We start from the raw sequence: 71,802 nt of genomic DNA on the forward strand, positions 1-71,802 counted from the left end.
AGCACATCAGACCCTAACTGGCCAGTGAAATATTCCATATCATGGAAGGTCATGCTCACTATATAGAGGAGGGGTGGTTGGGAAGGAGCTCTCTCGCTTCCGGGATTGCGAATTGTGGGATCTTGGTATCTCGGGGTCGCTGGCCAGGAACGGGCTGGATATTGGTTGGCGGGTGGTGAGCAATTACGCTGTACATTGCCTGTTTATATATTTCTTTTTGTTTTCCCCCTATCATTGTCATTGTTCTCGTTTTATTGCTGTTATGAAACTGTTCTTATCTCAGCCTGCGAGTCTCCCTTCACCCCTCTAATCCCCTCCCCCATTCCCAGGTGGGGAGGGGGAAGGGAGGGTGACCAGCTGTGGGGGTTGGCTGCTGACCAGGCCCAAACCAAGACACTTGGATTTGTTAAACAGAGGAGGGCAAGACTGGGTTAACCTCTGTGCTCGCCACCAAGAAGACCTTTATCTCAGCTGTGGGCTGCAACCCCATAGGCATGAGAGGTGGGACTCTATGTTATACCGGACCTCTGCTAATCATCCTGATACGGTTCGCTCGAACAGCGGCAAATCCGTGCAACAAGTGTTTTATTGTTGTGTCCAACATCAGAGTGTGGAAAAAAGGTTGGATTTTTCTTCCTTTGTGCTATTGCAGGCTTGTGTTTTTACCATGTTTAATACCCTGTTTTATACGGCTAATATCTCACATCATTGAGGGGATGCAAATAGCAGTTATGCTGGTAAACCCTGAAATGGCTGCATCAGCTGGTGCCCACAAAGTAATGATATTAAGAATGAGACTAATTGTTAGTAAGCTCAAGCAAAATATGGTACTAAAAGAAAAGGGGTGGTTTGTGATAAATAACAGAAGAATTCTGCTTTTGCTAAAACTAATTAAACAATTAATTTTATTGAGTCAGGCTAAAGCTGTTATTAAAATTAGCGTTGCTAAAATTATAACAGTCAAGCAAGCCTTTTTTGGTCACAAGTTAGGCATGTGGTTGGGCATCGTGGGGAGTTGGGCAAGTGAGAGGATGGGGAGTGGTCTGTGGTTAGGTGTCATGTAAAGGGGAACTTGGGTGGGGGGGCTGGGGAGGAATGGAAGCCAGCAGAAAAGGGTTAAGCGAAGAACTCCTGATGGAGAGAGACCTGGACTTCGCCCCCCCCGCCCCCCCCCCCCCCCCCCCCCCCCCCCCCCCCCCCCCCCCCCCGAGAGGGCAGTGGAAAAGTACTGAGAGAGACAGCCTCGGAGAAACAAAGAAAAAGGAGCTCTGCAGGTGTGAAGAGGTGAAAACCTGCCATTTTCGCTCAACTAATGATATCTCCTGGTTGCTCTATGAAAATAATCCCCTGTTGGGGCAGGGGGTGCCCCATTGCCCCCAGCGCTGTGTTCTTTGCTCCGCTGACTCTGTCCCCAATAAAACATGTTTTTGCTAGACGTGAGCTTGTTTCTCACAGGTAAACGTAGCAGACCGGCAGGGAGGTGGAGGCTTCTCGGAAAAGCCGTGACTATTCCTGCCTTGCAGGCACCCAGAGCCCGGGCTTCTGTCCCGGGGCATGCCCGCGGGGCGCAGGGACCCCCCCCCCCGCGCTGGGGCACAGAGAATGCCTGCCTCTGGGGGCTCCCCTGGGCTCAGGGGGTTTATTCCCGATTTGGGGGACAGCGGGAGGAGCCCGGCCCGGCTGCGCCCGGCAGCCAGCGAGGGCGGGCGAAGGCAAACGGCCCCGGCCCGCTCTGGCCAGGCCCGGCCCGACCCAGCGCTCCCCTGGGGCCCACGGGGAGCGGCTGGGGAGGGCGGCCCCGCCCCCGCGCTGCTCCTCAGGCCCCGCCCCCGGCCGGCCGGGACTGCCGGGCCGCCTCCGGCCCCGCCCATTGGCTCAGCCGTGGCCAATGGCGTGGCTGTTGCCGGGCAGGGCAGCCCGGGCCCCTCCTCCCAGCGCCGCCCCGCGCCCCCTCCCCAGCGCGCGGGGCCTGAGCGGGCCGGGCTCGGGGCGGTTTGTCCGTCCCTCAGAAAGGGAGCGGGAACAAACCCCGCCGGCAGCCGCTTCCCCAGCGCCGCTGTGCCCGGGCTCAGCCGCGCTCCTCCCTGCCCGGCTCCTCGGCCGCCTCTCCCCCTCGAGCGAGCGCCGCAGCGGGACGGGGCACGGGGCTGCGGGCGCCTCGTCTCTGCCGCCCCTTCCTCCTCAGGCCGTTTCCCTGCTCCCGCCTGGGCCCCGCAGGCCCCAGCTGCGGCCAGAGAACCTGCTGCTGCCTGGGCTCCTCTCCAGGGGCCGCAGCTCCTGCCAGGGTCCCGCTCGGGCCTGGGCTCTCCGCGGGCTGCAGCTTCCTGCTGGCGCTGGCCGCCCGAGGGGGACGGCGTTGGTGGCTGCGTCCTCTTCTCGGCAGCCATTTCCCAGCAGCGCAGGCTCCGTGAGGCTGGCCGGGAGAGCCCCCGGGGGGGGCACTCACCCGGGCCGAGCCCTGCTCCAGCCCGCCACCCGGCCCATGAATTAAGGAAGGTGGCAAAGAGTCCTGGGCCCAGCCCTGACCGCTGGATGCCACCGCTGGTTCCTGGCCTCCAACTACGCCCGGTGCCACTGAGCAGCACCCTCGGCCCGGCCGTCCAGCCTGTTGCAGTCCCGCTCGGTGCTGGCTCATGCAGCCCATTGCCGTTCCAGTGACTAGAACTGGAACTTTAAGAGAATGCAAGGTGGGCACATGCAAGCCCACAGCTTTCAAAACCCCATACCAAAAACTTGTAGTACTGGCTATTTCCACCAACTGCCTCAAATCCTACAGAGAAGGAAGGAAACACCCCGTAAATTACACATGCAAGGGCAACAAGTGGTTTTAACTCTGGCTTTGGCTTTTCTGACTACTGGTTCCCAACGTGTGCTGGTTTTGCAAGGCGATCCCAAAAGCAGAACACGGGTTAAAACTCTTTCTCGAGGGACCTTTGGGCAGGGGGGCCAGCCAGCAGAGCTGCCCGAGTCTCTGGAAAGTCTCTCTGAGCTCCTCCTGGGCAGAGGCAGCACTGGGAGGAAGCCCCAGGAGCTGTGGGAGGGAACAGCCAAGGGCCTCCCAAAGGCTCTCCTGGAGGGCTGCAAAGGCAGAAGGGCCAAAGGTGGAGAAATGGGATGGATCTAGGTGGGGTGCTTGGAGAGGGAGCGGTGCTGCAACTGTGAAGAAAGCTGCAGCTTGTGGGAGGGAAAAGAGATCCCAGAAAGAAATCCACTGTTCATCTGGTGCCCTGGCCACCTCCCCGGAGTTGCCTTGGTCAGGCAAGGCAGACCCTGTGGTCCCACAGAGCCCACCTGCTCGCTGCCGGCCGCCCACTGACTGAGGAAGGAACGGGCGTAGGACAGTGCCGGTGGGGAATAAGCCCTTTCTCCAGGTTGCAAATCCGAGCACCTCCTCTGGGGTTCAGTCATTTTCTTGGAGCCGTTTCTACAACGGACAGAAGACATAACCAAGATGAGAATGGGAAACTTGACTGGTGTCAAAACAAGACCTTGTCTTTATGCCCCTGACAGCCTCCATTTCAGAGAAACATAGAATCATAAAATGGTTGGAAAGGAAATTAAAGACTGTCTAGTTCCAACCCCCTCCCATGGGCAGGGGCATCTTCCATCAGACCAGGTTGCTCAAGGCCCCGTCCAACCTGGCTTTGAACACTTCCAGGGAGGGGGCAGCCACAACTTCACTGGGCAACCTCTTCCAGTGAAGGGGTAAAGGGAGTCTCATAGGTTGAGATAAAAACAGTTTAGTAACTGTAATAAAATGAAACAACAATAGTAGAAAGTACAAATGGGCAATGCACAATGTGATTGCTCACCACCCACTGACTGCTACCCAGCCCATTCCTGGCCAGCAGTCCCAAAATCCCAAGATCCCCCAATGGCAATCCTGGAAGCGAGGGAGAGCCCCCCTCTTCCTGGCCGCCCCTCCTTTCTACACTGAGCATGACGTTACATCACAGGGAGTATTTAGTTGGCCACTTTGGATCCGGCGCTCTGGCCGTGCTCCCTCCCAGCTTCCTGTGCACCTGCGCACGGGCAGGACACTGGGCAGTTGGAGAGTCCTTGATGTCTCAGCAACAACTGAAAACATCAGTGTGTTACCAACATTTTTCTAATACCAAATCCCACACTGAATCCAAAGCACAGCGCTATTCTAACTACTAAGAAGAAACATTAACTCTATTCCAGCCAAACCCAGGACCTCGACATTGGACAGCTTCAGATAGCAGACAAGTAGCAGTTTACAGCAGGGCAGCAGCCTAAAGCCCGGCAAGGAAAGACAAGGACTGGCGTGGGTTAGGTCTGATTTTTCAGCACTGAAGGATGCAGGTAGTAATTGTCTCCTATGACAGAAAGAGAAACACAGAAAGAGAAACAGAAACATTTTGTGACTTGTTTTTACCTGGCATAAAACAGTAAGTAGGCTTGCTGCCTGAGAACTGTGTCGACTGTCGCAACAGTTCACAGATGTATCGTCCATCTTGTGTCACCCTCCATTGCTGGCCTGTGAAAAAAGGCATCGATACCTGGAGATGAACTGCGTGGTTTCTCCAGAAGAACACAGGCAGAAAACTACAGAACCAAGAGTACACACACCAAATCAAATCCACTCCAGCTCCTAAGGAGACCTTCTTCCCCAAAACCTTGGCTGCCAGTAACCTTGCCATGCAAATTTGTTTTCCCCAGCACACATTTTTCCCTTCTTTGGAAGGAAGTTGCTCTTAACCTTTGTGTAGCAGTAGTAGTGTCCTTCCTGACAACTGTCACCACTATGTACCAGGACAGCATATAAGGAGTACAGGAGCAGTTCCCCAGTTGTCTGCGACATGTACGGGTGGAGATCCAGATACTCGGGATACTCCGCGACCTACGGAGAGACCAAGAGGGCTCCGAAATGATCCTGAAACACTAAATGAAATAGTCCTCAAAGAGCAGGGCCCAGAGGTGTATAAAAACATCTCTGGGGCTCATGAACACTTGGTCTTTCCCTCAAGTGATGTCTTTGGGTGGCAGGAAAGTGTTGTCAGCCAAAGCATCTCTGTCGGAGCAGAGTACACGCTTGTCCTCCCACGGGAACTCTCCTCTCCCCAGAATGAAACATGAAAAATGCAACATGAGGGCACTGCTTTGGGAAATCTGCTTCAGGAAGAGAAACTTGCACTCCAGTTGCGTACGCACGTTGCCGATCTTCCCATTGGTGAAATCTTCAAACCTTTTCAGACACACCGTGAGAACCCTGGGTGCGCGATGGACGGTAAACCTCTTGGTGGCAGCAACCATCTTGTCACACCTTGAAGCCAAGCACAGAGCCCAGTGCTGAAATGCACCCTGCCTTGCCCCAGGTGGCCAGGCAAGCTCTCCTGTCTCACACAGCCTTACGCTATTTTACGGCTATTCAGTACCATAAGGCCATATGAAAAAGTGCTGTGTCTCATTATTGTGCATCAAACCTATGTGAAAAGGTGACTTATGATGGACAACATGCTGCACCCGCGCGCAGGATCTAGTACTAATATGTCGTTAGGAATCATCTTACTGGCTACATTTAAAGCTGTTTTCGCCATCCAGCTGCTTCGGTTTCACAAATTCCTCCAGAGCTGTGGTGACAGATGAGGCTGCCTGGAGGAGTGAGAAAGGAGAGCAGTGAGCTGTGGGAAATAGCCTCGCCCAAGCACTCACTAGGAGTTTACACAAAAACCCATCTAGATGACGCTGAGGAGAGCCACTGCGAACCCCCAGGCAGTGTCCAGGAGGAGGCAGAAAGAGGGTATTATGGTCGACATTTCCCTCATTTCCCCAGGATTTCTGGGGCTGTCAAGAGCTACGTGCCTGTGCCACCGCTCAGTTCAGCTCCCGATGGTGTGGAGGGTCATCGGTAATGAAAACAACACAACCCATCAGCCTAGGAGCCAGATGGGGGTTGAGGGAGGGCAAAAGAAAGAGGGATGAGAGTCTATCAAGGGTGCAGCGAGGATAATGGGTGCTTGTCCAGCTTAAAGCCAGCACCTACAGGGAGAGCAGTGCCATGGCCTGCCCAGGAGGACACCGTCCATTCCACACCCCACCCACCACCAAGCGCTCTTGTGTTCACAGTATGCATTTTTAAGTCAACCATATTCATTCTGGAAAGCTACAGGGGCCTTGGGACGTCTTGAAACACAGTTGCCAAACCTCTTACTTTTATATCCAGTGGAATATCCAGGAAGGCCTCGTAGGAATCGGAGACCGTGTTGCAGCTCAAGCACCTGACTGGAAGGCAAATCAAAATGGTCGGTGGTAGGGGAAGTCAGCGTAAGAACTCATGGGCATATTCCTGCATGCCAGGATCAGAATGTTCTCCTATTCCTCAGAAAGAAGAAGTTATTAGTTCTTCCTACAGGAATGGAGAAAATACTGTAAGAGCACCTGAAATGACTTACGTGTGAGAACACTGATGCAGCCCAAGGCTTGGCGGCACTGCCTGAGGAATACCTGACCTTGCTAATGTGTGCCTCCATTGTGCACATCATGCAGAAGCCTTGCTGGTGACCTGCAGAGGGAGGGAGGGAGGGAGGGAGGGAGGGAGGGAGGGAGGGAGGGAGGGAGGGAGGGAGGGAGGGAGGAGGGAAGGGAAGCTTCTCAAGTTAGCAAAATACCCATAGCCATGGGAAACCTGATGGGGATCTTGAAGTTAAAAGAACAGTCTCCACTCCTCTTCTCCCAAGGTGCCAGTGTCCCAACAAGGCCAGGACATTTTAGTGCATAGAAAACATTCTTCAGAGGGACACTAAACTGACATAAGTTTCTGTGCAATAAGCAAAGAGTTTGACTTGCAGGAATAGGGACCAAGACCGGGGCTAGGAAGAGGTGCCTTTCTGAAGATGAACACGCCTAGATAAGACAAGCGGCTTCTCGGCTTCAGTGTTCCAAGAACACCCACTATAGGATTGACAAAGAAGGGCTGCTTTTCTCCTAAATCAACTTCCAGATTCTGGGAAACCCTGGGAAGTGCCCAACCGATTTCCAAGGAGATATTTCATAAAAGCACTCACCCGACTGGCTGTGCTCCCAAGAGAGCAGGTAGCTGGCCAGAGGGGGTGTGTACGTCAGGCACTGCAGGACTGGAGTTGAGGAAGCACGTGTTCCCCAGGTTGTAGAGCCCTGCTCCACCTCTCTGTTGTTGCTGCCAGTCCATGTAACATGCTGGAAGTCCAGCAAACCCACACTCGGATTTCTGTGCGTCGGGCTACCTTCCTTTCCCTCTTGAGTCTTGAACTGGAATGGCATCTCAAGTTTTCTCTTTTGCTGATTGTAACTCGGTGAAAACAAGCAAGTATCCAGCCCAGAAGGTAACCCTACTGATGTCGGCTCTTTCTATGAGCAACGACAACTTTCAAAGTCTTGTGCTAGGGGCAGGGGAGTGATAAAATGTGTTTTCCTGTGTGTAACCAGAAACACTGGGGTAGGTCTGGCTGCTACCAGGGAAGGCCCCAGAATTCACTCTAGGCTGTCAGCACAGCAACACTCAGGGCTGGAGCACCGGCCACGTCCGTTGCCTTTGGGCATTCCCAAAATCCAAACGGGCTGGTGAGGCCATTACTCACAGGAACAGAGGGGAAAGCTTGGGATGACAAAGGCTTCTCTCCAGACAGAGAAGATCAGCGCCAGTCCCTGATTGCAAAAACATTATTGTAGCTCAACAAAATGAATTTAGAAAACCCCAAATGAAACCCACAGAACAGCATCCACCATCAAGAGCGTGTCAGTGGTACTTGCAGCTGCTGCAGAGCTGCAGGCTGCTGGCCCTACTGTCCCTGTCACAGGACTCCAACTGGCAGCAATTCCAAAGGCCGTTTGGATACTTTTATCCTGTATCTGCCTACTCTTATGATCTGTCCTGAAAGTTAAATCATAATTACCATGGAAAGAGGATGGAAGTTGAGGAGAAGTCCTGCGTCCTCTTCTCAGCAGCCATTTCCCAGCAGCGCAGGCTCCGTGAGGCTGGCCGGGAGAGCCGCCGGAGGGGGCACTCACCCGGGCTGAGCCCTGCTCGAGCAGGGCCACCTGCAGCTGGGTGTCCCTGGCCATGGGCAGAGAGGGCTGTGGCACATCTACCTGGCTGGAGCCTCCACAGGCGCCTCGGGCAGCCGGTGCTGGTGCTCGTCACCCGCACAGCACCCTTTGTGCTTTTCCTTGCTGAACTGCCAGCCCATCTCTCCAGCCTGCCCAGGCCCCTCGGGATGGCAGCACGGCCCCCTGGCCTCGGCACCACTCCTCCCAGTCTGGTGGCATCTGCCAAGTTGTGGAGGGTGCACTCTGCCCTGTCATCCAGACCATCAGTTGAGGAAGAGGGCACACAGGATCAGATCCAGTACTGAACCCTGAACGGCACTGCTAGTCACTGGCCTCTGACTACACTTGGTGCCACTGAGCAGCACCCTCGGCCCGGCCGTTCAGCCTGTTGCAGTCCCGCTCGGTGCTGGCTCATGTGGACCATTTCCCTTCGAGTGACTTGAACTGGAACTTAATGAGAGCGCAAGATGGGCACGTGCAAGCCCACAGCTTTCAAAATCCCATAACATAAACTTCTCAGACTGGATATTTCCACTGATTGACCCCAAACCTGCAGAGAATGAAACACCCCGTAAATTACACATGCAAGGCCAACACCTGTTTTTAATTCTGGCTTTGGCTTTTCTGACTGTTGTTTCCAGAGGAGTGCTGGTTTTGCAAGGTGATCCCAAAAGCTGAGCATGGGTTAAAGCTCTTCCTCAAGGGGCCTTTGGGCAGGGGGGCCAGCCAGCAGAGCTGCCCAGGTCTCTGGAAGGTCTCTCTGAGCTCCTCCTGGGCAGAGGCAGCACTGAGAGGAAGGACAAGGGGGGCTGCCGGTGGCCTTAGCGCAGCCTGGTCCCTGCTGGGCACAGTTTTGGTGTTTCCTGAATTAGTTTTCCTCCTCTCCAGCGTGGCAGAAGTCGGATGCTATGCTCCTCCCTCATCCAGGGTCACAATCTGCCACTGTCACCACTGCAGCGCTCTGAGTGTTTGTGCGATGTGCATTTCTGGGGCACTGAAACCCTTCTCCTCCTCCTCCTCCCTGCCGAAGGGTCATAGTCTGGTGTCCATGAACCAGCTGCGGCGATCACGGCCCCGCTGTGGGGATCTGCTCCGCGCTCTCTGCCTCCGTCGAGTTTTCTCCCAAGCAGCCCTGGGAGCCCACTTGGAGCTGCTGTTGGAGGGCCCTGGAGCTGCATTGTCCCTTGGGGCTCGGTCACAGCGTGGAGAACGTGTTGTCCTTTCTGAGCAGTGGTAATCCGTGATCTCCTTGAACTGGCTGAGGAGATCATCTCTGCGCTGCAGGGCTCTGCTCTGTTCGCTCTGCCTTGGCAGCGTTTTCTCCCGAGCAGCCCTGGCTGTGGGAGCCAACTGGGAGCTTCCATTAGGAGGCTCTGGAGCTGTGTCATCCCTGGAAGCGTGTTCACGACTTGGAGGACTAGTTCTCCTCCTCCTTCTCCCTGCTGAGTGCTCGTAGTCCGTGGTGTCCACGAGCCAGCTGCGATGATCTTTTCCCCACTGTGGGGACCTGCTCCGGGCCCTCTCCCTGGCGCTGTTTGTCTGGCAGCGGGAAGAAGTGCTGAATCCGTGCTCCCCTTTGTTGCTGTCTTCTCGCATGGCGTGCAGCACACTATCAGATAGTTGACGGGAGTCCAGGCACGCAGCTTTCCTTCTGGATACCAGCCTTACACAGCCACAGAAGAAGCGATGCAAGCAGGAGCCCACGTAGGAGGCCATGCGGAGCCTGCCTGGCCAGATACGGCACAGCCACCATGCAGATGCCTCCTGGGCACCTGCCGAGGTTACCTGGCTGGTGCTGGCTGGTGCAGAGGAGCCACTGTCCTCTAGAGAGCCCTCCATGCCCACCGCCACATCCTGCAAAGAGAACTGTGGTAAGGTCCTGCCCTTTCCTCCTGAAAGGACCAGAACCATGGGGAACCCCCAGGAGCTGTGGGAGGGAACAGCCAAGGGCCTCCCAAAGGCTCTCCTGGAGGGCTGCAAAGGCAGAAGAGCCAAAGGTGGAGAAATGGGATGGATCTAGGTGGGGTGCTTGGAGAGGGAGCGGTGCTGCAACTGTGAAGAAAGCTGCAGGTTAGGAGGGAAAAGAGATCCCAGAAAGAAATCCACTGTCTGTCTGGTGCCCTGACCCACCTCCCCAGAGCTGCCTTGGTCCGACAAGGCAGACCCTGTGGTCCCACAGAGCCCACCTGCTCGCTGCCGGCCTGCCCACTGACTGAGGAAGGAACGGGCGTAGGACAGTGCCGGTGAGGAAGAAGTCCTTTCTCCAGGTTGCAAATCCGAGCACCTCCTCTGGGGTTCAGTCATTTTCTTGGAGCCGTTTCTACAACAGAGAGAAGACATAACCAAGACGACAAATGGGAAACTCAGTTGGGGTCTCCCCACCAGGTCTGCCCCTGTCGGAGCAAGATCTCGTCTTTATACATCCTACAGCCTCCATTTCATAGAGTCATAGAATCATAAAATGGTTGGAAGGGACCGTAAAGATCATCTAGTCCCACCCTCCCTGCCATAGGCAGGGACACTTTCCACTAGACCGGGTTGCTCCAAGCCCTGTCCAACCTGGCCTTGAACACTTCCAGGAAGGGGGAAGCCACAGCTCCTCTGGGCACCCTGTTCCAGTGCCTCACCACCTGCGCAGTAAAGAATTTCTTCCTAATACCTAATCTAAATCTACCCTCTTTCAGTTTAAAACTGTTACCCCTTGTCCTATCCCCACACTCCCTGATAAACAGTCCCTCCCCATCTTTCCTGTACTTTTAAGGTCTCTTCTCTACATTAGCCAGCTTCAGATAGAAGACAAGTAGCAGTTTACACCACGGCAGCGACCTAAAGCCCAGCAAGGGGCCTTATGGGCTGCCGTGGGGTAGTTTAGATTTGACAGCACAGAATGATGCAGGTGGTAATTGCTTCCTGTGACAGAAAGAGAAACACTCAGGGGGATGAAAAGGAAAAAAATAAAAGTTAGCAAAAGGAAATGTATTCTGAACACATTTTAATACTTGTTATTACCTGACATAAAACAGTAAATAAGCTTGTTGCCTGAGAACTGTGTCAATGTCACAATAATGCACAGACATATCGTCCATCTTGTACCACAGTCCGTTGCTGGCCTGTAAAAAAAGGCATCGATACCTGGAGACGAACTGTGTGGTTTCTCCAGAAAAACACAGGCAGAAAACTACAGAAGAAGCAAGAGTACAAACACCACACCAAATCTAATCCAGCCCCTAAGGAGACCTTCTTCCCCAAAATCTAATCTGCTGATACCTGCCATGCAAATTTGTCTTCCCCAGCACACATTTCTCCCTTGTTTGGAAGCAAGCTGCTCTTTACCTTTGTGTAGCAGTAGTAGTGTCCTTCATTACAGCTGTCACCGCTGTGTACCAGGACAGCATATAAGCAGTAGAGGAGCGGTTCCCCAGCTGCCTGAGATGTGTACGGGCGAAGATCCAGGCACTCGGGATACTCCACAACCTACGGAGAGACCAAGAGGGCTCCAAAATGATCCAGAAATACTCATGAAATAGCCCTCAATGACCAGGGGCCAGAGGTGTATTAATACATCTTTGGGCTCCTGGATACTTGGTCTTCCCTAAAACAACATGTCTGGGTGGCAGGAAACTTGTCGGCCAAAGTAGCTCAGTCGGAGCAGAGCACACGCTTGTCTTCCCATGGGGACTCTCCTCTCTCCAGAAGGAAACACGAAAAACTCAACATGAACAGCTCTGGGAAATCTCCTGCTCCAGGAAGAGAAAGTTGCACTCCAGTTGCGTACACACCTTGCTGATCTTCCTGTTGGTGAAATCTTCAGCCCTTTCCAGACACACCGTGAGAACCCTGGGTGCGTGGTGGACTGTAAGGCTCTTGGAGGCGGCAACCATCTTGTCACACCTTGAAACCAAGCACAGAGCCAGGTGCTGAAATGCACCCTGTCTTGCCCCAAGGAGGCCAGGCAAGCTCTCCTGTCTCACACATCCTTATGCTATTTTAAGGCTATTCAGTACCATAAGGCCAAATAAAAAAAAGCTACAACTCTATTGTGCATTAAACCTACGTGACAAGATGGCTTATGACAGATGACATGCAGCACCTTCCCGCAGGATCTAGTACTAATATGTCGTTAGGAATCATCTTACTTGCTACATTTAAAGCAGTTTTCACCATCCAGCTGCTTCGGTTTCACAAAGTTCTCCAGAGCTGCGGTGACAGATGAGGCTGCCTGGAGGAGTGAGAAAAGAGAGCACTGAGCTGTGGGAAGTACCCTTGCCCAAACACTCACTAGGAGTTTACGCAAAAATGCAGCTGGTTGACACTGAGGAGAGCCACTGTGAACCGCCAAGAAGTGTCCAGAAGGAGGCAGAAAGAGGCTATTACGCTCAAAATTGCCCTCATTTCCCCAGGATCCTTGGGGCTATCAAGAGTTCCATCCCTGTGCCACCGTTCAGTTCATGTACTGATGATGTGCAGAGAGGATAATGGGTGCTTGTCCAGCTTAAGGCCAGCACCTACACGGAGACCTCTGCCGTGGCCTCCCCAGAAGGACACCATCCTTTCCACATCCCACCCACCACCAAGCTCTCTTGTGTTTGCAGTACACATTTTTAAGTCAACTGTGTTGATTCTGGGAAGCTACAGGGACTTTGAGATGTCTTGAAGCGCAGTTAGAAACCCTTACTTGTATATCCAAAGAAAGATCCAGGAAGGCCTGGTAGAAATTGGTAGTCATGTTGCAGCTCAAGCACGTGACTGGAAGGCAAATCAAAATGCTCAGCGATAGGGGAAATCAACTGATTGTGCCAGTTTACATCCTTCATACCTACTACACCAGTTACACAATCAGCTGTTTATCACAGGCAGGCAGAAGGGCACAGACGAGGAGAAGAAGGGTTGTGGAAAAGTACCTCTGGATCTCAGAAAGCCCACAAATATTTGTTGGACAACTGTAGTTAGTTGAGAAGAGGCATCCAAGCTGGAAATAAATGGTAAGGCAGAGAGTTATCTCCTCCAAGAGTTTTGCTTTGTCTGAAAGCCTTGGGCGTAGGGTTTTCTTGATGAGAGTACATCAAGATGTCCAAAGGGCTCAGGAACATGGAAAAAGTAATTTGTTTGTGCTTACTCGCTGCTCCCACTCAGACAAGCTGTCTGCATGGCACTGACAGTACAGTGTAAGAAGTCACGGGCATCTTCCGGCATGCCAGGCTCGAAATGTTCTCCTATTCCTAAGAAAGAAGGAGTCACTAGTGCTGTCCTACAAAAATGGCAGGAAACATGTAAAAGCACCTGAGATGACTTACGTGAGAGAACACTGACGACATCCCAAGGCTGGATGGCACTGTCTGAGGAATGCAGCACCTTGTTAACGTGCGCTTCCATTCTGCACATCATGCAGAAGCCTTGCTGGTGACCTGCAGAGGGAGAGAGGGAAGGAAGCTTCTCTGGTTAGCAAAATACCCATAGCCATGGGAAACTTAGTGGAAATCTTGAAGTTAGAAGAACAGTTTCCACTCCTCTTGTCTCAAGGTGCTGACGTCTCAACAAGCCTGGAACATGTTAGTGCACAGGAAAATTTCTTCAGAGGGACACTAAACTGACACAAGTTTTCTATAGAGTAAGCAAAGAGAATTGTTTAACTTGCAGGAATAGAGACCCAGGGCTAGAAAGAGTTGTCTTTCTGAAGATGAACATTTCTGGTTACGACAAGAGGCTTCTAGGCTTGAGTGTTACAAGACCACCAACTCAGGGGGTTGACAAAGAAAGGCTGCTTTTCTCCTAAATTGAATTCCAGTTTCTGGGAATCCTTGGGAAGTGCCCAACAGATTTACAAGGAGATGTTCATAAAAGCACTCACACAACTGGCTGTGCTCCCGAGAGAGCAGGTAGTTGGCCAGAGGGGGTGTGTACGTCAGGCACTGCAGGACGGAGTTGAGGAAGCACGTGTTCCCCAGGTTGTAGAGCCCTGCTCCAGCGCTCTGTCGTTGCTGCCAGTCCATGCAAATCTTCTCCGGGGGAAAGAGAATCTTTTGTGGCGGAGCCATTCCCTCAACAGTGACTGCAGGGAAATGAGATTTGAAAAGACATGAGACAATATTGCTGCACAAAAGCATATTAAAGGTTGAGTTCTCCTCAGTAGCACCCGGTACAACCAGGTCTACATCCAACCCAGAAACACTGGGGGAAGCCTAACACTGCCAGTGAAATTTGCTGGCCAAGAAACAGTTTTGGAAAATAGTCTGTTCCCCTGCTTTCTTTGTCAAAATTCCAGCAAACCCACACGCTGATTTCGGTGCCTCGGGCTACCTTCCCTTCCCTCTCGAGTCTTGAACTGGATTAGCAGGTCAAGTTTTCCCTTTTCCTGATTTTAACTTGACAAAAACAAGTAAGTATCCAGCCCAGAAGGTAACCCTACTGATGTCAGCTCTTTCTACGAGCAATGACAGCTTTCAAAGTCTTGTACATGGAGGCAGAGGAGTGATAAAATGTGTTTTCCTGTGCGTAATGAAAAACAGCTAGGTAAGTCTGGCTGCTACCACGCAAGGCCCCAGAATTCACTCTAGGCTGTCAGCACAGCAACACTCAGGGCTGGAGCACCGGCCACGTCCGCTGCCTTTGGGCATTCCCCAAATCCAAACGGGCTGGTGAAGCTGTCACTCACAGAAGTCGTTCCCCATTGCGGCCTTCGCTCCTCTCAGCAACACAGGGGAGAGCTTGGGGTGACAAAGGATGTCAGGCTGCTCTCCAGACAGAGAAGATCCGCGCCAGTCCCTGATTGCAAAGAGATAACTGTAGCTCAACAGAAGGAATTTTAAAAACCCCAAATGAAACCCACAGAACAGCCTCCGCCATCAAGAGCGTGTCAGTGGTACTTGCAGCTGCTGCAGAGCTGCAGGCTGCTGGCCCTACTGTCCCTGTCACAGGACTCCAACTGGCAGCAATTCCAAAGGCCGTTTGGATACTTTTAGCCCGTATCTACGTACTCATATGATCTGCCCTGAAAGTCAAATCATAATTACCTTTGAAAGAGGATGGCAGTTGAGGAGAAGAGGGCAGTACACAGGTAACTGCTTGGTGCAAAGGAGGCACGCAAGTACCAAAGGAAGGAGCCGAGTTACCCCGAAGGCCGGCTCAGCCCCACCGCCTTTCACTGGCCTGTTTGTCAGGATGTCGGGCCCTGGCCCGGTGAGATCACAATCGCCGGGCGGGTGCCGCATCACCGCCCCTTTGTGACACGGGGCCACCCAGGGACGCACGGGGACACACTGCGGCCACACAGCCGCCGCAGCCGAAGGGCTGCTCGCCCGCTGGCAGAGCCCCCGCCTCTTCCCCGAGCTGCAGCAGCCAGGTGAAAGAAACCTGCCCAGGGCTGTAAACGTGCCTCCGCAGCGCTGGCTGGCACGTTCGGGGTGCTGAGGGTTTCTTTTCCACTCTTCCCAGGTACAGGACTGTGTCCGTGAGACTCATGTAGCAAAGCACCTGGTCTCTTACGGGTTTGTTTCCAATTAATTTTTTCTGCCCGCCAAGACACAGTCGCCAGTGGCCTTGAGCCTAACGGCTATTTGGGCCCTGCATTGCTGCCATCCCGGCACTTCAGGAACCATCTGATGGAGGCGATTAACAATTGCGCTTGTGGCCTGCACCCCCTGCTCCCGAGCCCTGGAAACACGGTTAGCATAACGAACGCCATTTCATGAGGCAAACGGCCACGCTCTGTGACCGGGCTGGTCCTGTCTCAGTCCCCTCTCCCCTCCTCCTCAGGCCCTGGAGCTCCTGTGCACCAGGCAGACTTCTTCTCCCCGTCCCCGTCGGCCTCAAGGTTCCCGGGCGCCAGGCCGACGTCTTCCCTCCCCACGGGCCTGGAAGGTGCCGGGCACCGGCCCAGCAGGTTGTGACGACCCCGTCACAGAACAGGGAAGCGCAGCAGCACACAGACCCCGTCTGTAAGATCAACCAGTCTGCTTCCTCTGAGGATTGAGAGAGCCACTCGTATGCTCTCATGTGTTTTGAGTCCAGGTTAGGATCGTTACGTAGCTACGGCGAGCCAAGTGTTAAGATGCGACCCAATCTGCAGAGGGTCCGGGTGATTGGGAGCCATAAGCTAAGCTGTGCTATAAAATTCAGCGCTACGGTACTTATAAAATTGTGCTACGCTGATGCTGCTTGTAGAAATCTTGTGCTACTCTGATCATGACATTCTAGGCTACGCTGATCATAAAATAATGTTAAAAAAATAAAGCTTTAATTGTAACTATGACTTAGTGCCGCCATCATTCTGCCCAGGGTCCCCAGAAGAACCTGTCTGCCCCAGAGTGTCGGGTGACAGCCCTGACCAGGAGGGAACAGAGGGAGATGCAGAGCGACTGCCCAGAAATGGCATTTGCTCCGGGGGGAGTGCAGGGGGACAGAGACCCAGACGAGTTAGAGCATCCTGTTTAAGTTCAAAGCAGTACGAAGCTAACGAAATGCAGAATGAGTGTGGGGGGGGCTGTGTGTGTGCCTGGGGGTGCTCTGGGTTTGGGTTTGTTCTTTAACAAAGGGGCTGTTCGGAGCTTGGACCCGGCTGGCAGCCCAACACCACGCAGCCTCTCAACCACCCTCCCCCTTCCCGGGGCATGGGGGAGAGAATCGGAGGGGAAAAGGTAAGGAGACACTTAGGTTGAGATAAGAACAATTTCATAATTGAAATAAAATAGTAATAATAACGGTAATAATAGAAAATAGAGGCGAGTGATGCCCAGTGCGATTGCTCCCCACCCGCTGACCGATGCCCAGCCCGGCCCCAGCCAGCGATCCCAGAGATGAGGAAATCTCCAAACCGCAATCCCAGAAGCGAGAGCGAGGGCTACCCGGTCACCCCCCGCGACCCACTGCGCATGACGCTGTCGGATATGGAATATGCCCTTGGCCAGTTTGGGTCCAGTGCTCTGGCCGTGCTCCCCCCAGCTTTGTGTGCACCCGCCCACGGGCAGGACACGGGGAGATAGAGAGTCCTGGATTCCTTAGCAACAACTAAAACCATCAGTATATTATCAACATTCTTCTCACACCAAATCCCACACTGAATCCCAAATCCAGCACTATTCTAGCTACGAAGAAGAAAAAAATAAGCTCTAACCCAGCTGAAACCAGGACAGTGTGGCAGCAGGCAATAAACAATGTAGTATTTTGAAATGCAGGAGAAAAAAACGTCTCTGAAAAGCAGGGAGAAATCAAGGATAGGGTAAAATAATTATTCACAGTTCTTTATTAAAGCAAATCTTTAAATATTTAAAAAGTGATGTTGTTACAGTAGGACAGAGCAAGTGGTGAAGACATTGGGGCTTAAATGGTCACCTGGTCTATTGTGCAAGATGTAAGTGCCAAAGAAATTCTGTCTCGCTGATGTGTATTAATTGCTATGCAATTGTATACTTTTTATATTCTTCGTGCAGCTCAGGGCACGCAAATACTTACATCTTCAATGTGAGAAGAGAAATATAACTCTGTGGGTAATCTTTATGCTGCAGAATAACAGGGAAACCAAAAAAACCCCAAACCCACTGAAAAACCCTGCATGCTCTGCAGAAAGCATTTAACAACTTTGGCCTGAAAATATTGTCAGGTTTCAGTCTCATGCCAATAAAAGCATGAATTTAGAAACCCCTCAAGAATCATGATTTTAATAAAAGCACCCCCAAATATTTTTTTGCAAAGCCAGTAGAATGCTCCCTTTTACACAGCACCAGTAAAGATGTTGGGATCTGAGGGGCACTAAGCCGCAGCTGTCAGCGGCCTTTCTCTATCCCCGCTTGCTTCCCCGATCTGAAAGATGCTCAACGTCCTTCAGTGCCAGGGCTGAAACTGCCAGGGGCCGTCACTGCCATGGTATTCCAACATGGTGTGTTTAAACGAATAGGACTCTTGGGGTAGCATTCGATCTATTGGGTTGTAGGTAAGGATCCCCTTCTTTACTATACGTTCCCCCTGTTATCTTAAAGGATATTTTTTTTTGACACCTCTACTATCCCAGACAGAGGTTTCCATGGGGCTTCTGCAGGGTTCCATGGCTGCCTTGGAAGATCCTTGAAAAGCTCACTCCAAAGTCCTGCCACACATTTCAATTATGCTAAGCTACTGCTGTTGAAGTACGCAACCACGATTGGGTGACGCTCTTCTCATTAATGGAAAGTGAAAGTCACTGCATTTTGAGTATCTTAAATAGGCTTCAATAGTCCCTTGAGTGTCCCTGTGTCTGGTGGAAGTGCCGTGTAGAATTGTACCTGCAGAGGAGTGCCAGACATCATGGAGCTGCTCACTGCGGAGCATTCCTGCCCAGCTGCTTCAGCGTTCAATCTTTTATTTCTTTTGGCACACCGGGGCCTTTTTGCTTGGACACCTGTTCTGTGTAGTGTTCTGGTTCCGTGGGCACGGCCAGCCCGAGTGGGAGCTGCTCTCCTCGCTGCGCCGCTGCTTTGGCAGCTGCCCCCGGGCAGGGGGGGACAAATGCTCCGGCTCCCTGGCTGGAGGCTGGCAAGTTCCCGGGGTGAGGGGGGGACCCCGACGTGTCATGTGAACCCGGCCTCCTTCAGGAGTGGGAAACGAGGTGTAGTGTTTTCTGGGGATATTGTCGTGGGTTTTTTTTGGTTTGTTTGGTTTTCCTTTCATTAGATCTCAGGGGTTCATGTGACCTTTAATAGCCAGTGGGTGGGCTTTAAAGTTAAAGTTAAGCATGTGCCAACTGCTACCCTGAGGTGTAGCTGGAATCCACTTGTGAGCTCCTGTTCCCACCACCCTGGAGAAAGCAAATCTGGTTTATTTGGTGATGAAGGCCACTCAGGGAGTTGCACTGATGTGCAGTTTTTGAACCTCAGGGCTAAAGTAGCACCGGTCCTACCGCACAGCGCGTCCTTCCCCAGGCTTCTAGAAAACAGAAAAGATACGTCAAACCGACCCCACAAACACAGCCAGCACTTTCTTTATCTGACCTGGAACGTCGGGACATGACCCTGCTGGGCCATCTCTGCCACCCTGTGTGGGAGCCAAGGTGCTGCCTTCACATTCCAGGATAAGGACTTACCTGTTTGTTTTTTTTTTTTTTTTTTAAGCAACTTCAGTGACATCCTTAGACTGGCCGTGTTAAGCTGGTTCACTGCACAGTTGGTCCAGTGGAGGAAACCAGTAAGCTCTGCTATTGCCTTGAGCATCTTCTCGTTACTGTTTAGCCCATTTAAGTTATCTTCTCGTGACGTGGAAAGCAGAAGCAAACACTTAATTTTCAGCCTCGGTCTAGTATTCACACAAATCAATACTGAAAGTCTTTCTGAGATTTGGATCAGATGGATTTATAATCTGCTTCTCGGCCACTGTTAACTTCCTACAATTTTATTTCTTCTGTTTATCTCAAGTGTTGAAACTCTGACAGGGGCCGATGAGTTGCCCTCCCTCAGTTTGCTCCTCCCCTTTTGGGAGTGCAGTTATTGTTCTCCTCTTGGCTTTGCCTTTCTTGGCATTTGGATAGAGTTGACCTGTTCTTGCTACTAGCACTGCCCAGGAAACCCCACCAAGAAATCCCAGCACGCTGGAGTAAATGCCATGTCCTAGAATGGGTACGTGTCATTAGCCTGCAGTCCTTCAATACCCAAGGACCTTCCTTCAAATTTACAGCACCAACTTCACAATCTGTAGAATACTCAGTACACTTTAGCCTCCAAGTCAGTTACTTTTGCAATGCAATGAGGCCAAAATTGTTGGTCCTTAACAGTGATGAGCAGAAGAATCATGACCACACCACTTCCCAAAATACTGCTACTCTGGAATTTGCCTACCCTGCTACAGCTACTGCTTCACTCCAACTTCCCTTACGAAAAATTCTACCATTCTTGTAGCACTTGCTCTAGACACATACGCAAACAGTATTTTCTTATTCCTTACGTATCAAGTTTATATACTTAACTTGCCTTTTTATCACCTCTAGTCAGGTTCCTGATAAGCAATGCAGCACCTTGTCTTGTAGGCACTCCCCTCTTCTCCCCACTCTACCCCCATTAAAAACCACACCGAATCAACCCCACGGACAGACCGTGAATCTAAACTGAAGAACAGGTTCTAGTTTAAAAGCCATCATTTAAACAGCTATCCAAAGGTGAAGTACTGCTAATGGTCTTGTTTTTTCAGCACGAGGTGCCTGTGAAAAGTTTAAAGATCATGAACAATCCCCTTACTCACATTTTGCCCACAGTTTAATTGCACGGAGAGTGAGCTGGAAGTTCTCTTTCATTTGGCTCTGGATGCAGTATTTCATCAGTAGCTCTGCAGCCTCTAAGAAAAAAGTTGAAGTGCAGCAGTTCCTAGTAACGGGTACAAGTCAGTTTTATGCTATCCTGGATCAATAGCTCACAGTTCATTGTTCAAGCCTATGAAAACAAGTTTGGATTGCTTGCTTTGTATTTCCTTAAAAATTACAGATTACACGCAACATTCAGTATCACTCCAGGTAACTGATGCCCTCAGCAGCTTTTTCACAGTTTATAGAATACAATTTTTAATAAGGCCTTTCTGGAGGATTCCAAAAGCTGTTTCTTTCGACAGCAGGGAACAATTAAACCAGTCAGTGTTAAACAGTGAGTAAGTTAGGCTTCAGGTATTTTAAATATATATATATTTTTTTTTTTAATGAATTACCACACATTCTTCTCTATCAAATGCTCTACCTATTCATCTGAAGCAGTTTCTATGGCGAACTAGAACAATGCACACACCCTGATCAAAGAAACATGAGATACAGGTCTATCTAAACACACAACTCCTTGAAGCATCTCAATTTAAGCCCACTTGCCACCTCCTCAGATCTCAAGTAGACAGGAGATCAGTTTCTGCAACTTGTACAGAAACCGATGGGTTGTGCCATGTGCATTCTATACCAAGCTCTGTAACACTTTCTTTTTAAAGAAGTGTAAATATGCTTACCATTTAAGCTCCGCATACATCTCGTATCCAGGCTTCACAGACATGAGTCACCTCTGAGATCAAGATTATCAGAAAAAGTTTGCACAGATGGTCTGGCAAACACGAGATCCATCTTAAGAGGGGGAAAAGTGCCAAGTGTGAGTTAGAATGCTGCATCATTTTCAAACAGCACATCAGTGGGGGAAAAGCTAGTCAAGACTACAGAGTGGTTAACATTTGTATTTAGACCTATGTGACTACAGATACATGTCCCGAGAGATTTACTTGCCAGAAAACTCAAGAGAATTGCTAGAAGTTCCATATTTTATTTACAAAACCGTCACTGTATCCCGCCTTTTTAAGCTAGGGAAAGGAAGGGGGTTTTAAGTTGAAAAGATTACTCTCAATTTCCATCTTCCATTAAAAGAGAACATAAATCATAAAATTAAGATGCAAGTTCAGCCACCTCAACTACACTTCAGCAAAGGAGAGAGCATTTCCTTTCTGCGGTAAGCCCTTTTGATCCCAAAGCATCTGGTCTATAGTAGAGTCTGAGGCAAGAAAATTATTCTGTGAATGTCTGTACCAGAGAGAGGCCACAAGAAGGTCACTGAAGGTCTTGGCGATAGTGACACCGAAGCAGTAACGTGCTGAGGTACTACAGCATGCAGGTCTGCACTCACGGTGTGAGATGCATTCAAGATACAAGGATTCCTGCAGCTGACAAACCTGGGCAGGAGTCAAATGGGGGCTTTCACTTTTCATCTTCCAGACCGTTTGTCTCACAACCACTTCATTTTTGATTTGCAACAAAACATTCAGTCTGCTCACATGATCCATACGGTGAGCTACACTATCCCCGTCCCCCTGCAGAAAGCTGGTTTGTCAGAGCTCAGGAGGGTTGGCAGGGACACTGCCTCTACTCCCACGCTGCACAATCCCTGTGACATAACTGCTGTTCCAGTGGGCTACCCTGGCCTGCAGCACAGGCTTAGCAAGAGGTGTCCCTGATGTTCCCGTGCCCGCCAGGCTTCCTAGGGGCTTCTTTTCCTATCAGCTCCCATTTTACTGCAGTGCCTTCTCCTGGGATAGGCTGTGGTCAGGCTGTTTAATCACAGTTTCCTAAATACACTGTCAGGTACCAAAAACCTTGTAAAATAGCAAGGTCACAAGTCCCTGAAAAGTTGTCCTATTCCAAAGCAAGAAAAAAAAAAAAAATCCTTACTTAAAGAAAAAAAGCAAAATTCTTACCTCGATGCCATCAAACTCAAACTTGACAACTGATACACACGTATCTTCAACTGCTTGTAAAGGAGAGGATTACTGTGTAAGAAAGTATTTCTTGCTACTTTGATCTTTTCCCTAAACTGTGATAAAATACAGAATTTACACTGCTAAACTATTTGGTATAAAGACTGACTTGCTTCCAAACCAAAAAAATTGGTAGTAAGCTGCAAGCAGTAGAGCACTAATACTGTAAATACTTTAGGCTTTTTAAAGCCTAAAACTAATACTGGCTTTAAAAAGCTATTTAGCCAAGAGATTCTGAGGCTGATCATGGATTGTAATGAACAAACAGCGCACATGAGCCACCAGGATCAGTGGCTGTAAGGTACTTACCTTGGCAGTGAGGAAGAAAAGAGATTTCTCTAGCTATCTTACTGCTGGTTAACATCCAGAGAAATCTAACCAACTCTGTCCACATTTGACAGCGCGCACTAGTCTTCTCTACTTTTATTTTCTACCGTGCCTGAGATGCTGTCAGCTACCTTCTGGCACAGTCTTCAGTTTTGTAGAGCACTTGTCAGAACTGTGCCACAGCCCGCTGAGAGTCTGTTTTCAGGTGACAGTCACCTAAACAAAGGCTCCGTAGCTATGCACGTGAAGTCTTTCAAACCGTCTGCGTGAGGAAGCCCAGGCTGAGAAGCACTTCCCAGGAGCTCAGTTTTACCGTGCGAGGTACGCAATGCATGCACCCGAGGGGCATTTTACACAGCAGTTCTGTATGTTCCCAGCACAGCCCCTGGGAACTTTCTGGAAAGCTGACAGTGTGCATCCCGGCCGCAAAGGCTCAGGCTGAGGAGCCAGAGAGGAACATGGCCAGAGGAGAATGAACGAGAGCTCCTAAAGTCTGTCCAGAGGAACAGCACGGCCAAGGGACTGACAGGAGCCTTTCCACATCACCGTCACCTTCCTGAGTTTTCAGGCTGCCCCCTCCTCCCCCGGCGTGCATGTCCAGGCCCCTTACTGCACCTGAGATGAAAGCAGGGCTCCCAGGGACAGCCTTGCTTTTTGATACAGCTCACTCATTCTCAAACCAAGGGCAGGGGAGAAGCGGACCACAAAGATTCTTACGTGGTGTACAGCCACTGGGGAAAGGAACCAAAAGCTTGACTTCAGCATTTTCATGCTGCATAAGATAGCATTTTAGAAGGGACTCAGAAACAATGTATTTTAAAGTTTTGTCTTGTAAGACATCCTCTACCAATATAAGTCTTTAACATGAACATTCTTACTGTAGAAGTTGCACGATTATCACGGAGAGCGCTTACTCACTGTTAGGTTTTTTATTTCCTCCTGATGTTTCCGTTTTTCAAAGAACAACTGAAAAAAATCCGATCTTTCTACATGTCTAGCAGCAACACAAACAGCATCTATGTCAGCACCTGCAAAGAGATTCCATTTCTTCTGTTATTGTTGGAAGTCACTTTCAAACATCAGAACTATGACTGGACAAAGAAGTTCTACCTTTAGTGTGTACTCGAAGCTTGTAAGAACCAAATGTAAATATTTTGCCACCAACATTTGCTGCTGCTACTGAAGGAGGAAGATTCTGTGTGTAGAAGAGAAAGTGTTTACTTTATAATATAAGATACACATTGACCTATGTGCAAGTTTAGGTAGCATACGGGCTCTTTAGAAAGACTACAACAGCCTCCATAAACAGTGTTTTCTCACTCCCAGACTGAGTTGTTAGTCTAATAGACTGCTACTGTTTTTCTGAAATGAGTGCTTGCAACTCAAAAAAAGAGATGAGTAATGTATCAGTCCTTTTTACAGAAATTAAGTCCTTAATTTACAGAAATTAAGACCTATTATTAGTCTTCCCCACAGCAGATGCACATAAATAAACACAATCTCTGCAAAGGTCAAGTCTAGTGCAATAGTTTCAAACCACACTGGGTGCTGCAGGCTGTTTGGGGCGAGATTAGTGCCCGTTTCCCATCTAGCTCACCCCACAATCCCTTGTTTCAGCTTTGTTAGCTGCTACAAGTCAACCCACAGAGCCACTTCACACATTTATTCAGTGCCCCAGGGACTTCAAGATTGTGAACTGTAGTACCTTTTCTACCTTATTTCAACGGCAGTTACTACAGCTCTCCTCAATACTTTAGAAGAAAGTTGAAAGTTCCACTTCAGCATAAATCCTAGTAGTATGGCCTTTAAAAGAAATAAAAAGGCATCAGCTGTTTTGACAAGAGCATATAAAAAACCCTTACCTTGCTCTCACCAAATTCTGAAATCCATTCTTTGACCAAGTTATTCAGTTTACCAAGAACCACCAGCTTGTAAAGGAAACTCATGTTAAGTTTGTCCTGAAAAACCCAAGAGGTTAACAAATTTTACAGTCTCGTTTTACTGGTGATTCAGTTCTTCCTCCTCTTCAAATACCCGAAACGGCTTCGTTGCTGCAACTGGCTTCTGAGTATGGATGCAATCTATATCCTTAGAAGGAGCCCAGCTAATGGGAAAAGTAATTCCACCGTGCCTTTCAGGCTGGTTCTGCAGCCTGGAAATAATGAGGGAGAAAATATAATATTGAGGACTTCACAAAAGCAAAAAGAAAAATAAACAAACCAAAACCTCACTGGAAAACACCCTTCAGCTTACAGGTTTCCAAATCAACTTCTGCTCTTTTACTCAGAATTAATATAAATGAGGAAAAAAAAAAAGTCCTGCTTATGATTTTTAGATAACTTGACCTAAATTAGTGTCCTGGGTTGAGTGAGTGGTGGAGTTTTTTGGTGGCAGGGGAGGGGGCTATCGGGGCGGCCCCCTGGGAGAAGCTTCTCGAAGCTCCCCCAGCTCCAAGTCAGCTCCACTTCTGTTTGGGAAATTGAGCCAATCGGCTGCGCCTCTGCGATAACGTATTTAAGAAGGGACGTGGTGACGGGCAGTCGGACTTGTGAGGAGGAGTTGATGCAGCTGCGTGAACACCAAAGTCAGTGGAGGAACGGAGGAAGAAAGGAGGGGGGAGGTGTGCCAGAGCAGAGACCCCCCTGTATCCTGTGGTGAGACGGCAGGGCGGCCCCCCCTGCCACCCATGCAGATCTACGGTGGAGCAGACATTGATTTACAGCCTGTTGCTCGGCTGATCAAGGTTCTGTGCCTGAAGAAGGCCGGGGTCTCATGGGAAAAGGCAGCCCCACTGCTGTAATTCAGTGCTGGGAGGATTGCAGCATGCGGGGGAGTCCCACGCCAGAGCAGCTCGGGAAGGGCTGCAGCCGTGGGAGGGACTCCAGTCGGAGGAAGTTAGTGACCCATGACGGAGCAGTGTGGGGAACGCTGCGGCCCATGGGAGGAATTCAAGTCAGAGAAAGTTTGTGGAGGACTGTCTCCTGTGAGAGGGGGACCACGATGGAGCAGGGGGTAACAAGTTTTGGACACTCCCCTCACCGAAGATGAAGGAAGTGGCAGCACTGACTGCACCCCCCATTCCCTGCCCCTGCGCCACTGGGGGAGGAGGTAGAGATATCGGGAGCAGAGCTGAGCCCGGGAAGAAGGGAGGGGTGGGGGGAAGGTGTTCTCAAGATGTGGCAACGCTTCTCACTGTCCTACTCTGTTATGTGTTGTTAGTGTCTGTAATAAATGTATGTTCTTTTTTTCCTTCCCCTAACGAGTCTGCCTTTTGCTCGTGATCATAAAAGGGGGATTTTCCCCCATCCCAGTCCTATCTTGAACCCCAAGCCTGGCTCTCTGTCCCTTCTCATTGCCGGAGGGGAAGGGAGAGAGAGGTGCTGCGTTGTGGTTGGCTGCCAATCAGGCCTAAACCACAACAATTAGAAATCCAACTACTTTTTTAAAAAACATTTGTGGATATAAGAAAATAATCAAGTTGCTACCATCTTAATACAACTTATTTGCATTGCCCTAAACATTTATAACCTATCACCAGGAAATTAAAGGGTTTGAAATCCACTAAGGGTGACACTACACACAGAAGATGCTTAGGACACATTTCTGTTTTGTATCAGTTTTGATTTAAGGATAGTCCCATCAGCTTCCTGCTAACATTAAACAAGACAATTTAACATTGGCTTCTTTTAGTTAGGTGTTTTTATGCATGTCTTAAATCTAAAGAAAAGACATCACTGCTGCTTGGTTTCTCCTTCCTTGCCTCCATGGACAGTAACTAAGCCAAGAAAACCCAAATCTGTTCCCCCATGCAAAGAAAGACTCTGCACGGCCCAAACACCCATTAGTTTTCATCAGTTTTCAAATTATTCCTTAATTAAAGGCACAAAGGGGAAGGTCTGGGACTACTGAATTGCTGAGGTCCATCTTTGAAGCCTGTTGCAGTCATCACAGCGACCAAAACCTGTTCAAACACTAGCCTGATTTCTGCAACTGGCGTTTGAAGAAGAGCACAACCCCAAGCAGCCTGGATGAAGCTGCGGGGCTGCTGGCTGGAATTGGCGGAGCAGGAGCCGCCCCGGGAGGGGGAAGCAGCCCCGACCCCCCCGAGCTGGGATTTTCAGCGCCAACCCCCAGCGCTGCGCAGGCCCCCGCTGCCTCTTGCCCCAAGAACGAGGCCCCAGCCGAGCAGCTCGGGGCTGCCCCCCCAGCCGTCCCTCGGGGCGGCCAAATCAGCTCCTCGAGGGGCTTCGGCCGGGACCCCGGGCTGGGGCCTGGGGCGGGCAGGGAAAGGGGCGGGACCCCCCCGGCTCACAGCCCCCCCGGGCTCGGGGCTCCCCCAGCCCTTGCCGGCGGCTCCCAGCCCCCCCCGCCAGTCCCCCCACCACCCCCCGCCCCCCCCCACCCAACCCCGGGGCCGCCTGCAGCCCCCCCCCCCACTCCTCGGCCCCCCGAGTGGCTCCGAGCCTTTGCCCAGCCCCACTTCCCGGACCCCCCCGCCGCCGCTCCCGGGCCCCCCGGGGGGCCGCAGCCCCCCAGCCCCCTCCCCAGATGCTCACAGCCCCCCCAAAGCACGGAGCCCCCACAGCCCCACTCCTGGGCTCCGCAGCTCCGCCCGCCCCCCCCACTGCTCCTCCACCTCCGACAAAGAGCGGGCCCCGCCGCGCGCCCCGGCCCCGCCCCCTCCACAACCAATCAACGCGCGGCTCCCCTTCCTCCCGCGCGGGGCACGCTGGGAGTTGTAGTCCCTGCCCCGGGATGCGCGCATGCGCACAGTGCCCGGTGTGAAGGGGGCGGGCGTGCAAGGAGCCGCGTGCAGGGTCCTCATGCAACGGGGGTGTTTGTGCAGGGTCCTCGTGCAACGTGGGGGTGTCACCTCCCTTCCCCGTGTTATTTTACGCCCCGTGTCGCCGCTCGGGGCACGCCGGGCAGTTCACCTCTGTGCTGAGCGGCGCTGGGGGGGGAAGTTCGTCAGAGCACATGGATTTGTAGGATGGAAATGACGGATCAGCTCAGCTCAGAAAATCCAGGGGAGCTGGGGGGAGCGGGGATATTCCTGAAAATTGTAACCAAGAAAACTCCCCAAGCCAAATGAGAGTTTAAAAATCCAACGCTTTTATTACAGTGCTGGGTGCGTGGGAGATCTTTCCTCCTAACAGGCACACCCAGGGACAAAAGCACACTCATAATATACAGAAAAAAAAAAAAAAAAAATTCGTAGAAATTCTAAATAATCAATCATATAATTTCTAGCATTCATATAATTTAATTCCTCTAATTTCTAATATAAATTCTAAAATCTAATGCCTGTGAAACTACCTCTGCACAAGCGTACAGAATCGGGGAAGGGTCTCGGGTGGTTGTTTTGAAGTACAGACCTTAACTCACTTTACCCACTGATGGTCACAGCTCACAGTTTGGGCTGCTGCTCGGCACGCAGCCCTGCTGATCTTGTCTACAAAGTGCACACAAAGGAGCCTGTTCCTTGTATCCTTTGTATATGAACGGAATTGTTCACGTCTCTGGTATTAACAGGTCTAACTAGAACCCTTACTTTATGACTTTTTCATTTTCTGAAAACACACATCTCAGACAGCGGAACCAGAATCACGGAATCCCAGGGTGGAAGGGACCTCGAGGATCAGCTGGTCCAACCTTCCTTGGCAAAGGCCGGCCTAGACAAGGTGGCCCAGCACTCTGCCCAGCTGAATCTTAAAAGTGTCCGCTGTTGGGGGATCCACCACTGCCCTGGGGAGATTATTGTTCTTGTGGTGAAACATGTTCCTCTTGTGTCCAACTGGAATGTCCCCAGCAGTAACTCGTGCCCACTCGCCCTTGGCTTTTCCCTGGGACTCCTTGTAACAAGGGAGTCTCCCTCTTCTTTGCAGCCCCCCTTGAGATGCTGGAAGCAGAAGAGCTGCCCAGGCTGGCACCAGAGGATCTGTCTCTGCTGAGCTCAGGGACTGCCGGCGGGACTGACAAGCTGAGAGCGGTGTCTGTGGGGCCAGTCACTGCCGAGAGCAGCGCCAGTCCCAGTCCCTCACCCTCACCCTGAGAATCAGCGCTGGCTAACGGGTGCGGGGTTTGGATCTCAGTCCACACTCCCGGGTTCTGTTTCTCTCGCTCGGCCAAGAGGCAAGTCCCTGCACCCCTGCATCCCGGGAAATGGAGATGGGTCTGCTCTTCTTGGTACTCGGGAAGAAGTCACCCTGACTATTAACCAAGTAGCACCTGATCGTACCCTCTCCTCCTCTGAGAGGCAAAGGTGCTGATGGTATTTAATTGCACTGGTACTTAATTAACATACAGTGGTTTTATGACAATTGCAAGGTATCTTATTCAGCTGAAAAGGCACAAATGTTAAGCAAGCAGCACGGAATGACAACTGAAATTGCAGTCTGGGGAGAAATCTCAGGTGAAATCTAGGAGAAAAATTTTTCCCTGACCAAATAAGGATGTTTGAAAAAACTGAAGCCATAGTCATAAACATTTTGTCATAAACAAAGGCACAGCACATTCATCTGTAGAAACTTCCGTTCAGGTCAGAGAAAACACTCTTTAAACAAGTTACACCTCTTCAGCACTCCTATCAAATAAATATGACCTGTAAAATGAAGGTAGTGTGGTAAAGAGAAAAAATAAACTACAAGAGGCATCTCCCATTAACTTTGGGCAATACCTTGCTGGTAACTATTTCTGGCCCAAGAGACTTTTGGAACCAGCACCTAAAGCGGGCTGCCATTTCCCTTTGCCCTCTGCCTCCCGAAAGAAGAGACTTCCCCAGGGGTGACCGAAGGTGGCTTGTACTGGGGAAAGCCTCCCCGAGGGGAACCCGTGTAAAACAAGCCTGGGGCCAGGCTGTGCCGAGGGGCAGCTGTCCTGCAGGCAGCGGGACAGGCCGGCAGTGACACTCTCTGCTCAGCACGCTGTGGGTGCTGCACAGCGGAAGGACACCATGGGGTTGGGCTTGTCCCAGCTTTATTAAATTGCAGCCATTTCCCCGAGGGAAGTTGCCCCTCAGCCTGGCTTAGCAGCACCAGCAGCCCAGCACTCGCAGGGTGCATCCTGGTGTCTGCTGCTGCGTTTGCGAGCTCAGGATGCAGACGGTCTGAGCGGCCAGGGAACAGAAGGAGGGTTCTCTGTCATTCTGCAGGGGCTGCAGGGCTGGGAGCGAAAGGAACAGAGCCGCGATGAGCCCCCGTGTGTGCAGAGACCCCCCGGCATCCCCTCCAGCCCGTGCTCCCGACTCACCGGTGCAGATCTCGGGCAGCTTCTCCTGGCTTTGGTCCCTGAGGGGCTGCGCAGCAAGCCCTGGGCACAGAGCATCGTCTGAGCGCCCGCTGCCCAGCACGCTCCCAGCAGCGCAGCCCCCGGCCCCGCCGGCTCGGCTGCACGCCCTCCTGCCCCTCCGCAGGGCTGAGCCCAGGGCAGGCCAGTAGCCGAGGCGGGGGGGACCGGGCAAGGCGGCCACCAAGGCCACCGGCATGGGAAGGGCTGGGAGAGGGAGGCCAAGGCCCTGCACGGGGCAGCCGGGGCTCTGGCAGCCCCAGGGCTGCTCCTCGCTGCCAGCGCAGCGGCGGGGGCTGGGGCCGGGCTGCCAGAAGAGGGACCCCGGGGGCTGTGACTCACCGAGGAACCTGACGGCCGCCTCTCGCAAGGTGACCTGGTCGTCCTCCAGGTACGGCAGGCTCTGAGTCACGGATTCCTCAGCCCTGCTGCTGTCCTGCGCCAGCTGGAGAGAGCACGGGGCTATGGGGCACAGTCCAACCACAGACTCCTCCATCTGCCCTGTAGCTCTCTTAGGAAGGCTCTAGTCCACTCAGGACCCCTCCTGAGTCTTTCAGTGAACCTCAGACCCCTGTGCGGGATGTCGAGCACCCTAAGAACCCCACTGCACTGGGGGCCTGGCCCCTAGACCCTACACCACCACTTTAGACCCCTCAGCGCTCCTCGTGGGGCTCCGGCAGAGAGCTGCTCTCCTCGGGAGCCCCGTCCTCCTGCCAGGCCACCCTGGGGCGGCTGAGGGGTCTCTCCGCCATCCTGCGGGACGGAGGGAAGGGGCAGGGGTGGGGAAGGGGGGAAGCTTTCGCCGAAGGTCTCTGTGCCATGGGTGTGGTGGGGACAGCAGGGAAAGACGTGGGCTGCACTCGGGGGCTCCTCGCCGACCCTCTGCTCCTGCCCTGTCCCGTCACCGTCCTACCGGACACTGCGGGCTGGGGGCCACAGCCGCGCTGAGCACACGCAGGGCAGTGGGGGGTCACACAGGGAGGTCACAAAGGGCCCCACGGTGACCCACCGCCCATGCAGGGAGGGGAGAGTGTCCCCTGGGGGGGCACAGGGCTGGCTCAGCCCTGGGCACCTGGGGGCTCTCAGGGTGCCTCTAGGCCCCCCTTTGCCTTCAAGTTCCCTGGGACCTCCCTGGTGCCCCCCACTGTGTCCCAGAGCCCCATGGTCAGACACCCCAGCATGTTCCCAGGACGGCCCTTTCCTTTGGGCCCTCTGCTGAGCCCTGCCTCTGCCCCTCGATGACATTACATGTGTGAGATTCACTCAAGCTTAACAGAAAGCTGTCGTGGTTTAGGCCTGGTTGGCAGCCAACCACCACGCAGCAGCTCTCTCTCCCTTCCCCTCCGTCAATGAGAAGGGACAGAGAGCCAGGTTTGGCGTTCGAGATAGGACTGAGATGGGGAAAAATTCCCCTTTATGATCACGAGCAAAAGGCAGACTCGTTAGGGGAAGAAAAAAAACCCATACATTTATTACGGACACTAACAACAACACATAACAGAGTAGGACAGTGAGAAGCATTGCCACATCTTGAGAACACCTTCCCCCCACCCCTCCCTTCTTCCCGGGCTCAGCTCTGCTCCCGATATCTCTACTTCCTCCCCAGTGGTGCAGGGGCAGGGAATGGGGGGTGCAGTCAGCGCTGCCACTTCCCTTATCTTCAGTGAGGGGAGTGTCCAGAACTTGTTCCTCCTGCTCCATCGTTGTCCCCCTGTCACAGGAGACAGTCCTCCACAAACTTTCTCCAACATGAGTTCCTCTCATGGGCCGCAGCATTCCCCACACTGCTCTGTCATGGGTCACTAACTTTCTCCGACTGGATTCCCTCCCACAGCTGCAGCCCTTCCCGAGCTGCTCCGGCGTGGGACACCCCCGCATGCTGCAATCCTCCCAGCACTGAATTACAACAGTGGGGCTGCCTTTTCCCATGAGACCCCGGCCTTCTTCGGGCACAGAACTTTGATCATTTGAGCAGGAACAACAGGCCATAAATCAATGTCTGCTCCACCGTGTATCTCCATGGGTGGCAGGGGGGCCGCCCTGCTGTCTCCCCAGGATACAGGGGGATCTCTGCTCCGGCACACCTCCCCCCTCCTTTCTTCCTCCGTTCCTCCACTGACCTTGGTGTTCATGCAGCTGCAGCAACTCCTCCTCACAAGTCCAACTGCCTGTCACCATGTCCCTTCTTAAATACGTTATCGCACAGGCGCAGCTGATTGGCTCAATTTCCCAAACAGAAGTGGAGCTGACTTAGAGCTGGGAGAGCTTTGAGAAGCTTCTCACATGGGGCTGCCCCGATAGCCCCCTCCCCTGTCACCAAAAAACTCCACCATTCACTCAACCCAGGACAAAATCACAGAAGGTTTTTGACTTCTCATCTCTTTTCCAACCAAACAGCTTTGGCTTTGTTCCTGGGGTGATCCCACCCTTGGGAAGCTGTGACAGGCCCTGGCCCAAACAGCTGAGGGTGCCTTTCCCACACCAGTGCTGAGCTTTGAAATCTGTACCTTGGCCACGAGCTGGCCCTGGTCACTCATGCGAAAGAAGAGCAGGAGCAGGCCCATCCGTGCTTTCTTCCTCAACTCTTTCTTGGTTTTGCCCACCACGGTCTTCATCCCATCTCTGAAGAGGCTGATGGAGAGCTCTTGCAGCTGGCTGAACCCCTGGCAGGGAGAAGCACAGCACGACTTGAGCAAGCACGACTGCCCATGATAAGCAGAAGCGTGAGCACGGCTGGGGTGAGGGGAGATGCTCCAGGCTCTGACTCTGCCCGCCGGAGTTGGGCACCAGATCTGCAGCCACGGCTGAATGGCCCCGGGCTCGTGGAAGCCCCCTCAGGAGATTTCCCTCAGGCACTGCCTGTGCCCCAAAGTGTTCTCCCAGCCACCCCGCATTCCCCAGCAGCTGCCCCAGCCACGCTAGGCAATATATACTGAAAAATAACTTTTATGTCATTGACAAGTGATGACCATGGCTGACAACATTGTTCTGGGTCATGGACCACTCTTCTGCATCTTCAGAGAGCAGAGGGATGGGGAAATCCCTTGGGAGGATGATGATGAGGGCAATGCCACCACTGGAGATGTCCTTAAGAGGCATGGGGCCACCCCCAAGGGAGATGGGACCTTGGAGATGGCCCCAGGGAGGAGGGGAATGGGACTGAAGATGACCCCCTGTCATGAGAGACCCCTTGGGGAGATCCCCGGGGGGAGAAGGAGACGCAGAGACTTCCCAGAGGGAGACAAGATCTCCATGAAGATGTCATCAAGGGAAAAACTTCCTTTGGGATGTCGCCAGGACATGAGAACCCCAGAGGGTGTCCCCAAGTCCTTGAAGACCCCATGAGATGTCCCTGAGGAACAGGAGCACCTCAGGAACATCCTCAAATGCAAAATTAATCCCATGACCATCCCCATTCAATCCCAATTCTGCCAACAATTCATAATTGCCCTGATACCATTTGCTACCTGCACCCAAATGAAATGCTATAAATTTAATAACAGTAGCATTTGTCAATTCTTGAACTTCATCTTTGAGGTGTTGATATTTCTTTACCTTGTTTGTTGCTGCTTCCACCAAAGATGTTGATTTACTTTCATGCCTAATTGTGACATTTACCGCAAAGGCTTTTTCCTCTTTAACAAATACCAAATCTGGTTCATATAATTCATTTTGTTTGTCTTTCAACAACGGCTCTTGAAATACTACCCATTCTTTCTTTTTAGCTTCTTCCATCATAGTTCACACAGTTGGTTATTGCCACGTCCCGCTCGGACAAGAGACAAGTGACATCAATTCGCAAATCCCTAGTGGGGTGGACAACGGTGAGACAAGTCTCAAAGTCCATGCACAAACATTTATTAATTTCCCCACAATGTACTAATTCGATACACAATAATTGGCTAAGTACATAATGAATTATGGCAAGCGATCTAGTATGCCTAGTGAAAAGGGGAAAAATAAAACAAGAGAGAGAGAAAATAGATATCATTGGTCTGTGGTCCTGTGTTGGTCCCGTCTGAGTTCATCAGGGATGCATCTGTCTCCTTCACTTCTTTCTATTGCTTGCTCGCTTGTTTGCTTCTCGGCCCCCACGCCCCGGTTTACACAGACTTTCCTTGGGTCCATCCCCTAGGCCGACCCACATACTTCCCATATGGGGAAGAGTAAGGTGCCTTATGAGATATTCAGGGGTGACAACTTTAATATGCATTTCGTGGCTAATGAAGCAAAGGTCATTCAGCAGTCAGGTGGCCCTTGAAACTTTACAAGCTGCCCCAGGGCAGAGCCGTCCTGCCTTCACATGGCTCCCTCCCCACTGCACCCTGTGCTGTTTGGGCAGCCTCATCACCTCCAGACACCACATTATTCACCCCGTGACTAGAGTTTTGTTACTTGCGAATCTTTGAGGCATTCCTCAGCTTGGAAGGGCCTCTGTTCCCCCTCAGGCTCTTTCTCAGGTTGTTTTTCTCATCCCCTGTTTTCCTCTGGCTGTTTTTCTCAGCACTTGTTTCATGGAGTAACAAGTTGGCTCTCACATCCTACCCCGTGGCTCAAACACTCCAAGTTCTTGACTGTTGTGATCCATTCATAGCAAATAGGTACAGAGGAAAGAGAAGACAGAAGGTGAGAAAGCATACATCTACCTGCTGCAATGCCGGTCATTAAAAGCAAGAATCCACCTAGTATCATAAACCCAGTATTTACAAGCCATTTTCCCCACCCTGTGACTCTTAAGGATTTTCATAGTGATGTGACCCATGATCCAGGTGATCTCCACAGCAGCACCCGGGCAGAGGCACCAAGTGGGGACGCAGGCACTGCGGAGCTTGGTCCTTGCTAGTCAGGAAAAGAAGACAGATCTTGAGCTTGTTGGTTTCATCTGTATGTATCCAGGATTTTCACAGGCCTACTTTTCCACTGTGCTTTGATCTTTCCCACAGCAGGGAGGAATCTGAAGGAATGGGTATTTGAAGGCACAGGCTAGAAAGGCGGGGCAGAATATCATAGCAGACAGAGGAAATGACCATGAGCCTTTCCATGGCGAGTGAGATAAATCTCATGGGGATGGTGGGAATTGTTCCTGGAGGCACACATAGAAATGTCAGGTCTCTGTGAAGTATCCACATCTGAGCTGGCCTCATGTGCTCTTCATGCCCACAGGGGTGTTCAGAGGCACGAGTCCTTCCCTTGCACACGCAGAGGCAGTGCACTCTCACAACTGTAGTGTCTCTCTGGCCTCCAGTTGCCGCTCCCAGAGGCTGGCAGGCACCTCAGCCTCGCAGTGTACCACCCTGCTCTGCACTTCTCTGAGGTGCCCCGAGGCATGAGGAATGGACACGGGGACCTCAGCTCGAGGAAGCACATCCCAGTGCTGCATTCTGGTGGGTTCCCAGGGGACAGTACGCTCAAAGTGAAGTGACTGTGAGACACTGTCTGTCCCACAGACGTTCATGGGATCCCCGGGAATAGCTGAGGGCATCTGTGCTCATTCAGGTTCATCTCCCCACATGCACACAATTTGCATACTCACGACTCATCTGTACAATACAAACATGGACTGCTGACCTACTTAAACAACCTCTCTGAGCTGGGGTGAGAGGCCCGTGCTGGAAATGGTGGTTGTTACTGGCTGTGTGTGACGATCACTCTGGGGCAGCTTTCCTGGGGTGTCCAGCACACACGGGCAGAGAGCAGGTCCTGCTCTGATGGTCCTTCATGTCTCTCCCAGGAGAGGCCTGGCTGTGCAAAGACACAGCTGTGTGCCCTGACCTTGCACACTCACACACTTCAGCGGTACAGCGCTGTTATCCCTTGCCCAGCACTGCTGCACCCAGATATCTCAACCCCCTCCCAGCTCTCCCCACTCCCCAGCCTTCTCCCCAGCTGAGCAGAGCAGCCCAGTCTGGTCTGGCCCCGCAGAAAGGAGGAGATGGAGATCACTGTCAGTGTCTCTCCTGCTGTCGTGGCCTGGAGATCCCCTGCCAGGAGCCTACAGCCCCCAGGCCAGCCCCGCTCCCCAGGACAGCGCAGAGTCCTGGCTCTGGAACTCCTCAGGCAGCTCCCGCTGCCCTCATCTGGCACCTACATCAAAGAATTTCTCTTTCCACGTCTGCCCTCCGTGCACACAGTGTCCTGCTCTTCTCCCAGGACATCCCACCTCTCCACAGGACCTTTCCTCAAGGTGGGCACATCTGTGCTGGCCTGGACAGCCAGTTCTGCATCCGCTTTCCATGCTCTCCGCAGCCTATGAGCTGCTGGTGTTGCTCTGAGGAACAAGTGGGCTTGTCTGGGGTCACATGGTGATTTTACAGGGCTGTGCTGGTCAGGCTGGGAGGCAGACCCAGCTCAGGGACATCACTGCCACCAACTGCCTCCCACAGAAGCACTTATGTGGCCATGGAGGGTGCTCAGAGGTACCCTGCCTTATTGCCAACACCACAAGATGTGTTTGGGAGCTGCACTGGACCTAGTCTACAGGAGTCCAGTGATGGCAGAACAAATCACTCACCAGGCTCCTTTCCCTGTGCCTGCTGTGTCCCTTGGTGGTTCAGAGCCCTCACTCAACACTTCAAACCCAGATTTAGCACATTATATCTGGGTCCCTCCACCTTGGACACGTTTGTGCTCAGTGGGCTCCACTCACTGCTGACCTACTGGCACACGCTGATCCTGAAGATCACCTAGATCACCTGCACTCTGCTGGCAGTTTCAGACTCCTTCCAGAAAAAAAATCATCTGCCATCAGTCCTATCACATGCTGTAGAGCTCCAGGGAGTTTAACTGGAGATCATTCACCATCTGTGTGGGTGCTGTCCAACAAGTAACACCTGAGCCATTCCTCAGTCCCTGCAAGACCATACTGGGAGCCATCCCACTGAGCCCATGGGGAAACAAGCAGAGAAACAGTCCACTTTGGAGTCTATTCCTTGGGCATGTTGGAAAAATCCCTAAGCGTTTGGGCACTGGCCTGAGGAGATCCCCTTTCATGATGGAGATGCTGTTAGAGAGGCTAGCTCTGTCACAGATCTGCTGTACAGGGACTCTGTATGCAGGAGCTGATGCAGCAGCTCCAGAGAAGGTCTTGGAAAAAAAGCCTCGGACAAAAAAATCACTGCAGGGTCCTTTTTAGTGTTTAAATGCAGAGGGTGTGGAAATTCATTTACACTGTCTCTGGGTCAAACCAGACAGACAGCTAATGAATTTGAAATGGTATGAATAGTGAAAACACTTTATGGACGACTTAATCAGAAGCGAAAAAAAAAAAAAAAATCAACAATAACATCAACAACTACAAAAATATAAAAGACAGGTTGAGACTGTAATGAGTTATATTAAAAGTGATAAGGAGAAGATGGGCAGTATATTCCTTCTAAAAAAACATCTGGTCACCAGTTTCTGAATTGCATCCTTAAGGTTCTGGTTCCTTATACTATAAATGAGGGGGTTCACTGCAGGAGGCACCACTGAGTACAGCACAGCCACCACCAGGTCCTGGAGTGGAGAGGAGATAGAGGGGGGCTTCAGGTAGGCAAAAAATGAAGTGCTGATAAACACGGAGACCACAGCCAGATGAGGGAGGGACGTGGAGAAGGCTTTGTGCTGTCCCTGCTCAGAGGGGATCCTCAGTACGGCCCTGAAGATCTTCACATAGGACAGCACAATGAAAATGAAACACCCAAATGCTACACAGACACTAATCACAATAAACCCGGCCTCCCTGAGGTACATGCCTGAGCAGGAGAGCTTGAGGATATGGGGAACTTCACAGAAGAACTGGTCTAGGGCATTGCCTTTACAGAAAGGTATTGAAAATGTGTTGGCTGTGTGCAGCAGACCAGTGAGAATCCCACCGCCCCAGGCAGCTGCTGCCATGTGGACACAAGCTCTGCTGCCCAGGAGGGTCCCGTAGTGCAGGGGTTGGCAGATGGCAACGTAGCGGTCGTAGGCCATGATGGTGAGGAGATAAAACTCTGCTGAGATCATTAAAAAAGAAAAAGACCTGAGAAGCACAGCCTTGGTAGGAGATGGCCCTGGTGTCCCAGAGCAAGTTGGCCATGGCTTTAGGGAGAGTGGTGGAGATGGAGCCCAGGTCGAGGAGGGAGAGGTTGAGGAGGAAGAAGTACATGGGGGTGTGGAGGTGGTGGTCGCAGGCGATGGCTGTGATGATGAGGCCGTTGCCCAGGAGGGCAGCCAGGTAGATGCCCAGGAAGAGCCAGAAGTGCAGGAGCTGCAGCTCCCGTGTGTCTGCAAATGCCAGGAGGAGGAACTGGGTGATGGAGCTGCTGTTGGACATCAGCTGGTTCTTGACATGGGTACAGCGGCCTATGAAGGAAAAGATGGGACAATTGTGACAGCCTGCAAGCAAAGCCACTGTATTTCTCAACAAAATCCCTCCCCCCAACTCCCAATTCCAACACATTTCCTTTGTTTGCTCTGAGGAGCAGGACCTCTGCCCATGTGCTGCCAAGGAGCCAGCTCTGCCCTGCTGCCATGAGGACATGGGAGCTGGTTCTTGTCTCCTCCAGTGTTCACAAGGGATGTCAGATGCAATTCACCCTTAATAGAAATGTTTAATATCTGCACTTATGACTCCCAAGAGAGTGGGATGCAGAAGAGAGGTTTAGCATGTGTTATGATAACTTTCTCTGTGCCTTTTATTTTCCACCATCATCACATCTGGTGAGTACTACTTCTAGAAATCCTCAACTTTATGACTGAAAGTGTGGAGTCTTAAGACAAGACAGGCAGAAGGGCTCAGCTGTCTCTTGCTCAGTGCAGAGTCAGGAGAGCAGCAGCATCAATCAAGCTTGTTCCCAGCTGCCATGTGCTTTCATTTCTGCTATCTGGAGGATGACTGCACAGAAAAATTACTCTCTCTCAAAAAAAAAAAAAAAAAAAAAAGTAACTGGACTCTAATGAAAGCAGGGGAGTCTTATTTCTCCAATCTGCATGGATAGGTCTGAAAAATCATTTTACCACCACAGAGGTGCAGTTATGATGGAGAGGGCAGGACATGGCCCCTGTCAGAGAGAAGGAAAGGAATCTGTGAGGAGACTGACAACCCCCAAGGGATGGCTTAGCACTCCCTGGGATCCTGCTTGGGAGCTCTATTTGCCAGGAACTGTTTCTCTGTCCCCACATCTCCTCCCTGTCCGTGCTCACGGATCCCATCCCACCCACCATGTCCCCAGCTCTGCCCAGAATACACCTTCTGGCAACAGGACACTGACCAGGGGGATCTCTGTGCTGGCAAGTCTTGAAGAGAATTTCAGATAAACCCTGAAGAGACCACAAAGGTGATGTTAATGCTTTCTGTAGGCTGAGGTGGGTGAAGGGACTTCAGCAGGTTTCCTGATAAACCCGTTCCTCACTCACTGTAATGCTGTAGGATTGTTTGTCTCTTGTGCAAACCTGAACAGATCCATGACCATATCCACCTACCATCACAGCTGAAGAGTGAAAGCACCAATCCTGGAAAGTTCCTTTACTGCCCAGTAGCACCCTGCCTTGATGTCCTTCTTGAAAAGTGCCCTGTGAAATGTCCCAGGGGTGATGTGGAGCTGCAATCAGCCCTGACCCATGCAGCTCCCTCAGGAGAGCAGAACCACCCTGCCCTACAGTGGCTTGCTCCTTCCCCCCACAGCTTCTCCCCACAGCGCCGTGGGGAGCTCCCCGGGCAGGCTGAGTGCTGACCCTGGCAGGCGGCAGAGTCCCTGCCCCAGCACACAGCCCCCTGGGGTGCAGGGACCCTGCTGGGAAGGACAGCCCTGGGCACCCCTGCCTGCACACCCGGCTGCACACCCCTGCAGCCGGCCCTGCCAGAAGGCAGCCCTCATGCCCTGGCCCTCGCAGGGGGCACCAGGGGAAGACCTGCTCTGGAGCAACTAATCCTCCTCCTCTTCTAGGCAGGAGGCAGATTCCTGGCGGCTCTGCCGCCTTCCCCAGATCCCTCCCCGAGCTGCAGCTGCATTGCCCTGCACCCCCAGACTTACTGTGGCCAGGGCCCTGACGCTTTCTCCTCCTCGGAGCTCTCAGCAGCCTCCCAGCCCAGGCTGCCTTGAAGCTGTGTGTGCCTCGCTGCTCTGCCCTGGGTGCCTGCAGGCAGTGCCCCAGCCCTGCTGCGCTTTGCAGAGGAGCTGCTCCTGGGCAGAGCTGTCTCTCTGCAGCGCTGCCCACTTGCCAGGAGCTCCCTCCGGCCCAGGAGCCCGGCCCAGCTCAGCACCACAGCAACAGCCCAAGGCACTTTAATGATCCCTCAGGAGGGTTTGGTGCCAACTCCATGAACCTCAGGCACTGAGAGGTAGGTGATGAAACCTCTCAAGGAGTCAGTATCAGATATAAACTCCAAAGTTTCCTGCACTGTTAATTGCTCCCACTGAGGACGCTATTGACAAAATCTCCCAAGGGGCTGGTTACAGCAGAAAACTGGAGAAAATTATGACCGGTAGACAAATGCCATTGAAAGGAAGAGATTCTGTGTGAACTTGGATGTGTTATGTTAAGAGAAAGGGCAAATTGCTGACCTCCAGTCCCTGGGATGGGAGATCCTGTCCCTCTCACATTGCTCAGGACTCTTCCTGGGGTAGTATTCTATGGGGATGAGCAACAACAAGAGCATGACTACTGTACAATACCTCCCAAGCTCCCAGGGTGGGAAGGGCTGGCAATGAGACTCGACTGCTGTACGGATCAGGTGGGATGTCAGCAGAGAGGAGGTGTCTGAAGAAGGCCCCATCTACTTCCTCTTCCTGATCAGGAGATCTGTAGCAGTTATCCACCCACCGCAGTGGTGTCCATGATGTTCTCCCCTCTCATATTGACCCCTCAGCTCCCAGATGACTCATTGTCCATCCCCAGGCAGAGCTAAATGCGTTCCTGCAGCTCCCCCAAAGGGCTGCTTCCCCTCTGGGTCCAGACCTACGGCTTTATCAGTACCAGACCCCCAAGAAGCCACAGTTCCTCCAGGAGGGGTATTGGCAGTGCCCTGCAACTCCTCGTACTGTTCTCTTGTGAGAGACGCCCCAGTCAAGATGAACCAGCTGCATGCAAGCATTAAAAGCAATATAGTGAGGTGCAAGCCATGCAGGAGGGTTTTGGAGCACATTGGGAACATCTGCCTGATAAGGGTGACTGAGAAACCCGTGAGGTGAAGCGCCCTGTGGGACTTCATCTTTACAAAGAAGAGCTGGCCAGGGATGTAACACTCAAGGATGAGAAGGTATAGTCGAGGCTCCTGAAAAAAGGGAACTCTTAGATTTTTCCTCTTGTTTCCTCTCCTGTTTTGCTTTTTAATTCTTATTTTTCCCTCTGACAGTGAGAATGTTTTATCAAACTGTTTTTCAGCAAGAAATTTGTCACTGACTGAGGAAGATTCTTTATAATTTTTCTGTTCTACCTGGCAAAGGTCAGCCGTGGATGGAAAAACAGTCTTAAAAACAGAATTGTTTTAAACACAGCATGTTTTTCTTTTCTCTGTTGGGCTTTGGTTTTCCTTGAAAACCAAACCCTTTCCAGGGAATAAAACTTCCCTCTTCTCTGACTCTCCTGCTTGCCTTTACTTTCTGCGTTTGTCACCATCTTCATGCCGCCTTCTCCCTGTTTCTGTCCAAATCAAAAGGCTAAAGCCACTTCGCTGATGTGTTTTCCCTTTCACTACAATACATTTTTGATCACCCTAAAATACATGTTTAAATATAATACAGTAAAAACAAGTGAGAAATCCCTATTTTTTCTCTATTGACTGTGAAGTGACTCTTGGGGAATGAGCTCATATACAAGATCTTACATACAGTTGACAGTGGATTCCTACTCTAACCCTGTTTTGCCAATTGACGGGGTTAACACAAAGGACACAGACACCAAGCTAAAGAAATAGGCTTATTTTACTTTAGTAGAAATAGAAATTTTACTATAGTAGAAAAAGCAGAAAGAATAAGCAAGGTACTGCACCTAGACATTACTATTTAAAGCTAGCTATAGTGATTAAGAAAGATACATCACCAATTGCCCTCATACTTTACCATCATCCTGCCCCGTGCATCAGCTGGGGAGCCCCGTCCCAGCGAAGGGTCGCAGAGCCTTTCCCGGCAGCTGGGAAGTCCCACGCAGGGCGTCCGCTCGTAGGGGAGGTCTGCGTCTGTGCTGTGAGAGGGTCCAGCTTTTATACAGTTTAACAAACAAGTCTAAACAAAACGCACAGGAGATATCTGGTAGATTGATATGCCTCACTCAGGCATGTCCGGATCTGGCCAGGATCCGGGCATGTCTGAGGAGTTTCTGTTTTTCTTTACATTTGGGATTTATAGTTACTTCCTATTGTTTAATTATAGTTCCCAAGGATTGTTCCCAGGGTTACATTTTCATGCTGATAAGATACTGGTTGCTTCAGTCTGCTGATAAGATGCTGGTTGCTGGTCGGGGAATTCACTCAGAAGTCAACTTTGGTTTGAGGCCTATTGTTTGGGCCCCTTTTTGTTTCAATCCCCCATACTAAATTTGGTCTTAGTGCATAAAATGATGCCTTCTTGCGCTAGGCTAATTCTCCTCTCCTCTCTTTTGTTCTCCTTTCAATCTTTGTATGAATTTCTTATCCTTCTACACTCTTTTGCTCCGTCTCATCTTCTTTTAACCTCCTGAAGCTGTTTCCCACAGTCACCATCTGCCCTTACTCATTGCAGCTCGGATGCTGAGATGTTGAACCATACGACTGTCACAGAGTTCCTTCTCTTTGGCTACTCCTCCTCCACCATCAGGAACACCTAATGGCAATTACTCTCCTGGCTTTGTGTCTGGTGATCTTAGGGGGAAACTTGCTGATTGTTTCCCTCATCCTCGCTGAAAGAGACCTCTACAGGCCCAGGTACCTTTTCCTCTGTAACCTCTCCTGTCTGGAGATCTTCATCATGACATCCATCATATCCAAAGCCAGAGGAAACTTGCTGATGGGCAGCAAAGCCACTTCCTATCCAAGCTGCTGAACTCAGTGCTACTTCTACTCTCCTCTGGGCTACCTCAAGTTTGTCCTTCTGGCTGTCATGTCCTATGACTGTTCTATGGCCTTGTGTCACCCTCTTCAGTACTCCATGCTCATGAGCAGTCACCTTTGTTTTCATACTGTTGGGCTTGTGGACTTCGGGATTCCTAGCCACCATTGCCTCCACTGTCCTGGCTGCCAGGGTGCCCTTCTGCAATACCAGTCGTGTGGACCACGTCTTCTGTGACAGTGTGCTTTTGATCAAGCTGTCCTGTGCAGAAACACTGATTGTTGAGCTGATCACCTTCATGGCCTCATCTATTATGCTCCTTGGCTCACTGGGCATGACAGCAACATCCTACCTTTACACCATTAACACCATCCTTACATTGCCCTCAGGTTTCTCGTGGCTGTAGACATTCTCTCAGGTATCGCCTGCCTCCAGCACTGCTGGGGTGGCTGAGCAGGGGCCTATGCAGCACAGTAGCACATGGTGTCTCTCGGTGCTAGCTGCCAGGTCCCTTCTGCCCAGCCAGCAGTGGGGAGACAGCTGCTTGGAGTCTTAAAAGCCATTGCAACACTGTCCCCAACAAGGTGGAAGATAGGAGCTCTTTCAGTGTTTTCTTACAAGGAAAAGTCTTTCGTCATCATTTGTAGTGACTGAAAAAGAGGACGCTCCCATGGGAATTGTCCATGGGTCTACTCAAGTTTACTGTTATGTTGATCTCCAGCTCCTCAATATGCAACGGTCGTCCGGTCAGGATAACCTCACACCCTGCTAGAGAACATGGACTCTGCTAGAATGCCTCGTTCAAAGGGAGAGCAGAAGGTAATCCCTGACCTGACATGGGGGAATGCTCTCCTGGAAGAGTTTTTCACAAGAAGACAGGGGGGACTGGTGGAAGATGTGGAGGGCAGCTTTGACTACAGTGTGAGTGAAGTTGGTGGGGTTGAAAACCCTGAGGGAATTGAGCACAACAAATCATAGCCATGCTGAACAGAGAAGAGGATCACCTCCCCCAACTTGCTGGCAGTGCTCCTCCGAATGCAGCCCAGGATGTCGTTGGCCTTCCTTACTGCAAAAGTGCAAAGCCAGGAGAGGAGAAGGCATTGAGAAGACCTAATAACAGCCTTCCTGTATGTTCTTGATATCAGAAAGAGAATGGAGCCAGGCTCTTCACTGTTGAGCCTGATGGGAGGATGAGGGCCAATGGGCATCAACTGAAACAAGGGAGGAAAAACTTTCTCCCCATCAAGGCGGTCATGCACAGGAGCAGATTTCCCAGAGAGCTTCTGTCATCTCCATTCTTGCAGCTTTTGAAGCTCAAAGTGAATAAAGTCCTGAGCAACATGTTCTGAGCCCATAGGTGACCCTGCTTTGAGCAAGAGTTTGGCCTAGGAATCCCTTGATGTTGTTGCCAGCATAAATGATTCAGCATTTCCTTCCACCACACATCTTGCCTTCATGATGGGAAGGGAAGCATTCAGGTTCCTGGTAACAACTGAAGGAAGCCACAACATTTGGTCAGGTGATCTGTGGCTTCCTTGTCCCTCTCCAGGCATTGTTGCGCAAATGCAGGGATGCTTGGCTGGTACCCTGAAACAGCCCTGATCATTTCCTGTGGTTCACCTTTTCTTTTTTCCCTCTTTGCCCTCCCTGAGTTACTTCCCCTTGACCATCCCTGCACCCTCCCATGAAAATCGCCCACCTTCCTCTTCCCTCACAGCTCTTTTGGTGTTTCTGAGCTGATCACCAGGGAAATTCCTAAATTGGTCAGCCATATCACTGAACACAGAAGCCTCCTTTTCTTGTCTGTAGTGTCCTACAATTCCTCATGCTTATCTTGTCTGAGGCATCACATGTCAGGGAGAGCCACGTATATGCACATATTAAAATCTGGCCCAGTGGAGATTCACTCATGGGGGACCTTGAGAATCTCTGGGATTTGGGAATAGAAACCTCATGAAGTTTTACAAGTCGAAGTGGCCAGTCCTTTACTGGGGAGAGAATAACCCCATACAGGAGGGCAGGCTGGGACCTGACAGCCCAGGACTGACCATCGTGAGAAGAGCCTGGGCATTACAAGGGATGCCATGTGAGCCAGCGGGGCATGATCAGCATGAATAAGGCCAAGTGCACACAGGGAGCGGTAGGAGGAGTGTGGCCAACCAGACAAGGGAATTATCATGCCCCTTGACTCAGCACTGGTGTGGCCACATGGGCTAGTGTGTCTGGGGTGGGGCTCCCTGTTCTGGAGGAATGGAGGGGAAAATGGAAAAGGCCCTAAGGAGATCTGTGAGGATGGAATTTGGTGCCTGTGTGGAGAGGCTGAGGGACGTGGGGTTCCTTAGCCTGGTAAAGTGGAGGCTCAGAGCACTGTAGCAGATGCCTGCAGCTTGAAGGATGGTTTCAGAGATGATGGAGCTTTTCTTGGTAGTGGGAAGAGAAGGAAAGCTCCACAAAGTGTGTTGCCTTTTGGAGGCGTGGCGACCTGGTTCAGGAACGGCACGGTGACCAACCCCAGGCTGCTTGGGCCATCAGCTCACAGACACCAATGTGGTGGATGGCAAATGGCATTTATTGCTGTGTGGCACAACCTTATATAGCTTGGGTTTACAACGTCACTTCTGTCTGCTTACATCACAAGTCAAATGTTATTGTCTGTCCGGAGAGTGGTCCTACCTTTCCGTACAGCGACATCTTCTGACTGCCAAGCCTTAACTACCTACATTTCCCTCCCCTCTATGCTTAACTAAATTGGCTAAACTGTAAAAACTTTAAAGAGTATATATCAAATCTCGAACAGAATACATAAGCACACTGAACAAGTGGTAACTGGGGGGTAACTGGGAATCATGGGGTGTAACTTGGGGTAACCAGGAATAACTGGGACATCATAACATAACCAACAAGAACTCGTAAGATTTGGGTTTGGCTGATTCTGCAGCCGGAAGGTAGGGAACTCCCAGGTGCGGACAGAGTGCTTGCCGCCTTGTCGTCTTCTCTTACCACCGGGGCATACGGGTTACGGGAGTGTCCGATAATCCGGTCCTGTGGACAAAAACTCACAATTTTCATTAGTTTTATTCTGGAGGTCCGGTTTAATGGACTTAAGCAGACACCACTTAACTTTACCATCTTTTGGGCAACTGCTTGACCCACACTGGGTCGGACGACTTCCATGTAAGTGGGTGTGCGGCAGTGGCCCTCATGATAAATTTGTCACCCTGGCTTTTAATAGGGATAAAGCGTCCCTTCCCAACAGGGGTGGGACTCCTGACATGACATGTGGGAAGAGGGTAATAGTTTTCTCCAGTCCTTTTTCAGTGTGAAGCGTTATTGCTACCAATTGAGCACTCTTTCGAGCTCGGGTTAGTCCTCCAACTCCACCCACCATGGGGGCATCTTCCAATTTCCAATGTGGGGGCCAATTTGTCTCAGGGATAACTGTAACATCTGCTCCGGTGTCGATCAATAAGGGAACTCTAATGGTGGTATCATTTGAGGTATTATAAAGGGAACAGATCCCCCACACCACTGGTGGATTATCACATTTTACCGCCAGGGCCACCCAGGGGTCTCGCCCCCAAGGGATGGTCTTTGCTGCCTCTGAGATAGGGACAGATCCGGCTGGACTGTCGGTTGAACCATAAAGATGGTCACTTGAGGGGGTGGTGGGTTCGGGAGCACCTTGCCCCTTCGGGGTTGGCATAGTTGGGCCGCCTCATGTCCCAAGTGGGAGAGGGCCGTGCACGGCCCAGGTGCCCTCTCCCCCTCCCGTTTCCCTGAGTTTTAGAACTGCATTCCTTGGCAAAATGCCCTTTCTTTCCGCAGGCCCAACACGGTCCTCTTGGCTGGTTTTGGCGCGAAGGGAGTGCTGTTGGCGGGTCCCCCAATCGAGGGCAATTCACTACGACGTGACCCGCCTGGCCACATTTAAAACATGCCATCACATTACCTATTGCAGTGCGAACAGCCACCTGGATCGGGGCTAGATGCTCTTCATTCATGACATGCTTAATCATGTTCGCGATGCTTGACCCCGCCGGCAGTGATCGCAGGATTTCTTTGGTTGCTGAATTACACTGCTGGCATAAGCACTCTGCTACAACGGACCTTTTCCTCCGTGGGCAGGGCCGAAGAGTCGACCATTGCCTGGAGACGATCCACAAATTGTGTAAAGCTCTCACTTTCATTTTGCTTTATTGTGGCCCATGGCGATGGTTTGGCGATAACTCTAGAGGCTGTGAGAATGGCTTCTCTGGCCGCATGAGTCGTTGACATAACTTCATGGGCCCGCAGGCCTTGGGCTTGTGCCTGGGGGGTAATCATTGTCGGGTCTGTACCCATTAGCCGTTGTAGGCTGGAGCCATGTAGCGGGTGGTCCGCCCCGGCTACTTGGGCCAATTGCCTCACACAGTTGTCCTCCCATTCTTGTTTAAAAACGATCATCCCTGCCCCGTCAAAGATCAATCTGCAAGTTTGTTTTATATCGAACAGGAACATGTCGTCTCCCCCAAAGACACCGTCCATGAGGATGGAGACCATGGCAGAATTAAACCCTTTATCTGCAATTGCTTTAACAATCGCTTGTACATCCTTAGGGTTTATTGGCGAGTAGACCCTCTGTCCCCCATCCGTCACCCGGACCGGGAACGTCAGCGGGGCCGATGGGGCCAAACCGGCACACGCTATCTTTATTTTCCTCCAATCCGTGAGAGGGATTTGTCCACTTTGCAACTCCTCTTTAATTTGAGTAGGGATGTTTTGGCTTTTAGATCTATTTCCATTTCTTCCTCCTCTGAGTTTGAATCGATTGCAGGCCACTCGCCCCAGCTAGTGTCTGATCCGGAGTCGGAACTCGACTGGTTGCTTCCGGGTTCCAGTACTCTTTTGTTGGGCTCCGGCCCCCCCCACCTCCCTTGCGGGTGGACTGTTCCCTCCCTTTTGGCTCGCCCCGCCTTCTGTTCGACGGGATGTTTGCCCTATAAGAGCATTTATCCAAGCGGACGTTCTGATTGGTCCTCTACCCCTCTCCTTTTCGGTCGCCCCCACCACCCTTCTTTTCATTCTCCTCCCCTTTCCATTTATGTGCGCTTGTTAGTTCTAGCGCTTTCTCCCTGTTCCCGCCGGGGACACCTTCACCCCGCCTTTCCCTTTTCTGCTCGGCGCCATTTTGGGGCGCGTAGGGTGGTGGTCTAACCCAGACTTCCTCAGACTCTAGTTCCCCCGCAATGCCCCTGGCCTCCTCGGCTAACCCACCCCAGAATGACACTGCTTGTTTCTGTCCCTCCGTAAGAGGGTCAGGGTTTGGGGATTGGGGGGCATGTCGCCCTCCCACAGATCCCTAGGCTCAGCAGAATCATCATCGCCTGGGGTGCGCGGAGTCCGCGTGGCTGCCCCAACTCCCAATCTCGGGGTGGCCGACAAACAGTCCTCCGACGCCCTCTGGGTCTCCTGCGCTTGTACTGCCCTCTGCAGGGCCTGTATGACTTTCCCCCACAACTTATGCAACTGTAATACAACCTTCACAAGGGCTTCCATCCTCCTTGTTGATCCGGGAGCGTGCTCCCAGCCGGGCTGGTCCTGCCGCTCCGGCCACCGTTCACCCGATTCCAGGCAATGTTTTTCCCAGGTTTTGGCACCACTTGTTGCCTTTCGGAGGCGTGGCGACCTGGTTCAGGAACGGCACGGTGACCAACCCCAGGCTGCTCGGGCCATCAGCTCACAGACACCAATGTGGTGGATGGAAAATGGCATTTATTGCTGTGTGACACAACCTTATAAAGCTTGGGTTTACAGCGTCACTTCTGTCTGCTTACATGACAAGCCAAACGCTATTGGTTGTCCGGAGAGTGGTCCTACCTTTCCGTACAGCGCGACATCTTCTGACCGCCAAGCCTTAACTACCTACAAAGTGCAGCTTGGAAACTTCAGTCTGGATGTGAGGGAAGGAAATCTCACTACAAGGGTTGCGTTGTGGTATAGGAGGTGCCCAGAAGGACTCTCAAAAAGCCCACAGCATTGTTTTTCAAGGAGCAGCCAGCGAGGGTGGAGAGACTTCAGTGAAGGTACAGAAATGCTGGGGTGACAGCTCGGTGGGAAAGCAAGATGGATGTCAACAGCCTGAAGGGAAAAAGGTGCATAAAGGGGACAGTAGAATGAAGCCTGCAGTAGTGGTGACCAAGGGCTCTGGAAGAGCTGAAAAGGCCACACAAGAACAAGCTCTTTGTCCTCTTAACTATGGCAGTCGCCTCTGTTGATGAGGCCTATCAGGATAAAATCTTATTTTCAGGTTCTGAAATTTGTTTTGTCCTCTCCTCTTCTTGGGGAAGCTGGGGGTGTTGTGCAGTTTCCCTACACGTGACATTGCTCACCCTCACACCCCACTGCCCCCAGGAAGAGCCCTGACCCACACGTGAGGGACAGGACCTGCCTTCACAGGGCCTGGGGGTCAGGGATTGGCCTTTCTGCTTCATAAAACAAACCAAGGGGTTTTGCATCATTACAGCCACCTGCACAGTGCCTTTGCCTACCTGCAACCACAGCCTCCAATTATCTGCTCTAACGAGTCCATAGAGAGGCTTTGTCAGTAATGGCCCCCAGTGGGGCCAATCAATGCTTCAAGGTACTTTGGGTTTTCTTCTGACTTTGACTTCTTGAGTATTTTGCTCAGTCTCCTCTCAGTATCTGAGGCTCATGGACTCAGGGCCAAACACACCATGGGGCTCATTAAAATACAGAATGTCCTAACAAGCCATGCATTTTCCTTTAAGTCTTGAAGACTCGTACAGATAATTGAATAAATTTTGGAATGTAGTTAAGGAGGAACATTTCCAAATATATCTAAAAAAATGATTCTTCATTATAAAGAGCATTTTATATTAATTTCTGTTTAGAGAAGAGGTGATAACAACATTCTGTCTCTGATATTGATGCACAGTGTATCCTTGGGAGGTCTGGACAGTCCCTTGGGGTCCAACATAGTATGGACAACCTGGCTCCTCATTGCCCAGTCTCACCATTTCTCACATTGGCCCCCTGGGACTCGCATCACTTCTCCTTACATCAGCCTTCTCCACTGATCTCTGCAGCTGGATCTTACAGGTCCTTTGCACCAGCTCCCACTGCTGTCCTTAGAGAACTGGCTGCCCACAGGCACAGAAGGGTTTTAGTTCCTTGGAAACAAAGAAAATCTAAAGTGTGATAAAGTTTCACCAACTGTAAAAACACTCTGCAAGCATATGCTAAGTACAAGATATCGTTAATGAGTTTGCCAACTGCAGGGTGTAATGTCAGGAGAAATACTTTAAGTAGGTAAATACAAAAAGATAGATATAAACACAATTAAAGGGTTGACTAAGGAGACAACGAGGCTGTTGAAAGCTTTTACTCCCTAAAGTTCAAAAGAGCAACATAGGTGAGAGTTATCTGAAGGAACAAAGAATAAAGGGAAGGAGAAATCTGGAGAATAATGGAAAGGTCCTTTGCCTCAGGGGTCTGCATCTGAAAAGTTGATGTGAGAAATGTTCATTGTATCCTGGCCAGGTGCAAATTCATGAAAGATTAGAGAAATTAAGTATGTGGTAAACCAGGCAGGATAGTGGCAATGAAGTTAGACTGGAATATGGATATTTCTTTGGCATATGCCTGTTAAGAGGTCATGGGATTGGTAGAGGGTTCTTGTGGGAGAGGACAAGCCAATGTTGCAGCCAACTTTGAAAGATCCCACAAGGGCCACCCAGGGAACCACAGGCTGTACAAGCTCTCTTTGGTGAGGAGTGTGCCGTCAGTTAGAGTCCTCTTGGGTGACGTTCCTGGGCACCTAAAAGAGAAGAAAATGTCCAAATGCAGTCGGCAGGGACTGTCCAAGGGTAAATCATGCCCCGCCAACCTGATTGCCTGCAGGATGAAGTAACTGTTTTTGTGTGTGACATAAGAACAGTGGATGTCAGGTACCTCCAATGCTGCAAGACACTGGCCATGATCTCCCTCAATATTCTCGTACCCACGTTAGGCCATTACAGTCTGGGTGGGTCGACAGACAGGGAGGTGAAACACCAGTTGGAGGCTGAGGCTCAGAGAGCTGTGGTGAAGGGGTCATACCATACCTGGAGGCCAGGGGGAGATACTGGGGCATTGTGGGGCAGCACAGGGAGCTCTCCTGGGATCTGGGCAATTTAACAACTCTATCCATGACCCAGAGGAGGCAATTCTGACAGTGTTTGTCAAATGACACCAAAATTGAGAGGACCATTCCTGTGCCCTAGGGATGCCATTCCAATGAAACCTGGCAGATGAGAGGACTGTCCTGTCAGGAACTTCACAGGACAGAAGAAGGAAAATGTCCAGGTCTTGCCCCTGGGAGAGACTGACACCCTGCAGTGACAGGAGATGACGACTGTCTGGCAGGGGAGCAGCTCTGCGGACAAGTACTTGGTCATGCTGGGGGTCACGAAGCAAAACATGATCCAGCAGCGATCAGCACAATCCAGCATGACTGGTTGCAAAGGCAGCCAGCAGTGTCCTGGAGTGTTTAAAGAGGAGCCCTGCCAGAAGAGTGAGGGGAGTGATTTACCAAACACTCATCACTCGTTTGAACACCTATACACTGTCGTATCAATTTTGGGGCCCCCAGTGCAAGTGTGTTTCGTCTGGCTGGGATGGGGTTAACTTTCATTGTTGCAGCCATTATGGTGGCTTGTTTTGCGTTTGAGATTAAACCAGTGTTGAGAACACAGCAGTGTTTTGGTTATTGTGGAACAACGGTTGTGCAGCATCAGGGTCTTCTTTATTTCTTACTTCTCCTCCCAGCAAGTAGCTGGGGATGGGCAAGTATTTGGGGGTTAGATGGGACACAGCCAGGACAGCTGACCCCAACTGACCAAAGAGATATTCATTGAATCACAGTATAACAGACCAGACCAGGTTGGAAGTGACCTCAAAAGATCTTCTGGTCCAAACTTTTGTGGGAAAGGGAGCCTACATGAAACTATCCAGCACCCTGTCCAATTGCTTCTTGAAAACCTGCAGTGGTGGGGATGGTGGGGACTCCACCATATCCCTTGGGGAGTTCCTTCCAGTGAATGACTGTCCTTAGCCCTTTGGACTGTCTCCAGTCTGCCTGCGGATTTCTTTCATTGTGGGGACCAGAATTGGACACAGCACTCCAGCTGTAGCCTGACAAAGCCTGAGCAGAGTGGGATGATCATGTCCCTGTGTCTGCTCGTAACGCCCCTGTGGATGCAGCCCAGGAGCCTATTTGCTGTTGTTGCTGCAGCGGGGCACTGCCGGAGCCTCTTCAGCTTGCTTTCCACCAGGAACCCCCAGGTCCCTCTCAGCAAGGCTGCTCCCCAGCCACACACCTCCTGGCCTCTACTGGGCTCTTTGGTTGCTCTGACTCAGGTGCAGGACTTTTGACTTGTCTTTGTCTCGTGGTTCATATTGTTCTTGCTGGCCCATTCGTCCAGCCTGTGCAGGTCTCTCTGTAAGATGACTCTCCCTTCTGGCATGTCCACCTCACCACCCAGCTTAACGTCATTAGCAAACTTGGTGAGGGTGATTTCAACCCCACCATCCACATCATTTATGAAGATGTTGAACAGCATGGGACCCGGTACCAATTCCTGGGGGGATCCAATGTGCTACAGGCTTCCAGCCTAAGTAAAAGCATTGATCACCACCCTCTGAGTGCAGCCTCTGAGCCAATTTCCTACCCATCTCCCACACCAACCCTTCAATCTCTGTCTTGCTACTTTGTCCAGGAGAAGGATGTAGGAAACAGTGTTGAATGCTTTGCTGAAGTCCAGGACAACAACATCCACTGATCTCCCCATGTCACTAGAAGATGTTATTTGTTAAAAAGCTGATGATGTTATATTGTCATGATTTGCCCTTGAGCAATCTGTGCTGTATTTCACCAATCACCTCCTTCATTTGGTTTGTGATAGTTGAAAGGTTCTCTGGATCAATCCCCAATACAGTTTTCATTGCCCCTTCTCCCAAGTCCATGGTGGTTTGGAGGCTCCCCCAGCATCTGACCCCTGCCCAGACCCAGCTGTGGCCCATGCTGGTCTTTACAGACAGCCCTGCTCCAGGGTCTGTTGGGGTCTGGACCAGGAGAGAGGCCAGGCAGGGCTGGCCAGTCCCCCCATACAGACCCTGAGACCAGCAGGAGGATGGAGATGGTCTCACAGAAAGACTCACTCATAAGCTTGGGTGAGCAGCCAGTGCTGGAAATAACCAGTGAGAGATGCTGGGGGGAGATGAAGGCCCTGGGCCACCTTCCTGGTCTGTTCATGCCAACAAGAGCACAGAGCAGCCTCTTCTCTCCTGCACCTGCATGCCTTCAATCCCTTCCACAAGCCCTGGCTCTGCACCACAAATCCCCTGGTGTGTCTTCTCCCTGCGTGGTCATGCAGTACGACTTATACTCTGTTTTTTCTCTTCCTGGTACTTTCTAGTCAAGCCCAACTTCTCCAAGATTTCCCCCTCCCCTGCCCTCCTCCACCTCCCTCCCCAGCAAAGCCCAGTCTGGGTTAGTCCCAAGGCAGGTTCCTGGCACTCCCACCACAGCCTCAGCCCTTCTGAAATGCAGAGCAGCTCCTCGGGGGCAGAGAGGGGTCAGCCCCAAAGATGGGAGGCATCAATGGCACAAGGAGAAGGACTCCAGTGGCACCCGGCGTCCCCTGCTCTCCTCTCCAGCACATCCTGAGGGCTCTGCAGCCCCTCCATGCCATCCCCTCTCCCGTGACCTGCACAAGAGCCCCAGCCCTGGAGGTTCTCAGGCAGCTTCTGCTGCCACGCTGACAGAGAGGCCTGCCCTGAGCTGGTGCAGCCAGAAAGGTGTTTTAATTCCTCATTCACTCCTGCCCCGATCAGGATGGATCTAAGGCAAAAAAGTTGTGAATTCATTTATTCTGCTTAAATACACAGAGAGCTCCTTATTGAGAACAAGCTTCTGGGTTGCACAAGATGGTTGGATACTGAAGTAGGAGGGAAAGAATAATGCTATTTCTTTGAAGAACACATCATCACAACTGGAAAAATGAGGACCAAAATGTATAGAGAAGCAAAGGTATTCTTAGGCTGTCATGACAAATAGTAAGGGTCATCTGCAGAGAAAGGCTGAGAGTCTATGGCTGCTGAAAAACCTCCGATCGCTTTCGTCAGGGCATCCTTGAGAAAGTCTGACTTGGGTACTATCAACTTAATTACTAAAAGAGAGGGAGATAGAGGGATCTCAGAGCTTCCACGTTGCTGCTGAAGATTTAAGCCTCTGAGAAAGGAGCTCAGAATGAAAGTTTGGAACTAACATAGCTTTTTGATCATTTCACTTGTGAATCCTCTGCTCCCCACATCCAGTCACTGGTACCCAGAAACCTGCCCTGCTTTTCCTTCTTCTCCTCCCCAAACCTGACCAAGTGATGAGAAGAAAGGAAGCAGAAAGGCTCTAGGCCTCTGTGAATCAGCGGGGGTCTGGTACTTGGAGGCCACAGTGTCATTTCATTGTACACCCCGTAAAGAACTAAGCTGGGGAGTGAGACTGAAAGCCCAAATCCACAGGGATCATTGACAGGCAAGGCTGTGTCCATGGCTGGTCTGGAAACCAGTACACCTACTGCATAGATCAAGCTGGTGTTGAAACTCTGGCTTGGGCTTCAATGGTCTCCTGGGCCCAGGGACAGAGGTGTGGGCCCAGACGCGAGGTTGGGCTGGCCAGGGCCGATGGAGGCCTATGGATGCTCTCAGTGCCCTGACACTGCGCCCACGGGATCCCCCCTGGCAGTGCCCTCGAGAAGCCAAGTTCTCCTGCCCTGAAGTCCAGGGCCTGTGCTCTGCTCCTCTCCTTCCCCACGTCCCTGGGGATCTGGGAGACCAGGATTTCATGGTCACGTCCTGACAATGGTATTCACATCCCTGACCAGCTCTTTTGGGAATACCAGGTCCAGGTGAGCAGACTGAAAGGACTATTTGCCATCTGTGCTAAGAATATTTCCACAAACTCCACAAGAAACGTCCTGGGTGGTTTGCATGCTGCTGAACCACATGAGCAGTGAATACCAAGGAAACTGTGTCCTCCAGAAGAGCCAGGTTGTGTGATCCACTGATTTCCTGCGACCATTCAATGAAGACATTGTTGACTCCTCACCCTGGCTGTATGACCTGTAAACGGCTGGGATAGAGTTGGTTTTCTTCATAGCAGCCCATAGGGTGATGTGCTTTGGATTTGTTACTAAACCAGCACTGATAACACATCAGAGTTTTGGCTGTTGCTGAACAGTCCTTGCAGAACATGAAGGCTTTCTCTTTTTCCCACTCTTCCCCTGCAGCAAGGAGGCTGGGGGTACACAAGAAGTTGGCAGGGGCACAGCTGGGACAGCTGACCCCAAAGGACCAAAGAGATTTCCATTCCATATGATGTGAGGCTCAGAAAAAAAAAAAAAAAAAAAAAAACAAAAAAACCAAACAAAACTCCTTGAGTTCCTGGTTCCTTATGCTATAGAAGAGGGCGTTCAATTCTGAAAGCATTCACTAATTACAGAAATGAAACTATCAGATACAGAGATGGGGAGAACATAGAGGAGACCTTCAGGTAGGCAAACATGTCAGTGTGGATGAACAGGGAGATCATGGCCAGGTGAGGGAGGCACATGGAAAAGGCTTTGTGCTGTCCCTGCTCAGAGGGGATCCTCAGTATGGCCCTGAAGATCTGCAGAGAAGACAGCATGATGAAGAAAACCCAACCAAATACTGAACGGGATGTAGCCAGGAGAAATCCATAAACTGTTTTCTATCCAGGGCTCCAGTTCTCAACCTATTTCTTAAAATGGTTCAACCTTTGTCAGATCTTCATTCAAGGGTTGATTCAGTTGCCCACAAAGTGGTGACCACTGCCTGCAAGATACACAAGGGTAGATGAGGCCATGGCATGGGACTGGGAAATGTGTCCCCAGGCTGATGGGAGACTTTCTGGAGCAGGAGCTGGTGGACAGGCAGGGTGAGCCAAAGCATCTCAGTCGAGACAGCTCATTTCTGTCCCTTGAGTAGATGAGGCAGCCTGGACAATTGCACCCAAGCTGCCCCGTGTTGGAGGCGAATAAGAAATGAGTGGGTCCAGATGTTGCAGAGCCTACTGGAAGACGTACTTGTAGCCCACAGACAATGGGATTAGTGCAGATATGACTATTCAAAAGAGGAAATTTCCTTTGTTTAGACTCTTTACATACCTCTGTGAATTTAGGGAGCTTATAACTTCAGGGTGTGAGAAACCGTGAGTAATTATGGACAGAGTCTGGGTCAGGGGATTCTCTGCTTGACAAAAAATATATTTTCCTTTGCTGTAAGGGCGTCTCCACGATAGAAATTGGACTTCAGAGCAGTTTAGGTGAACTTCATGTGCAGAAGAGGAGTTCTGTTTTTTTTTTTTTTTTTTGGTTTGGTTTGTTATTTTTTTTATATATATATTATTGAACTGGACAATCATTTGGTTTTGTTTTTTGGCAAGTAAGAAACATTCTTCTGCGTCTGTGTGCAGCTCATTTCCCAAGTACATCAGGTAGGTGTTGGTGTGAATGGGCTGAAATGTGCATCTACAAACCATCCTGGAGAAAGCTCAGATTGGAACAAAGGTGCTGTAAGTCACAGGGGGCTGGTGATAGACGTGGGGTTGGAGGTAGGGACAAACACTGTCCAGAGAGTGTCTGACATACAGGGTCTTGACTTCCCTCCATATTCAGACTTAATCAGGAGATGCTATAGAATCAGTAACAATTGCAGTTGGGTGATGTCCCTTAGTGTGTAAGCAGGAAAATAAGAGCTAGTGGAAAAAGAAGAGATTGTTTCTTATTAACATTTAATATGGAAAGCTTTTCACTTTGACTACACTCCTGAAACCACTCAAATTCACCACATAGGAACTGAGGAATTCAGTGATACTCAGAGACTTGGCTATTGAGGACGTTTTAGCTGCTTCTGAGACCTCTGGTGCCCAGTTGCTGAACTGCAGATCCTGGAAAGGGATTGATCTGGCCTCTAGAGAAGTCGGAGTCAGCAGGAACCCTCCAAGTTCCTGAGGGTGTCAGTGATCGCCACCGAGGGCCATCACTGAAGAGCCCATGGAGGGAATGAGGAGACAAGGCTCCTGTCCCTGGGGGTGATGAAGCAGGAAGGCAGAGGCACTGCTCCCAGGCTGAAAATCAAATGTTCAGGCGACTGTGAAAGCCCTTGATGTGTTTCCTCATGCAGGCTGTTCAAGCCCTGACCCCCATAGCCTGGGAATGGGGATCCTTCCCCTCAGGGGATGCTGAGGGCTCTTCCTGGGGTCAGTGAGATGTAAGGGGGTGTGATGCCAAGTGTAGGACAGCGGGAGGACTCCTCCCAGGCTGTGTGGAGGGTAGAGGAGGAGGCAGCAGAGCGCTGTGGCTGTAAGGAACTGGTGTGCTCTCACAGACCTCAGTGGAAGAGACAGCAGCCATTGTCAGAAGGACAAGGCTTTCAGTTGTGTTGGGGGGTCCCAGCCCCATCGGAGGGGACATTCCCACCACAGGCTGTCCTAAACTTGCCTATGCCTGTGCCTGTTTCTGTGCAGAACCACCACCTCTGCTTCCCCATCTCACTCTGATCCCATCGCATCCCAAGATTTACTGGTAACACTCTGTCTTAATTCATTATTTGTTCAAACAAAACTGTCATGTTCTCTTCTTTTTCAAATGGCTGTGAGTTCCCCATAACCTGTGGAACTTCTTCCAAAGGCCTGCTATTGCTCCTCAATTTTCAAAGTTATCCCCAAACCCAGCCTTACTTCAGTCATCTATATAGCTCCATGTCTCAGCACTGAACTGCACACCTTCTTCTCCTTCAAATCAAAACTCCACCACTTCCACTTCACTACGATACACTTCCACACCTCCCCTTGCCACAGACCTCTCATCTTACTGTTTGTTACACACACACTGCCACACCCCCCCACTCTCTCCCTGCACTCCCATCTGTCTCACACACCCTTCCTCTTCCCCTGCAGCGGTGGAACCTCATCCCAGGAGGTTTGTGCATCCTCCAGGCTCCTGGATGTTTCCTGAGGCCCATCAAAGTGTGGGGAGTGAAGGAAGGAAAGAGAGGGGTCTCAGGCTCCCCATCAGCCCCAGGGCTGAGGGCCAGCCATGGCATGAGGAGATGGAGGCCAGTGTCTCCCTGTGTCCCTTGCTCCGGTCTCCCAGGCATCCTTATTGTCCCTGCCAGCAAGCCCTCTGCCAGCCCCTCTCCCAGGAAAAGACTCCTGGCCCAGGGGCTCCTCGGGCTTCTCCCATTGCCCCAGCAATAGAGAATCTTGATCCAATCTGGTGCATTCAGAAATAGGTTTCTTCTGAGAAGAATAGTTGAAAAGGTAAAGAACATGCAAAAAGCCATCCAGAAATTGAAGGATGAGGAATTTCCCAATTTAAGAAAATTGTCTTAATCAAAACAACATAAGATCTTAGGGTCCACAGACACAGACTCTGGTTACAAATTAAATAACTGCAGCTAGATATTGGCCAACCACAAGATTTAGAAAGAGAACAAAAGATTTTTGAAAATGAGCTAGAGAAAGATGGAACAGCATCTCGGTTTCTAGCAGAGGAACACATTTTCACTCACATAAGTGGCAATAAATGCAATGCCTTCACTGGAGTCTGGGAATTCAAGTGTCAGTCTTCTTCAAGTTCCACAGGTTCTTCTGGGAAGGCCCAGGTTCCTGTGGGCTGTACCATGGATCCTGTTACCCTTGCCAGCACATTCTCTGGGATGACCCATAGTTAAAGTAACTCAGAATGTTCAGTTAGAATCTAATTAAGCTCATCCATGAGCTAAGGCAAACCCTCTGAGCAGAGTGAAGGACAGTGAGTGCTGGCCTAACAGGAAGCAGGATGTAGATCTCTGGTGTAGGAACTGTCTTTCTCCTGCCATGACCAGTGCAGATTACGCTGGAGTTAAAGCCCCAGTCCAGCACCAACAGAGTGAAGACTCACGGGCACAACCACAGACTGATTTCGTGGGACCTCTGCCAGTGACAGCGTGAAACACCAAATGCACGTTGGTAGCAGCACATCCTATTAGTAATTGGACAGAAGCCCCCCTTGCAAAAACAGCATGGTTGCCACCACTACAAATCTACTGTTTAACAGCATCATTTCTTGATGGGGTGTGTTGCACAGCACAGACTCTGATCTCAGCACGGTCTTTGTCGCAGTCATTATGCATCAGCTGACTCCTCATCCATCCCCAGACAGAGCTCCATGCATTCCTGATGCCCTCTTCCAAAAAGGACAAGTTCCCTTCAGGTAAAGACCTATGGCATAATCAGTACCAGATGCCCAAGCACCCACAGTATCTCCAGGAGGTGGTTTGAGCCACCTTACTCCTCCAGGAGCTATTTCCATAAATTCTGGTCTCTCTGTTGTCCAGCACAGATTTAAGCTGTCAAAAATTCCAGGCTCCCAGTCCTCTTCTACTCACTGTTGCTCTGGTTTGGTGTTTGCTAGTGGTTACACCCACTGACATACATACACACCAACGTGATATACACACACCTGTCTCGCCAGTTGCTGGCCCTATCAAAGAACATTTGGAAGAGCAAATGACATCATCTACCCAGACTTGTGCAAGCCATTTGGCACTGTCCCACACGACATCCTTCTCTCTGAATTGGAGAGACATGGATTTGACTGATGAACCAATTGGTGGATAAGGAATTGTCTGGATAGTCACACTCAAAGATTTGCGGTCAACACCTTGATGTCCATTGGAGAAGTGTGATTAGTGGTGTTCCCCAGGAGTTAGTGTTAGGCCCGTTGCCGTTTAACATCGTTGGTGCCAACAAGGACAGTGGGATCAAGTGCACCCTCAGCAAGTTTGCCGACGATACCAAGATCTGTGGTGAAGTCAACACGCTCGAAGGAAGGGATGTCATCCAGAGGGACCTGGACAGACTGGAGAGGTGGGCCCATGTAAACCTCTGAAGTACAGAAAGACCAAGTGCAAGGTCTCGCACATGGGTTGGGACAACCTCATGCACAGATACAGGCTGGGTGATGAGTTGGTTGAGAGCAGCCCTGCAGAGAAGGCAGCCAACCACAATGGGGGAGTGTCCAGAACTTGTTCCTCCTGCTCCATCGTGGTCCCTCTCTCACAGGAGACAGTCCTCCACAAACTTTCTCCGACTTGAATTCCTCCCTCGGGCCACAGAGTTCCCCACACTGCTCCGTCATGGGTCACTAACTTCCTCTGACTGGATTCCCTCCCACGGCTGCAGCCCTTCCCAAGCTGCTGGCGTGGGACTCCAACGCATACTGCAATCCTCCCAGCACTGAATTACAGCAGCAGGGATGCCTTTTCCCATGAGACCCCGGCCTTCTTCAGGCACAGAACCTTGATCATACAAGCAGGAACAACAGGCCATAAATCAATGTCTGCTCCACCATAGATCTTCATGGGTGGCGGGGGGGGCCGCCCTGTCATCTCACCACAGGATACAGGAGGGTCTCTGATCCGGCACACCTACCCCCTCCTTTCTTCCTCTGTTCCTCCACTGACCTTGGTGTGCATGCAGATGCAGCAACTCCTCCTCACCAGTCCGACTGCCCATCACCACATCCCTTCTTAAATACGTTATCGCAGAGGCACAGCTGATTGGCTCAGTTTTTCAAACAGAAGTGCAGCTGACTTGGAGCTGGGGGAGCTTCGAGAAGCTTCTCACAGGGCGCCACCCCGATAGCCCCCTCCCCTGCCACCAAAAATCTCCACCACTCACTCAACCCAGGACATTCCACCCCTCGCCTCTGCAAATCATGTATTTAAGAATTAAGAGATCCAACATTCAGTACAGAAAATAGCAAATACATCAACATCAGAACAAAGAGTAGGCAAAACTAGAATGAAAAGAACTTCCCCACACCCAAATAAAACATAACTGACAAAATACTGAGACACAATACAGAACATCCACCCATAGTCCCTTCACCACACCTGAAAAAAACCCTACAATTACAACTACAGACATTACAAAGATCATTCCACTAACGGAGTTCAGTTTTTTTTTGCTCGCTACCTCTCCCAATTAATATCCTTATCACATCACAACCCTCTGCCCCACGTTGGGTGCCAAAAACTGTCATGGTTTGAGCCTACTCAGCAGCTAAATGCCACACAGCCACTCACTCACCCTCCCCCCACTTGGGAATGGGGAGGGAATCGGAGGGCAAAGGGAGAATCGCGGTTGAGATAAAAACAGTTTAATAAGAGTAACAGAATAATACACTGATAGCAATATCAGTAGGTAATGACAATACAGCTGCTCACCACCCACCGACCAACACCCACCTGCTCCCAGCCAGCAATCCCAAACACAAAGACACCACAGCAACACTCCCAAATGTGGCAGCTTCTCCCAGCCCTCTCCTGCCTTTATATGGTGACACAATGTCACATGACATGGAATATCAGCCAATCCTGGCCCAGCCCTCCAGCTGTGCTCCCCCCACCCCCGCACACAGGTGAGGGCACTAGGACCTGGGGAGCCCCTGGGGTCTCAGTGTGCTGCAGCACTCCTCCAGCTACTAAAACAAACAGGAACTCTATTCCAGCCCGAACCAGGACAGAAAGTCACTGAGACAGCTGATCCATTACACTGAGGGATCAGCAGATCTGCCAGAGACCTCTTAAAGTGCCTTCACCCACTACTCTATATACTAACAGTACCAAGATCACCTTTGCCTGAGGGTTAAACTTTTGGCTGAGGTGCTGCTTAAGACATGCAAACACAGAGCTGTCCCTGGGCAGTGTCCTGCTGCCAGGAGGGGTCTGCAGGGCAGAGCTGAGCACACAGTGGGTGGGTTGGGGGCTGGCAGCACTGACAGGGAGGTGACATTTGGACAGAGAAATGGCTCCAGGCAGGGAGATCTCCAGGGAGCAGAGACCAGACCACCCCTCTGTATCCCATTCTGTTCAGCTGTACAGGGACAGAGAGAACATTTTGGAGAAATGGAATTTGAAAATGGGCTCTTCCATGCTTACAGAAGTCAAATTTCTTCTTCAAGTATGTTGTTAATTACATCATCCTCCAGTGGAGAGAGCTGTAAGCAGAGGGCACCGTGTGGTAACCAGCAGGTCACTCAGGGCAGATCAGCTCTTCCGACTCTGCACTAGGGCACAGGGAGCCCTTTTCTCCCTCAGCTCTCCCCATGTTCAGGGTGAGAGCCATGTGAAAGATGAGAATTTCTGCCACTTCAGAGAAGGTACCCTCACTCAGCAACAACTCAAATTTGAGATCACTACTAAAAAAGGAATGATGTTATTCTAAAGAAAGAGAAGTAATTCTGAGGGGATTCTCTGTGGGAAAAAAAAAAAAAAATAGCTTGGGCTCAAAGAAGTCTGCTCTAACTTGTCAGTATCTGTTGGAGAACGGCTCAGAGACAAGGGTCATGAGCCCCCGAGCAGTTGTACGATCAGAGCCTGTTCTAAGGGCTGATGCTGCCTCGCTGATGCTGGGCCTCACTAGGGTTTGCCTGCAGCTGCTCGCAGCTGCTGATACATGAGGAATGTCAAGGACACTTCGGCCTTGTGTATCGTGGTGTGTCGAAAGCAAGTTAAGAGGAATTAGAAGTAGTGGTCTGAGAAACCTAGTGTTGTGGTAACGGTGGCCTGAGAAACTTTGTGTTATGGTACCTCTGTGTATCGAAAACAAGTCAAGAGGAATTAGAAATAGTGGCATGAGAAACTTAGTGTTATGAGAAGCTTGTGCTGTAAGCTAACTGCAAGTAGGTGGACCGTGCGAATACAACCTTTAGAGCTTAAGCCAATCAGCTAGTGACTAGTATGCATAATATTAGCGTTGTCTGTATAAATATATGTACCCTGGTCCAATAAAGATATGTGATGCTCTATCACACACATTGAGTCCGTCTCGGCGTGTCGTTCCTCCGCAGCTCCACAAGATGGCACCCGAACAGGGACCTGCACAGAAGAATAACACGGATGGAGCAGCGGACACGCAGAAGCGCCGGGTACAGCAGCGCCCGGGGACCGAGACCAGACGCGTAGAAGCGCCACATACAGCAGCACCCGGGGAATTGAGAGCGGACGTGGAGAAGCACCGGCTCCAGCAGCGCCCGGGTGATCGAGAGCGGACGCGGAGAGGTGCCGGCTACAGCAGCACCTGGGGGGGTCGAGACCGGAAGCGGAGAAGCGCCGGCTCCAACAGCGTCCAGGGGGTCAAGACGGAAGCGGAGAAGTGCCAGATACAGCAGCACCCGGGGACCGAGACCAGAAGCAGAGAAGTGCCGGATACAGCAGTGTCTGGGGGGTCGAGACGGGAAGCGGAGAAGTGCAGGATACAGCAGCGGCTGGGGGATCAGAAACGGACACGGAGAAACACCAGATACAGCAGCGCCCGGGGAATCAAGAACGATCGAACATTGGATCTCCGATGTGTCATTCCGAGGACCTGAACCAAGATAGAGGGTCGCTCTCTGCAAGGGCTACTGGCAAGAGCTGCAACTGGTGCCTTAATCACGGAGCATCAGCAGCATGTCAAAGTAAGGGAACATTACTGTGCCTTAGACAGGGAGCACAGGGCCGACGGTGCCTTAATCAGGGGTGGGTCGGCGGTAACGGTACTGTGCCTTAGTCAAGGAGCACAGGACCGGAGGTGCCTTAATCAGGGAGCACCAGTCGACGATATGGAACAGGAGGTAGCTCTGGATTTATTACAGTGCTTTTTAGAAAAACGGGGAGTAGATTGTGTAAAATCACTTGCGGGATTAGTAGCGTTATGACAGGTCAAAGGATGTTTTCAAAATCCTAATTCTCTTTTTGATGTCGAGGATTGGAGACGATTAGGTGATGTTTTATGGGATATGGTAATTGACAAGGATAAAGCTGCAAGGAAAATGATGAAACCGTGGAGGAAGGTGGTGAATAATATTAAGCGATATCAGCTTGAAAAGAACCTTGCAGCTGTGGCAACTACAAAGTTGGGGGGGGAAAGTTCCACTGTTACCCCAGAAAGTGATGTATCCGGATCTATGCTTTTTGACAGTGATCATATTCCTGTACCATCAACAGGAGTGCCAGTTTCAGTTAACATAAATAGGGGAAGTCTGGAGGCCAGCCCCCCCCAGTGCCTTATAGTCATGCTCCCCCACCCCCCCAACCTCGGAGGCGGGGTGGGAGAGGGAAGATGGCCTCCCAATGCGGTCAGATACAACGAAAGCACAGGGGTGGGTACGTCATGTTGACTGTGGGAGATCATGCGCCAGGCGGCAGAGGATAAGCAATATGACATTGTTGGTACCCTCTCTGAGAATCTGGCATTTCCAGTTTGATTCAAATGGGCTGAAGATGGAGCCGTTTATGGCAGCCAGAGTCCATTGAATTGGAAAATGCTCTCGCAGTTGCGTAGTACTGTTAATGAGTCTGGGTTACATGGTGAACCCACGAAGCAGTTATTAAATTACATATGGGGGGGAACTCTTTTGTGTCAGGAAGATATTAAGGTTGTTATGAAAATGATTATGACCCAATCTCAGTTATTGATATGTCAGGCCCACTGGCAACGACTCTGTGAAATAGCAGCTCAACAGCCCAGACAGCAGCATGACCCACTGTTTGGGGTAACTGTGGAACAGCTTATAGGAGTGGGGCGATATATTACCATAGACGCTCAAATGCAGCAAGGTCCAGATGTCTGCCTGGAGGCCATGCGGACAGCAAGGCTAGCCATAGCCGCAGTTAAAACAGCCCCCCCTTCTCCATCTTATATGGCAATAAAACAGGGATGGGACGAAACCTTTGCACAGTTCATTGATCGGGTAACCGCAGCTATAGAACAGGCAGAGGTTCAAGACTGGATGAAACCTGTGCTCCTCAGGCAATGTGTTTTAGAAAATACTAACCCAGCAACAAAGTCTATTATACTAACATTTCCTGGGGATGTTACAATAGAGCAGATGTTGGAATGTATGAGCAGGGTGCCTGTAGGCCCCCAGGCTATGTTGGTAGAAGCAGTTCGGGAGTTAGGGAGGGACCTGATTCAGGCCCAGCACCAAGCCTTTGCAGCCCTAGCCCCATTACGTCCATCTGAGAAGCAACAGCGACCACCGACGTGGCGCCGTCCCAAGTGTTTTCGATGTGGGAAAGAAGGACACATTCGACAAGAATGCCCTGTTCGACGAGTCTGGTGCGGGAAGTGCAACATGAATAGCCATAACACCAGTGCATGTGGGCGATCGGGAAACACCCAAATGAGCGCGACGGGCTGCCGCGCAACGACAACAGTGGCAGCCCCTGCACAGCTAGACAACAGCCTGATACTGCCTCAGCAACAAGTTCCAGCATCTGCCAACAAGAATCCGTTCCTGCGAGTGCCCTCCAGCCAGCCACAAGAGGGAGCTCGGCTTGGACTGGCGACAGCAATAGATGTTACACTGATCGATCAACAACCGCAAAGGATTGCAACTAAGGTTACGGGCCCAGTGTAATTAATGGACAGCCACAAGGTGCTTTACTAATTGGGCGATCATCAAGCAGCATTAAAGGACTGTTTATTCTGCCAGGAATTATTGATGCTGACTTTACTGGGACTATATGCATAATGGTACAGACTTTATTTCCCCCAATTCATTTTCCAGCAAACAGCAAAATTGCTCAATTAGTGCCTCTGCCCCAACTGACCAAAGAGATGGAGGCCTCCCCCGCGGTTACCAGGGGAACCGCTGGCTTTGGATCAACAGGAGATTTGGCTCTGCTAACTATGGCAATGAATAGCTGTCCAGTGACCGACGTTACCTTCTGCTCGAATGGGACACAGATTTGCCTTACTGTATTATTGGATACTGGAGCCGACCTCACCATTGTGGACAATAACCATTGGCCACCCAACTGGCCTTTGGTACCTATGGCTCGTGGGGTCGAAGGAGTTGGGGGACACTCATCAGTGATGTGCAGCAGAGAGCATATTCGAGTGATCATAGATGGGAGAGTCGCGAATACGTATGTAACAGTTATGCCTCTGCCTCAAGGAGTTTATGGCCTAATTGGCCGTGATGTGCTGGACCATTGGTGTCATCCTGACTACCAGCGATCCTTTTCAGCTACGGTCACTGCTTCTAAAGCTTTCCCGATCCCGTTGAAGTGATTATCAGACACCCCGTTTGGATCAAGCAGTGGCCGTTGAAAAAGGAAAGCCTTGCAGCAGCGCATCAACTAATTGAGGAACAGCTGTCTCAGGGACATTTACAATTGTCCACTAGCCCGTGGAATACACCCATATTCGTTGTCCGGAAAAAGTCAGGGAAATTTCGCCTCCTCCATGATCTGCGTGCGGTAAATGCGCAGATGCAGCCCATGGGAGCCCTCCAGCCCGGGCTGCCCAATCCATCTATGCTGCCTGAACACTGGCATCTACTCATTGTTGATCTGAAAGACTCTTCTTTACCATCCAACTGCATCCAGAGGATACACAGCGCTTTGCCTTCACCCTCCCATCGATTAATCGTGAAGCACCGGCTCAGCGATTCGAGTGGACAGTATTGCCACAAGGAATGAAGAACAGTCCAACACTCTGTCAACTGTTTGTAAGCAATGCCTTACTACCTGTCATAATTGCCTGGCCTACTGCAATTATATATCATTATATGGATGACATTCTGATTGCTCAAGAATGCCCTTTCTCTCACCAGCAACGTTCCTTTTTGACTCACGCTCTTCAAAGGAAGGCCTTGTTACTGCTCCTGAAAAGGTTCAGTCTTCGGCACTGTGGAAATACCTTGGGTGGCTGATAACAGACTCACAAATACCACAGAAATTACAGATACAGCTTGATGTCCGTACCTTACATGATGCACAGAAGTTGCTTGGAGACCTACAATGGCTTCGCCCTGTGGTAGGAATTGCCAATGATGTCCTCTGACCTTACTCCAGGGGGTTGATCCCTCTCGCCCAGTGCACTTATCAGAGGAACAACGATCAACCCTGTCCCGAATTGCAGACTACGTTACCCAGCGATGGGTTGACCGCCGAGATCCCCGGCTACCGGTAGACCTCACCATCTTAAATGGCCCATCCCAGCTCATCGGCGCATTAACTCAACACCAAAAGAAAAAGGGGGAGAAGGTCAAGGTACTGGAAGCGGTATACACAAGGCTACAGCCTCAGAAATCCATTCAACAAAAACTGGAGAACCTAGCAGAATTAATTAGAAAGGGCCGAACTCGCATCCTACAGATTACGGGATCTGAACCGGGCAGCATACGTCTCCCCATCAAGAGGGAGTTGCTTGAATGGTGCATCAGACAATCGGACGAATTGCAAGCCAGCCTGCTAACTGCAGCTCAGGATATAGCAGTGACTCCAATCAAATCGCCAGTACTGCAATGGGTGAGCCAACACGACTGGATCATGCCTTCCAAACGCAGTGAGACGCCTCTATCAAACACCATTACTGCTTTCACTGATGCTGGAAAGAAATCTAAGCGTGCCGCCGTCACCTGGTTGGAGGATAAATTATGGCACCACCATGTTTTGTCAGCTCTTCCAGGGGACTCATTGCAAACGCTTGAACTGTCAGCAGTGGTTTGGGTCATCCTTTGATGGCATGATCAACGTCTCAATGTAGTAACTGATTCTTTATATGCTGCAGGAGTCCTACACCGTATAGAAGATGCACGACTCAGGGACTCAAAAAATCCCAGATTAAATGAACTATTTTGCCGACTTCAATCTGCTTTGCAACAGCGCCAGAATCCGTATGCAGTCATTCATATAAGAAGTCATATGTGGTCCCAAGGACTAGGGGAAGGGAATCAAAGAGCAGACCGACTCGTCACCCTAACAGTGCCACTCAGCAACTTTGTCAAGGCCCACGAGGCTCATGCTACTTTCCATCAGAATGCAAAAGGCCTGAAAAAACAGTTTAATATAACCACTGAAGAAGCAAAGGGATTGTAAGAGCCTGCCCAGAGTGCAGCCATCATGGTCCTGGCCTGGGAGTCGGAGTTAACCCCCGAGGGTTGGGCCCCTGTGACCTCTGGCAGATGGATGTGACACATGTCCCAGAGTTTGGTCGGTTAAGATATCTGCACATCACAATTGACACATACAGCCCGTTTGTATGGGCCACGCCCCAGACAGGCGAAAAGGTATTGCACGTAGTACGCCATTTGACGAGCTGCTTCGCTGTCATGGGGGTTCCACAGAAGATAAAAACGGACAATGGTCGGGCTTATATTACTGAAAAAATGAGAAAGTTCTGTCAGAGCTGGGGGGTTGTACACATGACAGGTTGTCGTGGTTTAGGCCTGATTGTCAGCCAACCACAATGCAGCAGATACTCTCCCTTCCCCTCCGGCAATGAGAAGGGACAGAGAGCCAGGCTTGGGGTTCAAGATAGGACTGGGATGGGGAAAAATCACCCTTTTATGATCACGAGCAAAAGGCAGACTCGTTAGGGGAAGGAAAAACCCATATATTTATTACAGACACTAACAACACATAACAGAGTAGGACAGTGAGAAGCATTGCCACATCTTGAGAACACCTTCCCCCCACCCCTCCCTTCTTCCCGGGCTCAGCTCTGCTCCCGATATCTCTACCTCCTCCCCCAGTGGTGCAGGGGCAGGGAATGGGGGGTGCAGTCAGCGCTGCCACTCCTTCATCTTCGGTGAGGGGAGTGTCTGAAACTTGTTCCCCCTGCTCCATCGTGGTCCCCCTCTCACAGGAGACAGTCCTCCACAAACTTTCTCCGACTTGAATTCCTCCCATGGGCTGCAGCGTTCCCCACACTGCTCCGTCATGGGTCACTAACTTGCTCTGACTGGATTCTCTCCCACGGCTGCAGCCCTTCCCGAGCTGCTCTGGCGTGGGACTCCCCCGCATGCTGCAATCCTCCCAGCACTGAATTACAGCAGCAGGGCTACCTTTTCCCATGAGACCCCGGCCTTCTTCGGGCACAGAACCTTGATTCAGCGAGCAGGAGCAACAGGCCATAAATCAATGTCTGCTCCACTGTAGATCTTCATGGGTGGCAGCGGGGGGCCGCCCTGCCGTCTCACCACAGGATACAGGGGGCTCTCTGCTCCGGCACACCTCCCCCCTCCTTTCTTCCTCCGTTCCTCCACTGACCTTGGTGTTTATGCAGCTGCAGCAACTCCTCCTCACAAGTCCGAATGCACATCACCACGTCCCTTCTTAAATATGTTATTGCAGAGGCGCAGCCGATTGGCTCAATTTCCCAAACAGAATTGGAGCTGACGTGGAGCTGGGGGAGCTTCGAGAAGCTTCTCACAGGGGGCCGCCCCGATAGCCCCCTCCCCTGCCACCAAAAGACTCCACCACTCACTCAGGACACAGTTATTCCCCATTCTCCAACTGGGCAGGCTATAACTGAAAGATCACATCAGACAATTAAAATATATTTACAAAAATTCCACGACGTCAAAAATATCCAAGAGAGAGTAGCTAAGGCACTGTTTGTGATGAATTACCTTTGCATTTTTGGAGATTCAGATGTAGCGCCGGTTAAGAAACATTCTGACACCTCCGGGAACAACAAACCACAGGGCATGAAAGTCTATTATAGAGACCTATCCACAGGGAAGTGGGAGGGACCTGCTGAGGTCCAGTTCCTTGGTAAGGGCTATATGTGTGTTCTTACTCCCTCAGGCTCCCAGTGGATTCCTGCCAGGTGGACTAAGGCCGCTTTGGACGTTGGACACTCTGAAGTTCCAGACTGTTAAATTTCCTTGGGATAACTGAAGCAATGTGGTGGTTTCTGTTACTGGTTTTGGGGGGCGCGAATTCGATTGGGGTTGGGATAAAGAGAACCGTGTTCGATCCAAGAGAAAATGTATGGGTAACATTAGGCTGAGCCGCAAACACTACCACCTTTTGCACTAGTCTCGCCACCCCAAGTGTGCCCTTTCTAACATGCTTGGTAGGCATCCCCCTGAACGGTGCCAACTGGGGTTCTCTAAACCAAACACTTGCGGAATATGCCCAACGCTGGAACCAATCCAGGAACTGGTATAGGGCTTTTGCATCAAACATGAGTAGCTGGTTTGACAAATATGATTCTTGGGCTAACCGCCTGCCCATTGGCCCACGCCCCCAGGAACTTGAACTAGTAGACTCACTGAATGCCTCTTACTGTGTTTTCCTAGATGCGTCTAAATACCCCTGCAGTGAAGGGAACCGGTACCCTTGCAAGGTCACAGTAGGAACTGAGGTATCCTCACAAGGCAGTAGCGCCTGTTGGGGAAATTGGTGTAAGCCAATGAGCCGAAACAGGCTGCATCCAGCCCCTGGTACTACCACGCCCAGGAGGTTACCTCCTGGCCTATTTCTCATTTGTGGTGATCGGGCATGGCAGGGGCCCCTTCCGACCCACTGGAGGGCCCTGCACCATTGGGCGTCTCAGTTTGGCCTTACCCCATCATCACCCTAATAAAACCATCCAGTCGGCGATATAGATGCGCACTAAAGACCCTCACTAATGCCTGTGATGACAATGTCAGCTTATGGAACAAATGGGAAGCAATATTCTCTTCTTTCTTTGTCCCAGGTGCTTCTGCTGCCCAAGCGCACCGACAGTTAGAGAAATTATCTTGCTGGGTGGTAAAACAGGCAAATCTTACCAGCACTGTACTTTCAGGCCTAGCCGAGGGTATGAACGAATCCAGCATGCCATATTACAAATCGAATGGCCATTGATTTCCTACTCTTGGCGCATGGTCATGGCTGTGAGGATTTTGAGGGTATGTGTTGTATGGATTTGGAAGACAAATCGAGGTCAATTCATACGGAACTTAAACAGCTTGTAGAACATACCCAAAAGATAAAACAAGATGTGGGGTTCTTTGGACTAGACGGACTCACTAACTGGATGGGATTAGGTGGATGGTTAAAAGGCCTTTCCAAAGTTTGCTTCTTATTCTGATCTTTGTCATTATTGGGCTTGCATGTTTAAGTTGTGCTTTATCATGTATTAAGAAAATCTTTGAACAAACGTTGGGGCAGGCTCTGCTCGTACAAAAAGAAAAAGGGGAACTATTGGAGAATGGCACAGAGACAAGGGTCATGAGCCCACCGAGCAGTTGTACGATCAGAGCCTGTTCTAAGGGCTGATGCTGCCTCGCTGATGCTGGCCTCACTAGGGTTTGCCTGCAGCTGCTCGCAGCTGCTGATACATGAAGAATGTCAAGGACACTTCGGCCTTGTGTACCGTGGTGTGTCAAAAACAAGTTAAGAGGAATTAGAAATAGTGGCCTCAGAAACTTCTTGTTATGGTAACGGTGGTCTGAGAAACTTTGTGTTATGGTACCGTTGTGTATTGAAAACAAGTTAAGAGGAATTAGAAATAGTGGCATGAGAAACTTAGTGTTATGAGAAGCTTGTGCTGTTAGCTAAGTAGGTGGACCGTGCGAATACGACCTTTAGAGCTTAAGCCAATCAGCTAGTGACTAGTAGGCATAATAATTATCATTGTCTGTATAAATATATGTACCCTGGTCCAATAAAGATATATGATGCTCTATCACCCACATTGAGTCCGTCTCGCGTGTCATTCCTCCGTCGCTCCACACATGCATGTGACAATAAACCAGCCACAAACTGGAACCAAAAAGTGGATGAATTGACAAAAATTAGGAAAATAGACATGAAAAATTCTTTAGACCCCACATGGTATCTATTGGGAGAATGGTTACATCAAAAAGAAAAGATCTCTGGCCTACTGCTTTTGCCTGTATATATCTGGGATTTTCACAGGTCTACTTTTCCATTGTGCTTTGATCTTTCCCACAGCAGGGCAGGAATCTCAAGGATGTTCAATAAGGTGCCTCTGTGTTTCTCACAGGCCTCTGTTATCTAAGCACAGACATTCTACCTGTCAAGCACACAGAGGTAA

The 71,802-nt window shown here is 50.9% G+C and overlaps 2 pseudogenes; both read right to left on the bottom strand.

The window, feature by feature from the left end:
• Nucleotides 1-19,170: 19,170 nt before the first annotated feature.
• On the bottom strand, nt 19,171-33,627 carry LOC122153024 (annotated as a pseudogene).
• A 3,591-nt stretch (nt 33,628-37,218) lies between these two features.
• Nucleotides 37,219-38,185, bottom strand: LOC122153025 (annotated as a pseudogene).
• Nucleotides 38,186-71,802: the final 33,617 nt, after the last annotated feature.

The sequence above is a fragment of the Tyto alba genome, unplaced genomic scaffold (assembly GCF_018691265.1).
Source record: "Tyto alba isolate M040663 unplaced genomic scaffold, T.alba_DEE_v4.0 Super-Scaffold_15, whole genome shotgun sequence".
In the NCBI taxonomy this organism is placed as follows: domain Eukaryota; kingdom Metazoa; phylum Chordata; class Aves; order Strigiformes; family Tytonidae; genus Tyto; species Tyto alba.